This window comes from Oncorhynchus clarkii, chromosome 18 (assembly GCF_045791955.1).
Source record: "Oncorhynchus clarkii lewisi isolate Uvic-CL-2024 chromosome 18, UVic_Ocla_1.0, whole genome shotgun sequence".
NCBI lineage: Eukaryota > Metazoa > Chordata > Actinopteri > Salmoniformes > Salmonidae > Oncorhynchus > Oncorhynchus clarkii.
In genome coordinates this window covers 56515445-56586799 of record NC_092164.1, presented here as the reverse complement: position 1 = coordinate 56586799, position 71355 = coordinate 56515445, and the positions used below count along the sequence as shown (strand labels likewise).

At 45.7% G+C, this 71355-nt stretch overlaps 2 protein-coding genes across 2 annotated transcripts in view; both read left to right on the top strand.

Moving 5' to 3' along the window:
- The window catches only part of LOC139372735 (DNA-binding protein SATB1-like), a 20631-nt gene extending 14164 nt beyond the window's left edge, over positions 1-6467 (top strand). The window contains 3 exon segments of the mRNA XM_071112532.1: positions 4072-4269; positions 4442-5131; positions 5133-6467. Coding sequence (XP_070968633.1) covers positions 4072-4269; positions 4442-5131; positions 5133-5309 — 1065 coding nt within the window. The 3' untranslated portion in view covers positions 5310-6467.
- Positions 6468-35545: 29078 nt separating this feature from the next.
- Positions 35546-70415, top strand: LOC139373742 (TBC1 domain family member 5-like). The gene is made up of 23 exons (XM_071114667.1): positions 35546-35628; positions 43277-43335; positions 44549-44670; positions 45377-45440; positions 45617-45725; positions 46395-46484; positions 46562-46636; positions 47386-47453; positions 47646-47748; positions 48061-48149; positions 48268-48318; positions 48455-48524; positions 48686-48858; positions 48964-49106; positions 58438-58544; positions 59085-59170; positions 59291-59574; positions 59776-59832; positions 61114-61319; positions 61440-61539; positions 65233-65312; positions 68699-68950; positions 69065-70415. Exons 3-23 carry the CDS (start codon positions 44568-44570, stop codon positions 69344-69346), a joined length of 2592 nt encoding a protein of 863 aa, XP_070970768.1. The 5' UTR covers positions 35546-35628; positions 43277-43335; positions 44549-44567; the 3' UTR covers positions 69347-70415.
- Positions 70416-71355: the final 940 nt, after the last annotated feature.

The following is a 71355-nucleotide window of genomic DNA, read 5'->3' as shown; positions in this document are numbered from 1 at the left end:
CACTGACTGAGGGATACCAATGGAAACAATGCTAATCTTGCACTGAAACGGAACAAAACGTTTATTACAGACTGATATTAGTAAGTGTGTAACACACACACATTTCCGCAAGGTCCTACAATATCAGATTTCGTATGTGATGTATGAATTTATGAAAACATCTTTACACAGAGCCAAGTTGGGCAGTAACCGGTTGTGTAGGAAATGATCAACTAGCAGCTGCTGTCTATGGAGAGCTCTGATCACCGCATCAGACAGTTATTGTTCTATAAATCACCAGTGTACACACACCCGCTTGCATGAATGCGCACACACCCATAAACACGCACATGTCACACACATGCGCACACACTTATACACAAACACACACACACACACTTGAACACACACCAAATGCGTGCCAACACACAGACACACTGGTGGTTCCATTGTGCTAGTTTTCCAGGCAGAACCATAAGCTTGTTATTGCCTTTTGTTTTGGGATCATTTCCCTCTGTAGAATGGAGTGATTTCTGTCTTTCTCTCTCGGCTTTTCTTTCACTCTCTTTCTAGCTTCCCGTCTTGCCTGTTTGGCAGGCAGCACCATGGAGCTCACGTTAGTGTAGGGCTGTTGGCAGGCAGCACCATGGAGCTCACGTTGGGCTGTTTGGCAGGCAGCACCATGTTGGAGCTCACGTTAGTGTAGGGCTGTTTGGCAGGCAGCACCATGGAGCTCACGTTAGTGTAGGGCTGTTTGGCAGGCAGCACCATGTTGGAGCTCACATTAGTGTAGGGCTGTTTGCCAGGCAGCACCATGTTGGAGCTCACGTTAGTGTAGGGCTGTTTGGCAGGCAGCACCATGGAGCTCACATTAGTGTAGGGCTGTTTGGCAGGCAGCACCATGGAGCTCACGTTAGTGTAGGGCTGTTTGGCAGGCAGCACCATGTTGGAGCTCACATTAGTGTAGGGCTGTTTGGCAGGCAGCACCATGGAGCTCACATTAGTGTAGGGCTGTTTGGCAGGCAGCACCATGGAGCTCACGTTAGTGTAGGGCTGTTTGGCAGGCAGCACCATGTTGGAGCTCACATTAGTGTAGGGCTGTGTGGCAGGCAGCACCATGTTGGAGCTCACATTAGTGTAGGGCTGTTTGGCAGGCAGCACCATAGAGCGCACGTTAGTGTAGGGCTGTTTGGCAGGCAGCACCATGGAGCTCACGTTAGTGTAGGGCTGTTTGGCAGGCAGCACCATGGAGCTCACGTTAGTGTAGGGCTGTTTGGCAGGCGGCACCATGGACCTCACATTAGTGTAGAGCTGTTTGGCAAGCAGCACCATGTTTGTTGTATCTTCTCACTGCGTCCGCATGGCTTTGTGTGCTATTGCTGGGCTACGGCCAGGTGTTTGTGTGCCAAAGTAATTGTGTAGAGGACAAGAGCTTGGCACTGTCGCTACTTTCCCTTGCTGCCCCCTCCTCTCCCTCACTGCCTCCTCCTCTCCCTCACTGCCTCCTCCTCTCCCCCGTTGCCTCCTCCTGTCCCTCTCTGCCTCCTCCTCTCCCTCACTGCCCCCTCCTCTCCCTCTCTGCCTCCTCCTCTCCCTCACTGCCTCCTCCTCTCCCTTGCTGCCTCCTCCTCTCCCTTACTGCCTCCTCCTCTCCCTCGCTGCCTCCTCCTCTCCCTCGCTGCCTCCTCCTCTCCCTCGCTGCCTCCCTCGCTCCCTCCTCCTCTCCCTCGCTGCCTCCTCCTCTCCCTCGCTGCCCCCTCCTCTCCCTCGCTGCCTCCCTCGCTGCCCCCTCCTTTCCCTCGCTGCCTCCCTCGCTGCCTCCTCCTCTCCCTCGCTGCCTCCTCCTCTCCCTCGCTGCCCCGTCCTCTCCCTCGCTGCCCCCTCCTCTCCCTCGCTGCCTCCCTCGCTGCCCCCTCCTCTCCCTCGCTGCCTCCTCCTCTCCCTCGCTGCCTCCTCCTCTCCCTCGCTGCCTCCCTCGCTGCCTCCTCCTCTCCCTCGCTGCCTCCTCCTCTCCCTCGCTGCCCCCTCCTCTCCCTCGCTGCCCCCTCCTCTCCCTCGCTGCCTCCTTCTCTCCCTCGCTGTCTCCTCCTCTCCCTCGCTGCCTCCCTCGCTGCCTCCTCCTCTCCCTCGCTGCCTCCTCCTCTCCCTCGCTGCCCCCTCCTCTCCCTCGCTGCCCCCTCCTCTCCCTCGCTGCCTCCCTCGCTGCCCCCTCCTCTCCCTCGCTGCCTCCTCCTCTCCCTCGCTGCCTCCTCCTCTCCCTCGCTGCCTCCTCCTCTCCCTCGCTGCCTCCCTCGCTGCCTCCTCCTCTCCCTCGCTGCCCCCTCCTCTCCCTCGCTGCCCCCTCCTCTCCCTCGCTGCCTCCTCCTTTCCCTCGCTGTCTCCTCCTCTCCCTCGCTGCCTCCCTCGCTGCCTCCACTCCCTCGCTGCCTCCTCCTCTCCCTCGCTGCCCCCTCCTCTCCCTCGCTGCCCCCTCCTCTCCCTCGCTGCCTCCCTCGCTGCCCCCTCCTCTCCCTCGCTGCCTCCTCCGCTCCCTCGCTGCCTCCTCCTCTCCCTCGCTGCCTCCTCCTCTCCCTCGCTGCCCCCTCCTCTCCCTCGCTGCCTCCCTCGCTGCCCCCTCCTCTCCCTCGCTGCCTCTTCCTCTCCTTCGCTGCCTCCTCCGCTCCCTCGCTGCCTCCTCCTCTCCCTCGCTGCCTCTTCCTCTCCCTCGCTGCCTCCTCCGCTCCCTCGCTGCCCCCTCCTCTCCCTCGCTGCCTCTTCCTCTCCCTCGCTGCCTTCTCCGCTCCCTCGCTGCCTCCTCCTCTCCCTCGCTGCCTCCTCCTCTCCCTCGCTGCCCCCTCCTCTCCCTCGCTGCCTCCTCCTCGCTGCCTCCTCCTCTCCCTCGCTGCCTCCTCCTCTCCCTCTCTGCCCCCTCCTCTCCCTCTCTGCCTCCTCCTCTCCCTCTCTGCCTCCTCCTCTCCCTCTCTGCCTCCTCCTCTCCCTCGCTGCCTCCTCCTCTCCCTCGCTGCCCCCTCCTCTCCCTCGCTGCCTCCCTCGCTGCCCCCTCCTCTCCCTCTCTGCCTCCTCCTCTCCCTCGCTGCCTCCTCCTCTCCCTCGCTGCCTCCTCCTCTCCCTCGCTGCCCCCTCCTCTCCCTCGCTGCCCCCGCCTCTCCCTCGCTGCCTCCCTCGCTGCCTCCTCCTCTCCCTCGCTGCCTCCTCCTCTTCCTCGCTGCCCCCTCCTCTCCCTCGCTGCCTCCTCCTCTCCCTCGCTGCCTCCCTCGCTGCCCCCTCCTCTCCCTCACTGCCTCTTCCTCTCCCTCGCTGCCTCCACCTCTCCCTTGCTGCCTCTCTACTCCCTCGCTGCCTCCTCCGCTCCCTCGCTGCCTCCTCCTCTCCCTCGCTGCCTCTTCCTCTCCCTTTCTGCCTCCTCTCCCTCGCTGCCTCCTCCTCTCCCTCGCTGCCCCCTCCTCTCCCTCGCTGCCTCCCTCGCTGCCCCCTCCTCTCCCTCGCTGCCTCCTCCTCTCCCTCTCTGCCCCCTCCTCTCCCTCTCTGCCTCCTCCTCTCCCTCTCTGCCTCCTCCTCTCCCTCGCTGCCTCCTCCTCTCCCTCTCTGCCTCCTCCTCTCCCTCTCTGCCTCCTCCTCTCCCTCGCTGCCGCCTCCTCTCCCTCTCTGCCTCCTCTCCCTCTCTGCCTCCTCCACTCCCTCACTGCCTCCTCTTCTCCCTCTCTGCCTCCTCCTCTCCCTCTCTGCCTCCTCCTCTCCCTCGCTGCCTCCTCCTCTCCCTCGGTGCCACCTCCTCCTCTCCCTCTCTGCCTCCTCCTCTCCCTCTCTGCCTCCTCCTCTCCCTCTCTGCCTCCTCCTCTCCCTCTCTGCCTCCTCCTCTCCCTCTCTGCCTCCTCCTCTCCTCTGTTGACTAGTCATTTGAACTGTCGTTATTTTATATAAAACATCAATAACAATGTTGTTTTCTGGTCATAAAAACAGAAGCTGTGTTTCAGTATCTTTACAAAAGATAGTATATTTTAGTATCTTACTTGAATGGGTTCTGAGAAGGTTTGTATTTCTATTCTATGGGTTCTCTGACCGGGTTCTGATGTGGGTGTGTGTGTTCTGCAGGGCTGGCTGTGTGAGCTGCTGCGCTGGAAGGAGGATCCGTCCCCGGAGAACCGAACCCTGTGGGAGAACCTGTGTATGATCCGGCGCTTCCTGAGTCTGGCCCAGATGGAACGAGACGCCATCTATGAACAGGAGAGCAACACTCTGCAACAACACTGTACAGACAGACTCACACAGCTAGTCAACAACAACACACTGGTCAGTCTACTCTGGATAGCCTACATACACACATACACGTATGGAAGCACACGCACACAACACAAACACAATTCTACAGTGGAAATGTACATGCATATATACACACTCAAATGTGTATATCATCAGCTCCCATTGGTTTGTTTGTAACTTAACATCCATCTGTCTCCCCCAGCTCCAACGCCACTCTCCATTGCAACAACAACACCATCAACGAACACTGACCGCTCTGTCCCAGCTGCCCTTGCAGCCCCAGGCGGAGCCTCGCCTGCCGCCACGACAACCATCCACAGCATCACCGGCCGAGACTGAGGGGGGTAGGGGGCAACTGAGGACCTGGTGGGGAAGTAGTCAGGGTGATGGGAGGGAAGAGGATATTACTGGCAAGGGCTGTAGGGGTTGGGGCCACGGCAGGGTTAGGGGTGTGTGTAACAATGACAAGGAAGGGGGAGAGGGACGGTGGGCGGGGGGCAGACAGACTAACGGCGAGGGCGATGGTGGGAGTGATGGCGAGGGGTTTCGGGTGTCCCGAGAGGCACAGGGGATCCTGCAGAGCTTCATCCAGGACGTTGGTCTGAACCCAGACGAGGAGGCTGTCCACACACTGTCAGCCCAGCTGGGCCTGCCCAAACACACCATCCTCAGCTTCTTCCACAGCCAGCACCACAGCTACACTCACCAGAACCATAGACAGCACTTCAGTGAGATCCAACACAACCAACATCCGAGCCAGGACCACAACCACAGAGAGAATCACAACCAACACCACACGGACCAGGACCAGCTCTTCTATAATGGAGCAGGCCCAACCCAGCCTAAGAGAACTACAGGGGAGGAGTGGACCGTAGATCTCACTGGACAAATGGGGGGGGGGGGGGGAGGATATGGAGCGGGAAGAGGAAATAGAGGGGAAGGGGGAGGAGGACGCCATTTTGAAAGAGTTGGATGTGAGCAGTCAGACTAACGCCGTCGCCACCCTAGAGGAGGAGCAACATGATTCTAACCAATCTGAGACTGCCCAACCGCATGACTCTGATGAATAACATGAGTCCATCCACTAGTTGTCCCCTTTAACCCAATGAGAAGGCATCAATTTTATAGACTCATCTAGCTCTGCAGAAAATAATATTAGCCTTTTCTGAAGAATTTTAGTAATGAATGATGTGGTGTTATAGGTGTTTCCCTTATTTGTAATGAAACATTTCAATTAAAGACTAACTGTGAAAATAAATGAAATTATGTAGTTATACATGTATGCAGAGTTAGTTTAAAGGCCCAGTGCAGTCAAAAACTAGATTTTTCTGTGTTTTGGATATATTTCCTCACTGAGGTTGGAATAAAACAGTGAAATTGTGAAAAGTATGATAATGCCCTTTCAGTGTAAGAGCTGTTTGAACATGTTTGCCTGTTTTGGTGGAGTGGAGCTTTGGCCTGCCTGGTGACATCACCAGACGCTAAATTAGTTAATACACCAATAAGAAAGAGAGTTCCAAACCTCTCTGCCAATTAACAGCAAATTTTCAGTTTTCCCGTCCTCACTCTTGCTTGATTGCTATTTGCTAATATGCTATTTTTGTTTCTTTTTGACCATTTTAACTAAAAACAACCACAGTAAGGTACTTAATTGTTACCTAGAAATTCTTTGATATTGAGATAAAAATGGCTGCATTGGACCTTTAACTGTTGAGGATCCAATTTGAAAGACATTATGCCAACAAATGCCTTGTATGTGGCACTAGCCATCTGTTCTATGCCTAGATCATCCTCTCTGGATTTAAAAGACATTGAAATGTGAATATTGATATTGATCCACTGGCAACAGCTGTATTATAGACACATGATACAGTATAGTGTTTTGGTTTCATTCTCTTTTACAAAACTCTGACAACTATGCTTTCTTACATCGATCTGTCATAATGTCCACGTACTTGTCTCTTTGACTGACAGTAAAATGTAAAAGTGTCTTAAAGTCTTTGCTGATCAACATAGTTGAGGGACATCACTCAAATTTTGTATGCAAATTATTTCACTCTAGCAAATGTAGTGTAGGTCAATTGCCTAATTGTAGAAGAAAAGGCTAAATATGCAAAGGGTGTGTGTGTGTGTGTGCATTAATTCGTTCCTATCTTTGAATCTGTTTTTGTTGAAAATAAAATGTATTATTTGTTTTAAGAGTTCATTCCATTGATGCATGAGTTATATTTGAAGTGGTCGTTTTAAACAGCAATGCATTGGATGCAGAATGACATTAAATCTGTGATTTACTATTTGTTTCATCACACATTAAACACTTATAAAATGGAGCTGCTACTGATGAGTGTTTCTGTAATATGGTACAAATCTCCTGTCTCCATGCTGAACCACAAAGTTCCTGATCAGTCAACTCTACTTTTACCAGACAGACTAAGCTAGGTAGATAGGCATGTTCTCACCTGCTCAGTTATTATTCCGTTGAAAAGAAATGAACTACTGTAAAAAGTTATTTTGATTAGAAGTCAGTCTTGTCATTTCGCAATGAATGTAACATGGGGAAATGGTAAATAACATTTCACATATTAGTGACCTGTAAGATCCAAGGTCGTAGGGGGTCAGTGTTAATGGCTTGAATGGCAGCTACAGCTTACTGTAATTACAAGCAAACGTTTTCCAATACCATGGAATCATAAAACTTCTTATCAGACATGATTGGAGGTATGTGTGTGTGTGTGTGTGTCTGCTCACATACAGTACAGTCACGCACACTTACACAAACACTTGATGCATAAACACACACCCACACGGTCACATGCACAGTTAATCAGAGTTCTTTACCAAACACGTTTTACTATTGAAAACATATGAACATTTATTGTATCCAAACTAAGACTGACCTATGCCCATAAACATACACTTTGACCTTATTTTATAACGCATCAGCAAATCTATTGATAGATGGGTAATTCCAAGATATGAATGCCTTTTCCGTCCACTTTGATATTTTAAGTAGAAACGGCACCAATATTGAATTTTAAAAGCCTTTTATATTCAATGAAGTGCCCTTTAATATAGACAACATGGAGAATTAAATAAATCAGATTTTATATATGAATAAAGACTTGCGAATGTGCCAATATTCAGCATTTTGACATGTCCTTCCGTGTACCAACTGTGACTTCCAGGAAGTTTTTAACTCACTTAACCCCAGAAGTTTTCACAAAGTAATTTCTGAAGATATCATTTATTTTATGAGTTTAGTGGTTAATTTTAAGGTAAAATAACAACAACCTGTTTCTCATCTTAAGGTCAACCCTGGTACGTGGACTGAACTCTAATTTTAATATGGTGAAAGTATAGAACATAGAACATCTAATAGTAATATCATGGTGGTTCTACTATTATTAGCATTTTTTATATTTTTGTGATGGAAAACTGAGTGGGATGAGCACAACACGTCAGCCCTATTACTCACAGATGGACAGGCTAGGAATGTTTGAATTGTTACATTTTCGGGATGAAGTTTGCATTCAATTGCCCCTCCCTGTTGCACCCAGCTTCCATTTCACCTGTCACAAGGGGATTTATGGCTGATTTACAGTGCATTTAGCCTTTTCTTATGTTAGAGCCTTATTCTAAAATTGATTAGATTGTTTTTTTCTCATCAATCTACACACAATACCAGACAAAGACAAAACAAAAACAGGTTTTTAGAATTGTTTCCAAATGTATTTAAAATAAAAACGGAAATATACATTTACATAAGTATTCAGATCCTTTAATTAGTAATTTGCTGAAGCACCGTTCGCAGAGATTACAGCCTTGAGTCTTCTTGTGTATGACCACAAGCTTGGGACAGTTGTATTTAGGGAGTTCCTCCCATTCTTTTCTGCAGATCCTCTCAAGCCTATCTTGGATGGGAAGCTTCGATGCACAGCTATTTTCAGGTCTCTCCAGAGATGTTCGATCGGGTTCAAGTCCGGGCTCTGGCTGGGCCACTCAAGGACATTCAGAGACTTGTCCCGAAGCCACTCCTGTGTTGTCTTGGCTGTGTACGTACTTAGGGTTTTTGTCCTGTTTGAAGGTGAACCTTCGCCCCAGTCTGAGGTCCTGAGTGCTCTGGAGCATGTTTTCATTAAGGATCTCTCTGTACTTTGCTCCCTTCATCTTTCCCTCGATCCTGATTAGTCTCCCAGTCCCTGCCGCTGAAAAACATCCCCACAGCTTGATGCTGCCACCACCATGCTTCACCGTAGGGATGGTGCCAAGTTTCCTCCAGACGTGACACTTGGCATTCTGGCAAAATAGTTCAATCTTGGTTTCATCAGACCAGAGAATCTTATTTCTCATGGTCCGAGAGTCCTTTAGGTGCCTTTTGGCAAATTCCATGCGAGCTATCATAGATCTTGCACTGAAGACAGGGCTCCGTCTGGCCACTCTACCATAAAGGCCTGGTTCTGATTCTCCCATCTCCACAGAGGAACTCTGGAGCTCTGCTAGAGTGACCGTCAGGTTCTTGGTCACCTCCCTGACCAAGGCCCTTCTTCCCCGATTGCTCAGTTTGGCCGGGCGGCCAGCTCTAGGAAGAGTCTTGGTCACCTCCCTGACCAAGGCCCATCTCAGTTTGGCTGGGTGGCCAGCTCTAGGAAGAGTCTTGGTGGTTCCAAACTTCTTCCATTTTAGAATGATGGAGGCCACAGTGTTCTTGGGGACCTTCAATGCTGCAGACATTTTTTGGTGCCCTTCCACAGATTTGTGACTCGACACAATCCTGTCTCGGAGCTCTACAGACAATTCCTTCGACCTCATGGCTTGGTTTTTGCTCTGACATGCACTGTCAACTGTGGGACCTTATGTAGACAGGTGTGTGCCTTTCCAAATCATGTCCAATCAATCAAATTTACCACGGGTGGACTCCAATCAAGTTGTAGAAACGTCTCAAGGATGATCAATGGAAACAGGATGCACTTGAGCTCAATTTCAAGTTTCATAGCAAAGGGTCTGACTACTTACACTATGCAGATAAGGTATTTCTGTTTTGAAGGTTTAATAAATTAGAAAACATTTCTAAAAATCTGTTTTCACTTTGTCATTATGGGTTATTGTGTGTAGATTGATGAGGATTTTGTATTTTTTTAATCCATTTTAGAATAAGGCTGTAATGAAACAAAGTGTGGAAAAAGTCAAGCTGTCTGAATACAAATTCCATGCGAGCTATCATAGATCTTGCACTGAGGACAGGGCTCCGTCTGGCCACTCTACCATAAAGGCCTGGTTCTGATTCTCCCATCTCCACAGAGGAACTCTGGAGCTCTGCTAGAGTGACCATCAGGTTCTTGGTCACCTCCCTGACTGTAAGATGAAATTGTCAACCCTGTTACTTTATTGGGCACTTAATTGGCACTTACTATAGTAATTTTTTTTATTTAACCTCTTGAGATGGGATTTTTGTATTTATTAAGTTGAACATGTGTTCTTATGACAGAATGTTAAAAAGAGGTGAAATCAAAAATATTCTTCACCCATATACACATCTTAAAAGGCACCGAATTGTTAGAACGACCTACGATGCAGTTAGAGTTATTTATCAGACACATTTTACTATTGAAAACAAATTAAGATTTATAAATGTTGTACTAAACCACATGTTAAATATTAGCAGCAGGTAATGTAAATGTTATAAAACTGTTATAAAACCAAGGTCAAAGTGTATGTTATGGGCAAATGAAGACCGATCTATGCCCATAAACATACACTTTGACCTTAGTTTAATAACAGTTTTACAACATTTACATTACCAAATCAGTACCTGCTACTAGTATTTAACATGTGGTTTAGTGCAACATGTATAAAAGGCAGTGGGACTGAGGAGTAGAAAAAGAAGACTGACTTAACTGTAGCCTACAGAAGAAAAACAATACTTAACTTCCAGCACAGAATAATGATAGAGTGAGCAACTCTAACTCTGACTCTAGTGTTTCTGTGCCTGCTTTGAGCACAGGGTCTCACTAATGATACCATGGAGAAACAGGTCCTCACAGGAGAAGGACAGATAGAGGGAGAGAGGGAGTGGGGTGAGGGTCAGAGAAGAGGAGAGATAGTGAACGCGAGGGGGTGGGGTAAGAGAGAGGGAGAGACGGTGGGAGAGAGAGTGGGTGCCAGAGGATGAGGATGAATACCATTCAGGCTGAGGTGCAGGGGGTAGAGGAGTTGTCTGACTCCCCGTTTCTGGAGGCCAGGCTGACAGCTGCTGAGGGTCTCTTAGAAGAGGAGAGAGTCCTGGTGTCTGAGCTGAGAGCTACACTAGAGAAACAGAGCGTCATGCTGCAGAGGCTGAGCGTACAGAGAAGAGGTACAGTATTTTACCATACCAGTGATGTTATATACTGTGGTTGTTCTTTTGTAACAGAGGAGACTTTCAGGCAAGTTGAGAACAAGTTCTCATTTACAATTGTGACCTGGCCAAGATAAAGCAAAGCAGTTCGACACATATAACAACACAGAGTTACACATGGAGTAAAACAAACATACAGTCAATAATACAGTAGAAAAATAAATCTATATACGATGTGAGCAAATGAGGTGAGATAAGGGAGGTAAAGGCAAAAAAAAGGCCATGGTGGCATAGTAAATACAATATAGCAAGTAAAACACTGGAATGGTTCATTTGCAGTGGAAGAATGTGCAAAGTAGAAATAAAAATAATGGGGTGCAAATGAGCAAAATAAATAAATACAGTAGGGGAAGAGGTAGATGTTTGGGCTAAATTATAGATGGACTATGTACAGGTGCAGTAATCTGTGAGCTGCTCTGACAGCTGGTGCTTAAAGCTAGTGAGGGAGATGTGTTTCCAGTTTGAGAGATTTTTGTAGTTTGTTCCAGTCATTGGCAGCAGAGAACTGGAAGGAGAGGCGGCCAAAGATATAATTGGTTTTTGGGGTGACCAGAGAGATATACCTGCTGGAGCGCGTGCTACAGGTGACCAGCGAGCTGAGATAAACGGGGACTTTACCTAGCAGGGTCTTGTAGATGACCTGGAGCCAGTGGGTTTGGCGAAGAGTAAGAAGCGAGGGCCAGCCAACGAGAGCGTACAGGTCACAGTGGTGGGTAGTATATGGGGCTATGGTGACAAAACGGATGGCACTGTGATAGATTGCATCCAATTTATTGAGTAGGGTATTGGAGGCTATTTTGTAAATTACATCGCCGAAGTCGAGGATCGGTAGGATGGTCAGTTTTACGAGGGTATGTTTGGCAGCATGAGTGATGGATGCTTTGTTGCGAAATAGGAAGCCAATTCTAGATTTAACTTTGGATTGGAGATGTTTGATGTGAGTCAGGAAGGAGAGTTTACAGTCTAACCAGACACCTAGGTATTTGTAGTTGTCCACATATTCTAAGTCAGAACCGTCCAGAGTAGTGATGCTGGACGGGCGGGCAGGTGCAGGCAGCGATTGGTTGAAGAGCATGCATTTAGTTTTACTTGTATTTAAGAGCAGTTGGAGGATACGGAAGGAAAGTTGTATGGCACTGAAGCTCGTCTGGAGGGTTGTTAACACAGTGTCCAAAGAAGGGCCAGAAGTATACAGAATGGTGTCGTCTGCGTAGAGGTGGATCAGAGACTTACCAGCAGCAAGAGCGACATCATTGATGTTTGCAGAGAAGAGAGTCGGCCCAAGAATTGAACCCTGTGGCACCCCCATAGAGACTGCCAGAGGCCCAGACAACAGGCCCTCCGATTTGACACACTGGACTCTATCAGAGAAGTAGTTGGTGAACCAGGCGAGGCAATCATTTGAGAAACCAAGGCTATCGAGTCTGCCGATGAGGATGTGGTGATTGACAAAGTCGAAAGCCTTGGCCAGGTCAATGAATACGGCTGCACAGTATTGTTTCTTATCGATGGCAGTTAAGATATTGTTTAGGACCTTGAGCATGGCTGAGGTGCACCCATGACCAGCTCTGAAACCAGATTGCATAGCGGAGAAGGTGCGGTGGGATTCGAAATTGTCGGTAATCTGTTTGCTGGTTTGGCTTTCGAAGACCTTAGAAAGGCAGGGTAGGATAGATATAGGTCTGTAGCAGTTTGGGTCAAGAGTGTCCCCCCCTTTGAAGAGGGGGATGATTGCAGCTGCTTTCCAATCTTTGAGAATCTCAGACGACACGAAAGAGAGGTTGAACAGGCTAGTAATAGGGGTTGCAACAATTTCGGCAGATCATTTTAGAAAGAAAGGGTCCAGATTGTCTAGCCCAACTGATTTGTAGAGGTCCAGATTTTGCAGCTCTTTCAGAACATCAGCTGACTGGATTTGGGAGAAGGAGAAATGGGGAAGGCTTGGCCGGGATAGGGGTAGCCAGGTGGAAAGCATGGCCAGGCGTAGAAAAATGCTTATTGAAATTCTCAATTATAGTGGATTTATCGGTGGTGACAGAGTTTCCTATCCTCAGTGCAGTGGGCAGCTGGGAGGAGGTGTTCTTATTCTCCATGGACTTTACAGTGTCCCAGAACTTTTTTGAGTTTGTGTTGCAGGAAGCAAATTTCTGCTTGAAAAAGCTAGCCTTGGCTTTTCTTTTTTTTTATTATTTATTTTTACCCCCTTTTTCTCCCCAATTTCGTAGTATCCAATTGTTGTAGTAGCTACTATCTTGTCTCATCGCTACAACTCCCGTACGGGCTCGGGAGAGACGAAGGTCCTCCGATACACAACCAACCAAGCCGCTGCTTCTTTAACACAGCGCACATCCAACCCGGAAGCCAGCCGCACCAATGCGCCGGAGGAAACACCGTGCACCTGGCCACCTTGGCTAGCGTACACTGCGCCCAGCCCGCCACAGGAGTCGCTGGTGCGCGATGAGACAAGGACACCCCTACCGACCAAGCCCTCCCTAACCCGGGCGACGCTAGGCCAATTGTGCGTCGCCCCACGGACCTCCCGGTAGCGGCCGGTTACGACAGAGCCTGGGCGCGAACCCAGGACTCTGATGGCACAGCTGGCGCTGCAGTACAGCGCCCTTAACCACTGCGCCACCCGGGAGGCCAGCATTGGCTTTTCTAACTGCTTGTGTATATTAGTTTCTAACTTCCCTGAAAAGTTGCATATCACGGGGGCTGTTCGATGCTAATGTAGAACGAAATAGGATGTTTTTGTGTTGGTTAAGGGCAGTCACGTCTGGAGACAACCAAGGGCTATATCTGTTCCTGGTTCTAAATTTCTTTAATGGGGCATGCTCATTTAAGATGGTGAGGAAGGCATTTAAAACAAATGAGGATGAGGATGCCTGGTCGGTAGCGTCCCACCTGCCCATAAGAAGTTTTAAGATGGCGAGGAAGGCACTTTTAAAGAATGACCAGGCATCCTTACTGACAGGATGAGGTCAATATCCTTCCAGGATACCCGGGCCATGTCGATTAGAAAGGCCTGCTCGCTGAAGTGTTTCAGGGAGCGTTTGACAGTGATGAGTAGAGGTCTTTTGACCGCTGACCCATTACGGATGCAGGCAATGATGCAGTGATCGCTGAGATCTTGGTTGAAGACAGCAGAGGTGTATTTAGAGGGCAAGTTGGTTAGGATGATATCTATGAGGGTGCCCATGTTTACCGCTTTGGGGTGGTACCTGGTAGGTTCATTGATCATTTGTGTGAGATTGAGGGCATCAAGTTTAGATTGTAGGATGGCTGGGCTGTTAAGCATGTTCCAGTTTAGGTCACCTAGCAGCACGAGCTCTGAAGATAGATGGGGGGCAATCAGTTCACATATGGTGTCCAGAGCACAGCTGGGGGCAGAGGGTGGTCTATAGCAGGCGGGAACGGTGAGAGACTTGTTTTTAGAGAGTTGTATTTGTAAAAGTAGAAGTTCAAATTGTTTGGGTACAGACCTGGATAGTAGGACAGAACTCGGCAGGCTATGTCTGCAGTAGATTGCAACACCGCCCCCTTTGGCCGTTCTATCTTGTTTGAAAATGTTGTAGTTAGGGATGGAGATTTCAGAGTTTTTGGTGGTCTTCCTAAGCCAGGATTCAGACACGGCTAGGACATCCGGGTTGGCAGAGTGTGCTAAAGCAGTGAATAAAACAAACTTAGGGAGGAGGCTTCTAATTTTAACATGCATGAAAGCAAGGCTATTACGGTTACAGAAGTCATCAAAAGAGAGCGCCTGGGAAATAGGAGTGGAGCTAGGCACTGCAGGGCCTGGATTCACCTCTACATCACCAGAGGAACCGAGGAGGAGTAGGATAAGGGTACGGCTAAAAGCTATGAGAATTGGTCGTCTAGGACGTCCGGAACAGAGAGTAAAAGGAGGTTTCTGGGGGCGATAAAATAGCTTCAAGGTATAATGTACAGACAAAGGTATGGTAGGATGTGAATACGGTGTAGGTAAACCTAGGCATTGAGTGATGATGAGAGCGATATTGTCTCTAGAAACATCATTGAAACCAGGTGATGTCATCGCATGTGTGGGTGGTGGAACTGAGAGGTTGGATAAGGTATAATAAGCAGGGCTAGAGGCTCTACAGTGAAATAAGCCAATAAACACTAACCAGAACAGCAATAGATAATGAATATTGACATTACGGAGAGGCATGCTTAGCCGAGTGATCATAAGGGTCCAGTGAGTAGTGATTAATTAGGTAACATTGATAAATAAGATGTTTTGTCAATTTTCATAAGTATACTTATGTGGGAAAAGTTACTCGGGCCCCAGAGAAGGGAGAGGTCAGGTTTGTCTTCATATGTGAACGTATCTTTTAAACCATGTGAAGGGATGATTGAGGGGGAACCAATTATCTCTTGGCTCCACAATGTCTGTGTGCTTGTCACTCCCTACTTTTCCCATTTGGGGAAGAGTATGGCAGTGTCTGGAACCATTGTATGTCCCCTCTGATGTTGACCTAGTATATGACCTAAGAGGCTCACTGTCTCGTTGGGGTTGTATTTGAGATGGGAGTAATTGACAATTGATATATGCTATTGGATGAGGTAATGGTTTTTGTGTGTATGTGTAGCGAGCATGCGAGCATGCGTTGGTGGGTGGGTGTGTGTGTGTGTGTGTGTGTGTTTGTGTTGATGCATCTGAAGTACGATAATCTACTGTACGTGCTCTGGTTGTAATACACCCTCTCTCTTGGTTCAGGATTATTCACAGCACCAGTGAGAGGACTATACTTCTTCACTTTCTACAGCCATGCAGGAGGTGAATGGAGAATAGTGTGTGCCTTGTTCAAAAATGGGCAAAGAGTGGTCACTGCTATGGATCATTCCAGTAGAGCGGACATTGCTGACACAGTGGCGAATGGAGCTACCTTTCAGCTGAACAGGGGAGATCAGGTGTACATGCGTCTTGCGGCCAACACACACATCTTTGACGATTCACAACGCAAAAGTACATTTAGTGGCTTCCTGCTTTTCACTGTGTGAGTCCCTTATGATTCACGATCATTTGGTCACGATAAAGTCACCTATATAAAAATGTCTGCATTTCAATCTTATTTTGTATGCATGTCATTTGTATGTGTTGTACTGTATGTAATATCTCTTACTGATTTGTCCTTTGTTTGTATGTTCTACCTCTTTTTGGTCACTAAAAAGTCCAGCCACACAGGTTCAGTTTTATCAAGTGAAGGCTGCTGAGGGGAAGACGGCTCATAATAATGTCTGGAACGGAACAAATGGAATGGCGTCAAACACAAAGAAACCATGTTTTTGATACCATTCCACCGACTCCGCTCCAGCCATTACCACGAGCCCATCCTCCCCAATTAAGGTGCCACCAACCTCCTGTGGTCTCATCAAATGTTGTTCTGTGTTTAACTCCTACTGTACATCCACCCCTCACAGACACACATGTTCTGGGGTACAAGATAACTTGTTGGTTTGATGAGCAGATAATGTAAAGAACAAGAAGGCCCGCACACTGTTAAAGCTCCCAATTCACTGATTTATCGACGTTTCCATTCCAAACAGATCTTCGTCAAGTCAAACAAACAAACTTAGTGTTCACATCCCAAAATATACACGTCACCTCACATGACTATTGCGGACATGACACATAGTAGATGGTGACCAGAAATGTTATAATTTGGTATCAATGTTAGCTCTAGTGTCAGGAGTAATCTAACCACAAACTGTTGTAAATGATGAAGGCAGGTCATAAACACAAGTCATAAACACCATTCAAAGGAGATTAAATCCTTCAGAGAAGCTATTTTTATATTTTTAAAAGCACCTCTACACAGTAACTGGAGTGAAATCATCTTAATTATTCTTTATTGTTGTTCAAGGCGAGGACTTTTTCATCAACTGCCCATTTTCTCTCTTTAGATTATTTTTAGTTTATAAAAAATAAAAAAAATCTCTCAAGACAAAAAAAAAATATTGTTTTCAAAGATCATTTCTCACATATTAATGCGGGAACAGGATTTATGCATTGTGCGCAGAGAGACTATGAGACAAACTGCCTCTAATTCCTTAATTTATACTCTGCTGTAGAAGAGAGAAGTAGAACACGGGCACATGACAGTTCATAGATCAAAAAGCTTTCATTAGTCACACATTAGCATACAGTTGACTTTATATATATACAGTGGGGAGAACAAGTATTTGATACACTGCCGATTTTGCAGGTTTTCCTACTTACAAAGCATGTAGAGGTCTGTAATTTCTATCATAGGTACACTTCAACTGTGAGAGACGGAATCTAAAACAAAAAATCCAGAAAATCACATTGTATGATTTTTAAGTAATTAATTTGCATAAGTGCTCTGTGCATTCTTAGTTAAGATTTCCCTTCACTGGAACTAAGGGGCCTAACCCAAACCCTGAAAAACAGCCCCAGACCATTATTCCTCCTCCACCAAACTTTACAGTTGGCACTATACATTGTTATAGGTAGCATTCTCGTGGCATTCGTCAAACCCAGATTAGTCCATCGGGCTGTCAGCCGGTGAAGCATGATTCATCACTCCAGAGAACGCGTACGCGTCCACTGCTCCAGAGTCCAATGGCGGTGAGCTTTACACCACTCCAGCCGAAGCTTGGGACTGCGCATGGGGATCTTAGGCTTGTGTGTGGCTACTTCATGAAACCCATTTCATGAAGCTCCTGGCGTACAGTTACTGTGCTGACGTTGCTTCCAGAAGCAGTTTGGAACTCGGTAGTGAGTGTTGCAACCGAAAGACAGGCAATTTTTACACGCTATGTGCTTCAGCATTCGGCTGTTCGGTTCTGTGAGCTTGTGTGGCCTACCACTTCGCGGCTGAGTCGTTTTTGCTCTTAGACGTTTCCACTTCACAATAACAGCACTTACAGTTGACCTTGGAAGCTCTTACAGGGCAAAAATTTGATGAACTGACTTATTGGAAAGGTGGCATCCTATGACGGTGGCACGTTGAAAGTCACTGAGTTCTTCAGTAAGGCCATTCTACTGCCAATGTTTGTCTATGGAGATTGCATGGCTGTATGCTCGGTTTCATACACCGATCAGCAACGTGTTTGGCTGAAATAGCCAAATCCACAAATTTTAAGGGATGTCCATATACTTTTGTATATATAGTGTGGCTGGGAAGGGGTGACGATACCAGCCACTACAACTTCCTGAGTGATTTACCACAATGTATTTTCCCACCGTGCCTGACTACTTTGATAGATCAGACCAGATAGATCAGAAGTGTTGAGTTGATGGATGATTTCAACAGATAAACACGTTTTCCCATCATGCACATTTAACTATTTCAATGAATGCTCAACCAACCTGTAACTCTCCGACACAGGGCATTGATAGAAACAGGTGTTTTATTGAAGAGAGGTGGCATGCACAGTTTAGCGGCTTTATCTAGTTCTAATGTGTATTGTGTGACAATGCAACAACAAAAAAAGTTGATCTGTCCGAGTGAATCTGTGTCTTGTCAGACATAGGCTATGGCCTCTCAGTGCTCTGTCTGACTGCAGTCTCTCTCTCTCTCTCTCTCTCTCTCTCTCTCTCTCTCTCTCTTTCTCTCTCTCTCTCTGTCTGTGTATGTCTGCTCAATGATGTCATCAGATTGCGAAGAGTTCAAGCCCCATTTGCTCTGAATGGCTTTTAGCGTAATTCAATAAAGATTTGTGGCATTCTGTCATCTGCTAGCATGACGACGTCTCTGCCGGGGCCAGTCAGGGGCCGTGGAATCCTCGTCATCGGTAATATTAGCGATAATAATGATAATGGTGTTTCTGAAAATGCAGCACATCTGAGTATTATGATGATGATGACGATGGTAATGATGATGATGATTAGACATTGTTGTTTCGTTACTCTGCCCCTCCTCCCCGCCGCCCATATCAACATACTTCTACATTACTCTTTAAAGGTCCAATGCATCTGTTTTATCTCAATATCACATCATTTCTGGTTAACGACTAAGTACCTTACTGTGATTGTTTTAAATTTAAATGGTCAAAAAGAAACAAAAAGAGAGAGCACTTTCTCAAGTAATAATTTTTTGAGGACTTTCTGGGAGTGGTCTGACTGGGGAGCGGGTAAATGAAAATGTGATGTTATTAACACAGAGGTTTGGAACTCTCTTTCTTAATATTGGTCTGTTAACTAATTTACTGCATGGTGATGTCACCATGGAAGGCCAAAACTCCAATCCACTTAAACAGGCTGAAATTTAAGGCATTCTTTTCAAACAGCTCTTACATTGAAAGAGCACAATCCTAATTTTCACAATTTCACAGTATTATTTCAAACTCATAGTTTGGAAATGAATATACAACAGTTGAAAAATCATGTTTTGACTGCAATGGGCCTTTAATGCAGGACAGGTTGATGACCCCTTATACCCCCACTCTCTCCCCCCTCCCCTCTTTCCCCCCTCTCTCCCATCAGACATTACTGAGGTTCTGAAAGGGGCTGTAGACTTGTTGCCTTTTACTGTGATGACCTTCCTGACTGTGACCAAGAAGTCAACTCTGAGAAGTATGAGGCACTATGAGCATTGAAGTATCATCAACACTGGTCAAAAGCAATCTTAAAAAGAGACCCCAGTACAGATGGTTTCTCTCTTGCACACTCACACACACACACACACACACACCTTTTCTCATATAAACTTCTGTCGTACTTTGTACTTTATATACAGTGGGGAGAACAAGTATTTGATACACTGCCGATTTTGCAGGTTTTCCTACTTACAAAGCATGTGGAGGTCTGTAATTGTTATCATAGGTACACTTCAACTGTGAGAGATGGAATCTAAAACAAAATCCAGAAAATCACATTGTATGATTTTTAAGTAATTAATTTGCATTTTATTGCATGACATAAGTATTTGATACATCAGAAAAGCAGAACTTAATATTTGCTACAGAAACCTTTGTTTGCAATTACAGAGATCATACGTTTCCTGTAGTTCTTGACCAGGTTTGCACACACTGCAGCAGGGATTTTGGCCCACTCCTCCATACAGACCTTCTCCAGAACCTTCAGGTTTCGGGGCTGTCGCTGGGCAATACGGACTTTCAGCTCCCTCCAAATATTTTCTATTGGGTTCAGGTCTGGAGACTGGCTAGGCCACTCCAGGACCTTGAGATGCTTCTTATGGAGCTACTCCTTAGTTGCCCTGGCTGTGTGTTTCGGGTCGTTGTCATGCTGGAAGACCCAGCCACGACCCATATTCAATCCTCTTACTAAGGGAAGGAGGTTGTTGGCCAAGATCTCGCGATACATGGCCGCATCCATCCTCCCCTCAATACGGTGCAGTCGTCCTGTCCCCTTTGCAGAAAAGCATCCCCAAAGAATGATGTTTCCACCTCCATGCTTCACGGTTGGGATGGTATTCTTGGGGTTGTACTCATCCTTCTTCTTCCTCCAAACACGGCGAGTGGAGATTTGACCAAAAAGCTCTATTTTTGTCTCGTCAGACCACATGACCATCTCCCATTCCTCCTCTGGATCATCCAGATGGTCATTGGCAAACTTCAGACGGGCCTGGACATGTGCTGGCTTGAGCAGGGGGACATTGCGTGCGCTGCAGGATTTTAATCCATGATGGCGTAGTGTGTTACTAATGGCTTTCTTTGAGACTGTGGTCCCAGCTCTCTTCAGGTCATAGACCAGGTCCTGTCATGTAGTTCTGGGCTGATCCCTCACCTTTCTCAGGATCATTGATGCCCCACGAGGTGAGATCTTGCATGAAGCACCAGACCGAGGGTGATTGACCGTCATTTTGAACTTCTTCCATTTTTGAATAATTGCCTCAACAGTTGTTGCCTTCCCACCAAGCTGCTTGCCTATTGTCCTGTAGCCCATCCCAGCCTTGTGCAGGTCTACAATTTTATCCCTGATGTCCTTACACAGCTCTCTGGTCTTAGCTATTGTGGAGAGGTTGGAGTCTGTTTTATTGAGTGTGTGGACAGGTGTCTTTTATTCAGGTAACGAGTTCAAACAGGTGCAGTTAATACAGGTAATGAGTGGAGAACAGGAGGGCTTCTTATAGAAAAACAAACAGGTCTGTGAGAGCCGGAATTCAAATCAAATCAAATTTATTTATATAGCCCTTCGTACATCAGCTGATATCTCAAAGTGCTGTACAGAAACCCAGCCTAAAACCCCAAACAGCAAGCAATGCAGGTGTAGAAGCACCGTGGCTAGGAAAAACTCCCTAGAAAGGCCCAAACCTAGGAAGAAACCTAGAGAGGAACCAGGCTATGTGGGGTGGCCAGTCCTCTTCTGGCTGTACCGGGTGGAGATTATAACAGAACATGGCCAAGATGTTCAAATGTTCATAAATGACCAGCATGGTCGAATAATAATAAGGCAGAACAGTTGAAACTGGAGCAGCAGCACGGTCAGGTGGACTGGGGACAGCAAGGAGTCATCATGTCAGGTAGGGCATGGTCCTAGGGCTCAGGTCAGTTGAAACTGGAGCAGCAGCACGGCCAGGTGGACTGGGGACAGCAAGGACTGGGGACAGCAAAGAAAGAGAGAAAGAGAGAATTAGAGAACGCACACTTAGATTCACACAGGACACCGAATAGGACAGGAGAAGTACTCCAGATATAACAAACTGACCATAGCCCCCCGACACATAAACTACTGCAGCATAAATACTGGAGGCTGAGACAGGAGGGGTCAGGAGACACTGTGGCCCCATTCGAGGACACCCCCGGACAGGGCCAAACAGGAAGGATATAACCCCACCCACTTTGCCAAAGCACAGCCCCCACACCACTAGAGGGATATCTCCAACCACCAACTTACCATCCTGAGACAAGGCTGAGTATAGCCCACAAAGACCTCCGCCACGGCACAACCCAAGGGGGGGGGGGGGGGGGGGGGGCAACCCAGACAGGATGACCACATCAGTGAATCAACCCACTCAGGTGACGCACCCCCTCCAGGGACGGCATGAGAGAGCCCCAGTAAGCCAGTGACTCAGCCCCTGTAATAGGGTTAGAGGCAGAGAATCCCAGTGGAAAGAGGGGAACCGGCCAGGCAGAGACAGCAAGGGCGGTTCGTTGCTCCAGAGCCTTTCCGTTCACCTTCCCACTCCTGGGCCAGACAACACTCAATCATATGACCCACTGAAGAGATGAGTCTTCAGTAAAGACTTAAAGGTTGAGACCGAGTTTGCGTCTCTGACATGGGTAGGCAGACCGTTCCATAAAAATGGAGCTCTATAAGAGAAAGCCCTGCCTCCAGCTGTTTGCTTAGAAATTCTAGGGACAATTAGGAGGCCTGCGTCTTGTGACCATAGCGTACGTGTAGGTATGTACGGCAGGACCAAATCAGAGAGATAGGTAGGAGCAAGCCCATGTAATGCTTTGTAGGTTAGCAGTAAAACCTTGAAATCAGCCCTTGCTTTGACAGGAAGCCAGTGTAGAGAGGCTAGCACTGGAGTAATATGATCCAATTTTTTGGTTCTAGTCAGGATTCTAGCAGCCGTATTTAGCACTAACTGAAGTTTATTTAGTGCTTTATCCGGGTAGCCGGAAAGTAGAGCATTGCAGTAGTCTAACCTACAAAAGCATGGATTAATTTTTCTGCATCATTTTTGGACAGAAAGTTTCTGATTTTTGCAATGTTACGTAGATGGAGAAAAGCTGTCCTTGAAATGGTCTTGATATGTTCTTCAAAAGAGAGATGAGGGTCCAGAGTAACGCCGAGGTCCTTCACAGTTTTATTTGAGACGACTGTACAACCATTAAGATTAATTGTCAGATTCAACAGAAGATCTCTTTGTTTCTTGGGACCTAGAACAAGCATCTCTGTTTTGTCCGAGTTTAAAAGTAGAAAGTTTGCAGCCATCCACTTCCTGATATCTGAAACACATGCTTCTAGCAAGGGCAATTTTGGGGCTTCACCATGTTTCATTGAAATGTACAGCTGTGTGTCATCCGCATAGCAGTGAAAGTTAACATTATGTTTTCAAATAACATCCCCAAGAGGTAAAATATATAGTGAAAACAATAGTGGTCCTAAAACGGAACCTTGAGGAACACCGAAATTTACAGTTGATTTGTCAGAGGACAAACCATTCACAGAGACAAACTGATATCTTTCCGACAGATAAGATCTAAACCAGGCCAGAACTTGTCCATGTAGACCAATTTGGGTTTCCAATCTCTCCAAAAGAATGTGGTGATCGATGGTATCAAAAGCAGCACTAAGGTCTAGGAGCACGAGAACAGATGCAGAGCCTCGGTCCGATGCCATTAAAATTTAATTTACCACCTTCACAAGTGCCGTCTCAGTGCTATGATGGGGTCTAAAACCAGACTGAAGCATTTCGTATACATTGTTTGTCTTCAGGAAGGCAGTGAGTTGCTGCGCAACAGCCTTTTCTAAAAATTTTGAGAGGAATGGAAGATTCGATATAGGCCGATAGTTTTTTATATTTTCTGGGTCAAGGTTTGGCTTTTTCAAGAGAGGTTTTATTACTGCCACTTTTAGTGAGTTTGGTACACATCCGGTGGATAGAGAGCCGTTTATTATGTTCAACATAGGAGGGCCAAGCACAGGAAGCAGCTCTTTCAGTAGTTTAGTTGGAATAGGGTCCAGTATGCAGCTTGAAGCTTTAGAGGCCATGATTATTTTCATCATTGTGTCAAGAGATATAGTACTAAAACACAAGAGCGTCTCTCTTGATCCTAGGTCCTGGCAGAGTTGTGCAGACTCAGGACAACTGAGCTTTGAAGGACTACGCAGATTTAAAGAGGAGTCCGTAATTTGCTTTCTAATAATCATAATCTTTTCCTCAAAGAAGTTCATGAATTTATCACTGCTAAAGTGAAAGTCATCCTCTCTTGGGGAATGCTGCTTTTTAGTTAGGTTTGCAACAGTATCAAAAAGGAATTTCGGATTGTTCTTATATTCCTCAATTAAGTTAGAAAAATAGGATGATCGAGCAGCAGTAAGGGCTCTTCGATACTGCACAGCACTGTCTTTCCAAGCTAGTCGGAAGACTTCCAGTTTGGTGTGGCGCCATTTCCGTTCCAATTTTCTGGAAGCTTGCTTCAGAGCTCGGGTATTTTCTGTGTACCAGGGAGCTAGTTTCTTATGATAAATGTTTTTAATTTTTAGGGGTGCAGCTGCATCTAGGGTATTGCGCAAGGTTAAATTGAGTTCCTCAGTTAGGTGGTTAACTGTTTTTTGTCCTCTGGCGTCCTTGGGTAGACAGAGGGAATCTGGAAGGACATCAAGGAATCTTTGTGTTGTCTGTGAATTTATAGCACAACTTTTGATGTTCCTTGGTTGGGGTCTGAGCAGATTATTTGTTGCAATTGCAAACGTAATAAAATGGTGGTCCGATAGTCCAGGATTATGAGGAAAAACATTAAGATCCACAACATTTATTCCATGGGACAAAACTAGGTCCAGCGTATGACTGTGACAGTGAGTGGGTCCAGAGACATGCTTTCGGACATCGATGATGGGTCCGAAAGCCTTTTGGAGGGGGTCTGTGGACTTTTCCATGTGAATATTAAAGTCACCAAAGATTAGAATATTATCTGCTATGACTACAAGGTCTGATAGGAATTCAGGGAACTCAGTGAGGAACGCTGTATATGGCCCAGGAGGCCTGTAAACAGTAGCTATAAAAAGTGATTGAGTAGGCTGCATAGATTTCATGACTAGAAGCTCAAAAGACGAAAACGTCATTTTTTTTTTTGTAAATTTAAATTTGCTATCGTAAATGTTAGCAACACCTCCGCCTTTGCGGGATGCACGGGGGATATGGTCACTAGTGTAGCCAGGAGGTGAGGCCTCATTTAACACAGTAAATTCATCAGGCTTAAGCCATGTTTCAGTCAGGCCAATCACATCAAGATTATGATCAGTGATTAGTTAATTGACTATAATTGCCTTTGAAGTAAGGGATCTAACATTAAGTAGCCCTATTTTGAGATGTGAGGTATCATGATCTCTTTCAATAATGACAGGAATGGAGGTGGTCTTTATCCTAGTGAGATTGCTAAGGCGAACACCGCCATGTTTAGTTTTGCCCAACCTAGGTCGAGGCACAGACACGGTCTCAATGGTGATAGCTGAGCTGACTACACTGACTGTGCTAGTGGCAGACTCCACTATGCTGGCAGGCTGGCTAACAGCCTGCTGCCTGGCCTGCACCCTATTTCATTGTGGAGCTAGAGGAGTTAGAGCCCTGTCTATGTTGGTAGATAAAATGAGAGCACCCCTCCAGCTAGGATGGAGTCTGTCACTCCTCAGCAGGTCAGGCTTGGTCCTGTTTGTGGGTGAGTCCCAGAAAGAGGGCCAATTATCTACAAATTCTATCTTTTGGGAGGGGCAGAAAACAGTTTTCAACCAGCGATTGAGTTGTGAGACTCTGCTGTAGAGCTCATCACTCCCCCTAACTGGGAGGGGGCCAGAGACAATTACTCGATGCTGACACATCTTTCTAGCTGATTTACACACAGAAGCTGTGTTGCGCTTGGTGATCTCTGACTGTTTCATCCTAACATCGTTGGTGCCGACGTGGATAACAATATCTCTATACTCTCTACACTCGCCAGTTTTAGCTTTAGCCAGCACCATCTTCAGATTAGCCTTAACGTCGGTAGCCCTGCCCCCCGGTAAACAGTGGATGATCGCTGGATGATTCGTTTTAAGTCTAATACTGCGGGTAATGGAGTCGCCAATGACTAGAGTTTTTAATTTGTCAGAGCTAATGGTGGGAAGCTTCTGCGTCTCAGACCCCGTAACGGGAGGAGTAGAGACCAGAGAAGACCCGGCCTCTGACTCCACCCGCTGCTTAATGGGGAAAACCGGTTTAAAGTTTCTGTCCGACACCGGTTGAGCGTTCCTACAGCATTTCCTTCCAGAAACCGTGAGAAAGTTGTCCGGCTGCGGGGACTGTGCCAGGGGATTTATACTACTATCTGTACTTACTGGTGGCACAGACGCTGTTTCATCCTTTCCTACACTGAAATTACCCTTGCCTAACGATTGCGTCTGAAGCTGGGCTTGTAGCACAGCTATCCTCGCCGTAAGGCGAGTACAGCGACTGCAATTAGAAGGCATCATGTTAATGTTACTACTTAGCTTCGGCTGTTGGAGGTCCTGATGAATCGTGTCCAGATAAAGCGTCCGGAGTGAAAAAGTTGAGGAAAAAAAAACAAAAATATAAACGGTAATTAAAAAGTAAAAACCGTAAATTTGTCAGGTAGCAAAACAGGTTGGCAACAAAACGCACAGCAACTCGAAAACAAGTCTGCAAGTTGTGACCGGAAATGACGTCAGTGTTCCATCAATCAGGGATCATAGAATTCTTACTGGTTGGTAGGTGATCAAATACTTATGTCATGCAATAAAATGCTAATTAATTACTTAAAAATGATACGTGATTTTCTGGATTTTGTTTTAGATTCCGTCTCTCACAGTTGAAGTGTACCTATGATAACAATTACAGACCTCCACATGCTTTGTAAGTAGGAAAACCTGCAAAATCGGCAGTGTATCAAATACTTGTTCTCCCCACTGTTTATTTTCTTAGTGACTTCTCCAACAATTATCATCAATTGTCTCTAATTATCTCGTTAACTTTATCTTCATCAGCATTAATGAGTTTGATTGTTCTGAGAACCGCCTCGCTGCTCTTAATAATCAGTGTCTGCTTCTCTATCAGTGTTTCAGGTGCTCACCAGAACCCTACAAGGCTCTTAGCAACGTACATGTATGTATACTTTACCTACCAACAGTATATATAGGTCATAACTCAGTTATTACCCAATAATACTATAAATTGTGCCTTCCTGTATTATACTTATGCTAAAATCTTTATTGTATTCTGTTGCCATTTACTTTATGTTCGTATTCTTATTTTAGTGCTATTTCTTATTGTTGTTGCATTGCTAAGAAGGAACTTGCAAGTAGGCATTTCGTTTGATGATATACAGTATAAAGGAACTAACAAGACTGCCCCGGTAGAGCTCCTAATCGACAGGTGTACTTGGTGCATTGAGTTGGGTGGAAGCTCTCCAGCACTCTAATAATAAACAATGATTCATTTAAGATCGACTTTGAGTGGTAAGATTTTACATAACAGTGGCAGCATCATGCTGTGGGGATGTTTTTCAGCGGCAGGGACTGGGAGACTAGTCAGGATTGAGGGAAAAATGAATGGAGCAAAGTACAGAGAGGTCCTTGATGAAAACCTACTCCAGAGCACTCGGGACCTGGGGAAAAGGTTCACCTTCCAACAGGGAAGTGACCCTAAGCACACAGCCAAGACAACGCAGGAGTGGCTTCAGGATAAGTCTCTGAATGTGCTTGAGTGGCCCAGCCAGAGCCCGGACGTGAACCCGATCGAACATCTCTGGAGAGACCTGAAAATAGCTGTGCATCGACGCTCCCTATCTAAACTGACCGAGCTTGAGAGGGTCTGCAGAGAAGAATGGGAGAAACTTCTTTTTTTTTACATTTGCAAACATTTCTAAAAACCTTGCTTTGTCATTATGGGGTATTGTGTGTAGATTGATGAGGAATAAACAATTTTGGAATAAAGCTAACATAGCAAAATGTGGAAAAAGTCAAGGGGTCTGAATACTTCCTAAATGAGCTGTATATCATGCATATCCTGTGCATACAACTAATAAACTAATTGTTTTTCTCAATCCACTTGTCTGTCTGTTCTCTGTATCTCTATATCTCTCTCAACCTCAGCCTCCCTCAGTCTCTTGTCTCCTCTCTTTATCACTTACCGCTTTCTCTACTTCAATAAACCTATGTCTAATGCTCTAATCCGTCTACTTCTTCTCTCTCTTTGCCATTACTTCCCTTCTCCTCCCTCATTATGAGAGGAAGTCCTGTGTAGCTCAGTTGGTATAGCATGGCGCTTGCAATGCCAAGGTTGTGGGCTTGATTCCCCTGGGGGACCAGTATGAAAGGAAATATATATTTATTTTATTTATATTTTTTATTTCACCTTTATTTAACCAGGTAGGCTAGAAGGAACATTCAGTGAATCTCCACAGAGCACCAGCAGCGAGGATTTGTTGCTTAAACACACTATTCAGATACTTGATACCAGTAGGCCTATGTCTATCAGTGAGTTGGCAACAGAAGTCAGGAAATGTAGGCCTGTTCATCCAAAGATTATGTGAATCTCTTAAAAGGTAATAAAACTGTGTTTTATTGTGTTTTTTTCACATTGTTTGTAACTTATTTTGCACATAATGTTGCTACTTCCGTCTCTTATGACCAAAAAGAGCTTCTGGTTATAAGAACAACAATTACTCACCTCGAACTGGACAAAGATTTTTTCTTTAATGAGTCCGACGCAAGGAATATACTGCTTCTCCGAACCAGGCACATATCACCATCATTGTGTGAAGAAAATACATAAACATGGGACGGAGATCGGGATGCCTTGTGAGAATTCGTTGCTGTCTTGTCTTTTACATGTCTGGTAATATGCATGTTTGTCTGGATTTTGTTGTTGTTATTCTGTCTCTCACTGTTCAAATAAACCTACCATTAAAATTATAGACGGATCATGTCTTTGTCAGTGGGCAAATGTACAAAATCAGCAGGGGATCAAATACTTTTTTCCCTCACTGTATGATTCGGGAGACAGACGCAGGAATGTGTAATAGTTTTTTTTTATTAAGCCCCAAATGACGGTGTGCCGTGTAAAGGCATGGGGATGAAGACCAAACAAACACAAACAAAAGAGCGAGGAGTACCTCTAATAAATAACACTAGTGCACAATGATTTTCCCACGGGACGAGACCCGTAATCATCTGCGTAATCCACAAGGGCACAAAATCCCAAAACACACAGCACAGGTACCCACACGCACCGATGGACATTGTAACAATAATGGACAGCAACATGGTGAACAAAGGGCACATATATAAATATACAATCAGTGGGAGTAGGGGCCAGGTGTGCGCAATGAAAGTTCCAGAGGGATCCGTGACACTATTTATGGAAAAATCACATTGATAAACTCTTTGGTCCTATCATAGTTTAGTTACTTACTAATGGCACTGCCTACTCTAGCTGGCTAAAATGATTAAATATTAAAGTTTTAAACCTCTCACTAAAAGCTTCACTCACACATAAATTATACTTCAACCCAAACTGGTTCCACAGTAGATTATTAAGAAAGGCTCATCGTTAGTTCAAAAACTTCTAATTTCCGACTAACTGAAAAATACATTTTGTTTAAAGTATCGCCCTTTCTTAAAGCCATACAAAGCTGGTTACAATTTCAGTTTTATCCTCCAGAAAAGATAGAACAAATATTACAACCAAATGTTATGGTTAAAATCAAATCTACTGATTAACAAAAAAACATTCTTTATGGAAAACATGTATAAAAATGTTATTATATTTGTTAATGTTTCTTCTTCTGTATTATGTTCTGATAATTTTATTAAAACACTCACTCCCTGAAGTTCCTTCCTGACTCTCAGCGCATATCGTTACACATGTTTAAAATAGTCCATCTCCATGAAGTGCTTTGAAAGGCAGGTCAACACCCACTAAAATTCACATACCGCCCCAACAGTTCCACAACTGAAGCAATCTCAATCGCACTCCACAGTACTCTTTCCCTCCACAGTACTCTTTCCCTCCACAGTACTCTTTCCCTCCACAGTACTCTTTCCCTCCACAGTACTCTTTCCCTCCACAGTACTCTTTCCCTCCACTGTACTCTTTACTCTTTCCCTTCACAGTACTCTTTCCCTTCACAGTACTCTTTCCCTTCAGGGTACTCTTTCCCTCCACAGTACTCTTTCCCTCCACAGTACTCTTTCCCTCCACAGTACTCTTTCCCTTCACAGTACTCTTTCCCTTCAGGGTACTCTTTCCCTCCACAGTACTCTTTCCCTCCACAGTACTCTTTCCCTTCACAGTACTCTTTCCCTCCATAGTACTCTTTCCATTCACAGTACTCTTTCCCTCCACAGTACTCTTTCCCTCCACAGTACTATTTCCCTTCACAGTACTCTTTCCCTCCACAGTACTCTTTCCCTTCACAGTACTCTTTCCCTTCAGGGTACTCTTTCCCTCCACAGTACTCTTTCCCTTCACAGTACTCTTTCCCTTCAGGGTACTCTTTCCCTCCACAGTACTCTTTCCCTCCACAGTACTCTTTCCCTTCACAGTACTCTTTCCCTCCACAGTACTCTTTCCCTCCACAGTACTCTTTCCCTTCAGGGTACTCTTTCCCTCCACAGTACTCTTTCCCTCCACAGTACTCTTTCCCTCCACAGTACTCTTTCCCTCCACAGTACTCTTTCCCTCCACAGTACTCTTTCCCTTCAGGGTACTCTTTCCCTCCACAGTACTCTTTCCCTCCACAGTACTCTTTCCCTCCACAGTACTCTTTCCCTTCAGGGTACTCTTTCCCTTCAGGGTACTCTTTCCCTCCACAGTACTCTTTCCCTCCACAGTACTCTTTCCCTTCACAGTACTCTTTCCCTCCACAGTAGTCTTTCCCTTCAGGGTACTCTTTCCCTCCACAGTACTCTTTCCCTCCACAGTACTCTTTCCCTTCACAGTACTCTTTCCCTCCATAGTACTCTTTCCCTTCACAGTACTCTTTCCCGCCACAGTACTCTTTCCCTCCATAGTACTCTTTCCCTTCACAGTACTCTTTCCCTCCACAGTACTCTTTCCCTCCACAGTACTATTTCCCTTCACAGTACTCTTTCCCTCCACAGTACTATTTCCCTTCACAGTACTCTTTCCCTTCAGGGTACTCTTTACTCTTTCCTACCCTCACACATTGACTCGGTACCAATACCCCCTGTATAGGTCCTCGGTATTGCTTTTATTATGTTATTTTTTATTTAAATGTTTACTTTAGTTCATTTAGTAAATATTTTCTTAACTCTATTTCTTGAATTGCATTGTTGGTTAAAGGCTTCTAAGTAAGCATTTCACGGTAAGGTCTACTACACCTGTTGTATTCGGCGGATGTGACAAATAAAATTTGACTTGATTTGATATCCATACCTGGGTGCTTTTCCAAAATGAAGGCCTCAAGTTGTCACGCATCCCAAGATAACTGTAAGTGTCTGTTTCCGAATATTTAAAGATCTTTCTACTGAGTAGATAAATCTGGTAAAAGGCCAAGCCTACTCCCACAATTCAAGTTACCATTACAATGTGCACATAGTTAGCCTAATGAGATCGCTATTTCCATATTGCAAAATGTTTAGGACTTACCTGTATATCCTCGTAATTGAAAAGGTCAAATGTTTGTTCCTCTCGGAGCTGTGTTCAGGAGCGCCAATTATCCTGTGGTGTTGGGTAATGCCCATATTGCAAATCCCAAGGAGCAGAGTAATGAATACCCTACCTCTGGAGTACTTCTGCTTAATGCAGGATTCTACACTGAGGGTTCAACTAAATATAGAAAGGTGTTCTTAATGTTGTGTAGACTCAGTAATGACAAAGCAATAACAGGTTTTTAGAAATGTTTGCAAATTTATATAACAAAAAAACACAGAAATATCACATTTACATTTGTATTCAGACCCTTTACTCCGTGCATTGTTGAAGCACCTTTGGCAGCGATTACAGCCTGGAGTCTTCTTGGGTACACCTGAATTTGGAGAATTTCTCCCAATCTTCTCTGCAGATCTTCTCAAGCTCTGTCAGATTGGATGGGGAGCGTCACGTCGCTGCACATCTATTTTCAGGTCTCTCCAGAGATGTTTGATCGGGTTCAAAACCGGGCCACTCAAGGACATTCAGAGACTTGTCCCAAATCCTCACTTGCATTGACTTGGCTGTGTGCTTAGGGTCGTTGTCCTGTTGGAAGGTGAACCTTTGCCCCAGTCTGAGGTCCTGAGCGCTCTGGAGCCGGTTGTCAGCTCTGGGATTCGATCTTGCTAGTCCAACACTAACCACTAGGCTACCTGCCGCCCCAAAGGTTGACTCCAATCAAGTTGTAGAAACATCTCAAGGTTGATCAATGGAAACAAGATGCACCTGAGCTCAATTTCGAGTCTCATAGCAAAGGGTCTGAATACTTATAAGGTATTTTTTTATATTTTTAATACATTTGCAAAAATCTCTAAAAACCTGTTTCACTTTGTTATTATGGGGTATTGTGTGTAGATTGATGAGGATGTTTAAAATTTAAATCCAAGTCAGGATAAGGTTGGAACGTAACAAAATGTGGAAAAAGTGAAGGGGTCTGAATACTTTCCAAATGCACTGTATACTAGCCTAATGGTTGATTGGTGCACAATGCTATCTTCCAAGGTGAGGCCTTGATGGAAGGTATAAACTCTGTCATACCTGTCGCGGCCAGACAGGGGTAAGGTTGCCATAATGACTCAGGATATGATCCAGACGCAGACACAAGGGGTAGATAGTTTGGTTCTCAGAATATTTATTATAACAAAGCGGCAGGCAAAGGGCAGGTGGAGCGCGGGCAGAGGTTCGTAATCCAAGGCAGAGTCAATCAGGGACTAAATGGCAGGCAGGGTCAGGACAAGCAGAAAGGTCCGAACTGGGAAGACTAGAAAACAAAAACTTGTGTAACGCTCGTCGTTGGGAGAGAGAGGAGGACCAAGGTGCAGCGTGGTAAGTGTTCATACATTTAATAATCTGAACACTAAATACAAAGTAACAAAAGAGCCCAAACAAAACAGCTCCGTCAGGTGCAACACACACTAAACAGAAAATAATCACCCATGAAACACAATAGAAAGCAGGCTACCTAAATATGGTTCTCAATCAGGGACAACGATTGACAGCTGCCTCTGATTGAGAACCATACCAGGCCAAACACAGAAATAGCAAATCATAGAAAAACTGACATAGACAACCCACCCAACTCACGCCCTGACCATACTAAAACAAAGACATAACAAAATAACTCAGGTCAGAATGTGACAACTTGAGAACAGGAGAAATGGGAAGCACACGGATAAGACCTGATAAAACAAGACGAACTGGCAACAGACAAACAGAAAACGCAGGTATAAATATATAATAATGGATAATGGGGAAAATGGGAGCCACCTGGTGGGGGGTGGGACAAGACAGGTGAAACAGATCAGGGTGTGACAGTTGTGTTTTCTGTCATGATTGATGCCTGCGTTAATTAGAGCTCTGTATTCTGTGTTATTGATTATTTGTTTCATTTTATCTGAGTTTGTGTATAGTAAGGAGTCTACTACCGGTTTGTTATAATTGTTGTACATACAGTATGTAGCCTACATAGTATACAGTTCTCACAGAGTTGATTTCACCTCCTGCAAATAAACACCCTGAGTGGTTATGGGGCTCTTCAGGGTCTGTCTCTTATTATGCTGCAAACCCTAACTGTAAAACAATGTGAGCATTGTTCCTCAGTCTGTCTGGGAATAATCAACAGCAAGTTATTGTACTGTATAACATTTTACCATTTATAATCTCTTATCCTCAACCGACATTGGCTTTGAATGTAGGCCTCCTGTGTTGAACATAATAAATGGCTCCCTATCTACCGGATGTGAACCAAACTCACCAAAGGTGGGAGTAAGAAAGCCTCTCTTGAAAAGCCAAACCTTGACCTGGAAAATGTTTAAAAAACTATCAGCCCATATATCGAATCTCCCATTCCTCTCAAATATTTTTGAAAAACTGTTGCGCAGCAACTCACTGCCTTCCTGAAGACAAAAAATGTATACGAAATGAGACTGCACTCGTGAAGGTGGTAAATTACATTTTAATGGCGTCAGACCAAGGCTCTGCATCTGTCCTCGTGCTCCTAGAACTTAGTGCTGCTTTTGACATTATCGATCACCACAATCTTTTGGAGAGATTGGAAACCCTAATTGGTCTACATGGACAAGTTCTGGCCTGGTTTAGATCTTATCTGTCGGAAAGATATCATTTCTCTGTGGATGATTTGTCCTCTGACAAATCAATTGTACATTTCGGCGTACCTCAAGGTTTCGTTTTAGGACCACTATTGTTTTCACTATATATTCTACCTCTTAGTGATGTCATTCGGAAACACAATGTCAACTTTCACTGCTATGCGGACGACACACAGCTGTACATTTCGATGAAACATGGTGAAACCCTACAATTGCCTACCCTGGAAGCTTGTGTTTCAGACATAAGGAAGTGGATGGCGGCCAATTTTTTACTTTTAAACTTGGATAAAACAGAGGTGCTAGTTCTGGGTCCCAAGAACAAAGAGATCTGCTGTTGGATCTGACAATTAATATTGATGGTTGTACAGTCGTCTCAAATAAACTGTGAAGGACCTCAGTGTTACTCTGGACCCTGATCTCTCTTTTTTGCAAAAATCAGAAAAGTTTTGTCCAAAAATTATGCAGAAATGCTAATGCTAATCCATGCTTTTGTCATTTCTAGTTTAAACTACTGCAATGCTCTACTCTCCGGCTACCTCGAAAAAGCACTAAATAAACTTCAGTTAGTGCTAAACACGGCTGCTAGAATCTTGACTAGAACCCCAAAATATGATCATATTACTCCAGCGCTAGCCTCTCTACACTGGTTTCCTGTTAAGGCTAGGGCTGATTTCAAGGTTTTACTGCTAACATTCAAAGCATTACATGGGTTTGCTCCTACCTACAGTATCTCTCCGGTTTGGTCCTATCGTACAAACCTACACGTACACTACGGTCACAAGACGCAGGCCTCCTTATTGTCCCTAGAATTTCTAAGCAAACATCTGGAGGCAGGGCTTTCTCCTATAGAGCTCCATTTTTATGGAATGGTCTGCTAATCCATGTGAGAGACGCAGACACGGTCTCTACCTACAAGAGGGGTGTAAATTGGTGGTCTGTTGATATCCCTCTAGTGGTGTGGGGGCTGTGCTTTGGCAAAGTGGGTGGAGTTATATCCTGCCTAGTTGGCCCTGTCCGACCCCCTCCTTTCTCAGCCTCCAGTATTTATGCTGCAATAGTTTATGTGCCTGGGGGCTAGGGTTAGTATTTTATATCTGGTGTAATTCTCCTGTCTTATTTGTTGTCCCCTCCCGGAGGATCTGAGCCCTAGGACCATGCCTCAGGACTACCTGGCCTGATGACTCCTGGCTGTCTCCAATCCAACTGGTCGTGCTGCTGCTCCAGTTTCAACTGCTCTGCCTGCGGCTATGGAACCCTGACCTGTTCACCGGAGCATGCTACCTTGACCCAGACCTGCTGTTTTCAACTCTCTCTCTCTCTCTCTCGATCTCTCTCTCTCTCTCTCTCTACCACACCTGCTGTCTTGACCTCTGAATGCTCGGCTATGAAAAGCCAACTGACATTTACTCCTGAGGTACGGACCTGCTGGTCATCTATGAACGTTTGAACATCTTGAAGAACAATCTGACATTAATGGCTATATACTCTCACAATCTCCACCCGGGACAGCCAGAGAGAACTGGCCACCCCTCCGAGCCTGGTTCTTCTCTAGGTTTCTTCCTATGTTCCTGCCTTTCTAAGGAGTTTTTCCTAGCCACTGGTGCTTCTAGTCTGCATTGCTTGCTGTTTGGGGTTTTAGGCTGGCATTCTGTATAGCACTTTGTGACATCAGCTGATGTAAAAAGGGCTTTATAAATACATTGGATTGATTCATTCATTAGTTCACCACCACACACTCATCATCATCTTCATCAGCATGGGCCTATTCATTACATGACAGAGGAAATACAGTGAAGCCCATCTCATGCATGCTATGTTTTGATGTAGGATATGTTAGACTATATAAATGAAACATATCACAAGGTTACTATTTTGCAAGCCCGTTCTGTCTTTTTTATGATGTATTATTTCAGGGATTATTATGCATCTCGCGCACGCGCTGAAATCACTTAATCTCCCTAGTCACATGTTCTATCAGCTGTGCCTCAACACACTTGACTCGCGACTGTTTACTATCAGAAGACAGCACAGAATGGGGAGCCCCGCATGAGCAGAACAGGTAAAATGCACTCTCACATTAAACGACGGAATATGCAATGGGATTTTTAATAACTGGAAATAACCCGTGCGTTTGTATGAAGTTGCTATATTGATTTGTCTTTAGCCACAGAGCTGTATGTCGGAAGTGTAGCGCTAGGCCTGTGTGAAAGCTCGTGCAGCTAGCCTGAACGCTAACCCGAAAAATACTTGCAAGACAGTTTGACGACTAGATTATATAGCTAGCTAGAAGTCAGCTACGTAAGTATTTTCTAGCGATTGTAAATATGCATGGCGTTGCTACCTAGTTAAAAAGTTTGTTTTTCTACCACCATGCTGGACATCTAACTAGTAGAGCTAGTTGCTAACTATATCATGCCAATATATTGCACATCGACAGTCATTGCGGTGGAAATTGGTCTGATCACCCTTTCTATAAAGAAAACCGTGCAGGTTGATTCAGGCGTTTATTTTATAGCGAGGATCAAATTTCACTTTAAATATAGTTCCTAGAGATGATAAATATGCCTTTGTTGACAGATCGTTTTTTTGTGTGTGTAGCCGGCTATTTTTTGGTTGGGGATATTTTCCTTCTCCAACCACCAGAACGATTCACAAATCAGGGAGTCCAAACAATAGACTCCCGATGTTGTCCCAAAGCTGTTTGCTAGCTATGTTGCTTCTTATTTTAAACAATGGCAAGCACTAGCTAGCCTATGTCTACCTGTTTTTATTATGTCCAAGTTACAGGTGCCAACAACACTATCGTGACCCAGCATAGTCAGGTTGTATAAGAGTTGTTTTGGCCAGAGGCCGCCCAGACAGGAGGGGTCTTTACCATAAGAGAAGCGTTCTGTCAGTATCGAACCTTTGATCTCTGAGCGAGGTGCACTGACAGCAGAGACTGAAATTAGCAGCCAGCCAGCACATAGCCTACTCAAACGAAACGATCTGTGTATTGTGGGGTAAACCACTAATGAGAAACTGCAATAATATAAGACCAACCGCCTTGATTCGGTCTTATGTAGCAACATTTGAAATAGTTATTTTACATTAGATAAAAGCAGAGTCACAGAGCTACACAATGGTATATCATACACTGCATTTGAGGAACAATGAAAAAGTAATTCTGCTTTGAAAGTTGATAAACTTATAACCTCACTTTTGAGAAAATGGCCTTGGAATGTTTTGGTACCTACTGTAGAGCTCTTCTTTGTCTACACCCATTCAGCATCATTCACACCCTCTTAAGCTTTAGCCCCCACCCAAACTCTGACCATTTTACTCGGCCTAGGGTGTTGAGAGTTCGTAAATTCATTAGTTATTCTGCGCTCTGGCACACTCAGACGAGAGTGCTCTGAAAACGGAGTAGCTGGTCAGACTGAATTTACGAACGCACCAGAAATGGTTATTTGAATAGTGGAGTCTTTTGTTAAGACATTTTGCTAGCTAGCTAAACAATGAGCCATAATCCCAACTCATGACGTTACTACCCTGCATGAATCTGCAGGTAGCTATCCAACCAGGTTAAATGTTAGCTAGCTAACATTAGGCTTTAACTAGCCAAGCAAATGGCTCTGAGATTCATATAATAAGATCATACATGTAATGTTAGCTAGCCAGCCAGCTAACGTTAGCTAGCTAACAGTACACTTTAACTTGAAATGAAACTACTTTCTGTCCAAATTCGAAACGTGTAATATCTGAAAATGTAGCTAGCTAGACTATCTTACCCGGGATACATCATAGATGGACGTGTCTCCTGTCACGGATGCCATGGTTGCCATAAATTTGAAGATGTAATCCAGAGACCGGTGTTTTCTCCATCTCCTTAGCTATTTATACTCAGATTCCACTGATTTCAAAACTTGGTTCTCCAGAAAGTGGAGAACAACTCTTATGCAGTTTTACTGTGAGATACACGCATTTTGATTTTTAAAAAAAAGTTTACGTTCAAACAGCTCTTCTGTGATGTAGTGACCCGTGACATACGCCTATTGTCCTGAAACGGGTGACGTGTGTCATGTTGTTTTGACCCCTCACTGTTCAGTCACCGAACAATGACTGATATTGGCTAGTGTAGGACTTTTTTTTACCAATACATTTGTCACAAATTGCTTATCAGAAACCTCAGCCTAACCTCTATAGAGCAAGCGGATGTGACAGTCTCAGAGAAACAACTCCCTGGGTAGTGAATAGATTGTGTAGATAGATGAGGTGGGGAAACTATTTAGTCCATTTTAGAATATGGCTGTAACCTAACAAAATGTGGAAAATGTCATGGGGTCTGAATACTTTCTGAAGACACTGTACCAATACAAACATTGTCATAGCTGTAGTATGAATCTGCAGGTAGCTAAAGCTAACCAACTAGGTTCAATGTTAGCTAGCTAACATTAGGCTTTAACTAGTAATGCAAAGTGATTTCTGATTTGAATAATATTATTACACAGATCATACAAGTAACCTTAGCTAGCATGCCAACGTTCGCTAGCTAGCTAATGCTTTAACTTGGAAAGAAAGTTTCAAATTTAGTTTAAAAAGTGATATATCTTTGAAAATGTAGCTAGACTCTTACCAGCATACATGGATGAACGCTTCATGGCAGACTGGAACCATTCAACTATTTTTGTTTGTAGGTACATCTTGTTTGGCCAGCGTTGTTAAGTCACTCCAGTTCACACTGACTGTGGTGTGTGCAGAAAGTGTTATTGTTGAGAAAAGTAGCAAAACGTTTGTTATTCTCGATAGCTAACATTATATCTTTCAAAAACGGTACAGTAAAAAGGGCTGCCAATGCATGCTGAACAGCTCATGTTATAGACAGAAGCATGGCAGACCAATCCAAACTCATCTCCCAGCATGTCCAGCCCATCCCATAATCTCAGCCAATCATGGCTAGCTGGAATGTTCCTGTCTTTTCCCCTTGCTAAACCAACTAGTCTTGTAATTTGACAATTTTATTCGTATTTACGTATGGAATACAAGTTTGTTATTAATGCACAGGAAAGTTCCATTTCGTTGTTTCGGAGTCCTCTTGATAGCAATCTGTATAGTGTACTACATCCACTAAAATGGACCCTCAGTCACATGAAAGACGTCAGGCTCGTCCTCTCTACTGGCACTGAAGTACCCTTCTCTGTTTCTGGTTTTCCCTCAGTATATTCTGCTGTACTGCTGTTGTCTCCAATGTTGTCATAACTCAGAATGCCCAGGGCCTCTCAGCTGATCTGCTGTTCTAAAACACCATAATCAAAGCCTCACAGAAAGCACAAGAGCTTTATGGCTCTGGGCAGAGGCTACTCAGCCTCTATGTCTAGCTCAGTTTATACCCAATTGGTTTTCAACCGTTTTGGGCCTTCCGAGTCCTACGTCTCGCTCTCTCACACACACACACACACACACACACACACACAAACTAACTTCACCTCTTAACAGCAAGTGATGTTCTCAATCTGTTTATAGTAAAGAGGAAGTGAATGATAATGGTGCTCTATTAATATCCCTGATGGTATGAAGGTGTAGCTATATGTATTTCACTTGCATTTCTCATTTTATTTTCTAAGGTGTTTGTCTAATTTAGGCTTCTGTTTCTTTAATGTGTTCTCATCGTACCTTCTTCAATCAACTAGGATAATGTATCTAGGCTACTGGCTGAGGTCATGTACAGGTCAGGGCAGGAGGACTCAAATGTGTCATGATGATTTCTATTAATGGCTTACAGACTATCTTCAAATGCCTGGGTTGTGTTCATTATTGCACACGTAGCAAAATGTTTTGCAAATTAATATGAAAACAAGCTTTTCTTATTGGACAAGTTAAGGTAGGTCTCTCCCTGTTTTGTTCCGTTTGGTCCCAGTGGACCCTTTTTTCCCACACAGAGGTGGGATTCAGTGGACCTTGTTACAGTAGGCTAAATCACAGGCAAGTACACTGCATGACCAAAAGTATGTGGAGATTAGTTTGTTGGACTGCCAGATGGTGAAGCATCACGCCATAGAACGCTCTTCCGCTGCTCCAGAGTCAAATGGCAGCAAGCTTTACACCACTCCAGCCGGCGCTTGGCATTGCACATGGTGATCTTAGGCTTGTGTGCAGCTGCTCGTTCCCAGGACAAACAGTTATTGTGCTGACTTTGCTTCCAGAGGCAGTTTGAAACTCGGTAGTGAGTGTTGCAACCGAGGAAAGACGATTTTTACCCGCTCCTGCTTCAGCACTGCGGTCCCGTTCTGTGACCTTGTGTGGCATACCACTTCGCGGCTGAGCCTTTGTTGCTCCTAGAAAAATTGAATTGTTGGAAAGGGGGCAATCTGTGACAGTGCCACTTTAAAAGTCACTGAGCGCTTTCATAAGGCCATTCTAGTGCCAATCTTTGTCTATGGAGATTGCATGGCTGTGTGCTCAATTTTTATACACCTGTCAGCAACGGGTGTGGCTGAAATGGCCAAATCCACTTATTTGGAGGGATGTCCACATACTATATATATACACAAAGTATCTTCTCATCCCAATGTAAGTTTGTAGATAGCAGTGCAAGCAATTTACCTATTGGTTTATTAATGCCTTCCATTATATATTTATTTGATTACATCATAAAAAATGAATTCAGTGAATTATTGACGTATGTCCTGGTGATATGTAGTACATTATGCAGTACCTAATGTGTTATTTGCGCTGAGAAGTTTGCCGTTGTTGCAGAGCAGAAGATTACTCTCTGGAGGATAACTTTTAGAAAGGAAGTGAAACCTTCCACCAGACATGGCCGTGAACACTCAACACGCAACACACAACACGTCTCAGTAGTACAGTCCGTCTGTTACATTCCCTTACATGGCCTGACTAGTGAGTGATTTTATATGAGGAGCTCAACATCCCGTTCAGAATTACAAGATTGAGTGATTTAATCAGTTATTCCTTAAGTTTCCTCTTCCTGGAATTCAGAATGTTGGAATAGCCTCTGGATTCTGGGAGTAGAGGCATAATGAATGAAACTATTCAACTATGGTAAAGAAGAACTCCTCAATAAGGATCCTCAACTATAGTTCTGAGATTCGAGCCCTTCGGACACTTCTGAAACATGCCTAACTCTGAGAAGAATCTGCTCAACTTCATCATGATGAAATGCAGTGCATTATTGTTGACCTATTCACAGCATGTCTCTAGCTATTGTTGGAGATTAGTTTGAATTATTTAATGAGATATTGTCTTTTAAAAGGGGGGAAAACTCAGATAACTTGAAGGCATTAGTCTTTGTGAGGAACAGATGTTGCAGAGCCAAACAGGAACATAGAGTACGCATATAACATTATTTATATTTTGATAGTGTGCGCGGTTGATTTATCAAAGCCGGGTTCCATGCGCCTCGTTAATGGGTTTAAGGAGATGCTTTTGTTGGGTGATTTCCATAATTAATAAAGGAAAATGCATAATGCTCTCACTGCTGCAGTGGAAGGAATTGTGTGTTATGTAGGCTAAGCTTATGTGTACGCACTAGGGTTGTCACCATACCAGCATTGCAATACTCCGAGGAATCATGGCAAGGAATTGTCTTTGCTTTCCTTTTTGCCATGGAATATCAGGTATTGTGATAACCCAAGTACGTACACACGCATACACACACATACATAACCATGGAAGATGCCCATCCAGGATAAATAATGGAATATCAGGTATTGTAGTATTGTGATAACCCAAGTACGTACACACGCATACACACACATACATAACCATGGAAGATGCCCATCCAGGATAAATAATGGAATATCAGGTATTGTAGTATTGTGATAACCCAAGTACGTACACACACGCATACATAACCATGGAAGATGCCCATCCAGGATAAATAATGGAATATCAGGTATTATAGTATTGTGATAACCCAAGTACGTACACACACATACACACACATACATAACCATGGAAGATGCCCATCCAGGATAAATAATGGAATATCAGGTATTATAGTATTGTGATAACCCAAGTACGTACACACACATACACACACATACATAACCATGGAAGATGCCCATCCAGGATAAATAATGGAGAGGTGGCGGGGTTTAACATATATATATTTTAGTTATTTTTATTTTGGGAGGAACTTTTTACCCCTCTTTTTTGCTGCCCAATTTGTCATACCCAATTTGGTATTTACAGTGTTGTCCCATCCCTGCTACTCCCGTACGGACTCTGGAGAGGCGAAGGTCGGGAGCCATGTGTCCCCCCGCCCAGCCGCGCTGTTTCATGACACACTGCTCGCTTAACCCGGAAACACTGTACAGCTGGCTACCGAAGTCGCTAGAGTGTGACGGGACAAGGACGTCTGGCCAAACGCTCCCCTAACCCGGCGACTCTGGGCAAATTGTGCACGGCCTCATGCCTCTCCTAGTCGCGGCCGGCTACAACACAGCCTGGGATCGAACCCGGGTCTGTAGTGACGCCTCTAGCACTGCGATGCAGTTGTTTAGACCGCTATGTCCCTCGGGTGGGCCACGGGTTTAACCTTAATTAAATCAACATGGTTTGAGGACAATTTTAAGACATTGGCGTCTTTTGATGAACGGCATGTCGTCGACTAGTTCTGTAAGTTCCTGCTCAATGTCCGTGTCATTGTACTGTTATGTGAAACGTCTTGATTGGTCATTTCTTTTGGTAGGAGCATGTAGTGTCAATGTTTTGTCTTTCTTTTGTCACAGATCTCCCACAGAGCTGTCAGTCTGAAATGCCATTTGTACATACTGTACTCGATACCATCTACTGTATCTTGCCTATGCTGCTCTGTACCATCACTCATTCATATATCCTTATGTACATATTCTTTATCCCCTTACACTGTGTACAAGACAGTCGTTTTGGAATTGTTAGTTAGATTACTTGTTATTACTGCATTGTCGGAACTAGAAGCACAAGCATTTCGCTACACTCGCATTAACATCTGCTAACCATGTGTATGTGACAAATACAATTTGATTTGATTTAGTGAATATGGGGTGAGAATTCCCTGGGCTATCCCTGCTCTGTGCTCTTCCTCCATGGAAGTGGTTGTTTTTATGCACAAGCCACTTGACTGTCTCTGTATGTGATTAGAATGTTTTCCTTTGTAAATTGAGATGTGTTATTTATCAAATCTTGTCCATTCTGTCTTATTAAATCAGTGTATCCTATGTCAGTGACGTTTCAAAGCCACTCAACAGACATTTGAGTAGCCTACACTAGGGTTGGCCGGTACCCACACTTTCATACCGTTCCTGTACCATAAGGAGGTATTCGGTATTACTGGCAATGCACACAAGGGGCACTATTACTTTCCAAACATGCATTTGATGCACACAACCCATTTAGGCTGCAGGGATTTTGATCCAGGAAGGAATTGATCGTATCTGTCGTAACCAAGAAGCTCGATCTGGCAAGCTAGCCATTTGGTTAGCAAACCATGTGGATAGTTGGAGACCTGAGATGGAGTAGTTTATTTGGCATATCTTTGTTAGTTCACTTGTATGAGTAGTTGTGTACGGTATACTGCACAAGCCTAGCCTATACTGCGTAGCCTTATGTTGTGTTGAATTCCCCCAACTGATCCTATTTATACCCAGGGACAGAGGAAAAATGCCAAGCCTTTGCCTTTTTCGTTTCTCTTTTTGTCCTGAATGTCTCTTTTGTGTTTCTCTCAGATAGCCTAAACCCTCATCTTTCCTGAGTCTCGGCTGAGGAGGAACACAACGTTGTGACTGTAAGTACTGACATGGAACAAAGACAGACAAAAAGCATAGGCCTGGAGCTGAACTGGATAATATTATTAGTAAATCTAACTTTATTTATACAGCACATTTCAGACAGGGAATGTAACTCAATGTGCTTCACAGGAAAAAAACTGAATGAAAATAAAAACTGCACAAAACGCTTAAGAGGATAAACAAAATAACAATAAAAACGAACGACTAAAAAGCACACTAAGGAAAAGCAAAGCTAAAAAAATGTCCACAGTTTAGGCCCCCTCAGGTTCTCTGGCAGGCTATTCCAGAGGCTGGGGCAAAATAACTAGAGGCTGCCTCTCCATGCCTCTTGTTTCTAGGCTTTGGGATAGTTAAAAGGCTGCCTCTCCATGCCTCTTGGTCCTGGGCTTTGGGATAGTTAAAAGGCCAGTGCCAGAGGACCTGAGCGACCTACTAGGTACATAACATGGGTATATTTGTTCTGTTTTTAATTGCTCTACTAAACTTAGTCCCAGTGGTGTAAAATACTTAAAGTACTTTAAAATACTGCTTAAGTAGTTTTTTGGGGGTATCTGTACTTTACAATTTATATTTGACCATTTTTACTTCACTACATTAAGAAAGAAGTATTTGTACTTTTTACTCCAAACATTTTCCTTGACACCCAAAAGTACTCATTACATTTGGAATGTTTAGCAGGACAGGAAAATGGTCCACTTCACACATCCACAGAACATCCCTGGTCATCTCTACGGCCTCTGATCTGGCGGACTCACTAAACATGCATGCTTCGTTTGTAAATGATGCCAGAATGTTGGCGTGAGTATCTGTAAATTTTAAAAACAAGAATGTTGCTGTCTGGTTTGCTTAATATAATTTATGTGAAATTATTTAGACTTTCTTTCGATACTTAGGTATATTTTAGTAGTTATATTTGATACTTGAGTAAAAGTTTTTGGTTTAAAATATACTTAAGTAGAATTTTACTGGGTGACTTTTACTTGAGTCATTTTCTATTAAGGAATCTTTTATCAGATGAGTCCTCTTGCTCTGTGGTGTTTTGTTCTTACTCTATGGTGTCTACTGCTGCAGTCATCCTACTCTTGTTCTGTGGTGTTTTGTTCTTACTCTATGGTGTCTACTGCTGCAGTCATCCTACTCTTGTTCTGTGTTTCTTGTTCTGTGGTGGTACACAGGTAGTTTTAACCCCTCCTGTTGTTCTCATCCCAGGTTCTGTTGTGTGGTGGTCATGCAGCACCCTAACTTCGAGACCCACCACCCTCTCCAGCCTGATGGAGAGCAGGAGCCTGGCTTCGACCCTCTCCACAACTTCAACAAGAACCACAGCCGTGGTGGGTCAACATGTTCATTAAAGCTATATTTATATGTTAACCCTTTATGGCAACCATTTGAGGCTTAATTAAGCAGTTATTAACACTTCATATTCATAACCAAACACCATTTAATGACGAGCGAAGGAGAGTCGGGGGGGGGGGGGGGGGGATGCGAGGTAGTTGAATGTGGGGATAACGAAAGACTGTGACAAAGGAAATATTGACGGAGAAAGGTATGGAGTGTGTAGTGGATTGTATAACGGTGAGTTATGAACACAGCTGATGACGCCTGCGGACGAAAGATGGGTTAGCGTGTTTAGCTAATGAATTTTCATAGTGAGTGTCCCCAGAGCAACGTCACATGATACACTTCTGTAACTAATGTTGATTGACAGCTCCCAGGAGTGTGTGTGTGTGTGTTAACCTGCAGGGCAAATGAGTTATTATGTATGATGATGATTTTAGGTTTGTGACTTCCCTGCGTCTTACTCACGCTTGAGAAATACCCCGAGACATACCGCTGTCCTTTTCCCCGTGACATGATTTCATTGGTAAATGTAATGTGGTAGAAACCATGCTATTGAACATGCCTATTGAAATCTGTCAAAGAGAAGGATGCGTTTAAACATCCATTACTTTGAAGATGAGCCTCACTGATCATGTAATTGGTGTCAATGCCGCCTTCTAGTGGCTGCGTGTGTGAACTGCTTGGTTTGTTTTACAGGAGGATCTCTGGATAGTAGCAGGTTGTCTTACTCGGAGTCTGAGTCCACCTTCCTTTCCTACAGGTAAGAACTCATGTTGCTGTGCTGTGTGTGTTCATGCTTAATGTGTGCGTGTGATTTATATTTTGGTCCATGTCACATGCAGATCTAATTCTCTGTGTATTGCACATTAGATTTAATAAAATTGCACAAACTCACCAAAACTTCTCATCTCTCCCGTTACCCACCTCCCTCCGAAGGAAAGAATGGGATGACTTGTTCCTGAACAGTAATTATCTGGCCAGGATTCGGCAGGCAGGCATCAGTGGCCGATTGCGGAGCAGCCGATTCCGCAGTGTGTGCTGGAAGGTAAACCACTCACAAAGATGGCTCTCAGGTTTCTCTCTCTTCAGAATACTCTGTGTATGGCTGTGTCTTATTTGATTATCTAGACCTAGGTAATGGGATTGAACGGTTTTAATTTAAAAAATGTATAACCCCTTTTTCTCCCTGATTTTTGTCATATCCAATTGGTAGTTAGTCTTGTATCATCGTTGCAACTCCCGTATGGACAAAGGAGAGGCGAAGATCCTCCGAAACAAAACCCTGCCAAGCCGTACTGCTTCTTGACACAATGCACGCTTAACATGGAAGCCAGCCACACCAATGTGTCGGAGAAAACACTGTACAGCTGGTGACAGTGTCAGCATGAATGTGCCGTGCCTGCCACAGGAGTCACTAGTGTTACGGGACAAGGACATCCTGGCCGGCCAAAACCTCCCCTAACCCGGATGACACTTGGCCAATTGTGCGTCGCCTCATCAGTCTCCCGGTCGCGGCAGGCTACGACATAGCCCGTTATCGAACCAGGATCTGTAGTAACACGCTGCGCCACTCGGGAGGAACAATAGATTAAAAGTTAACACTGATATGACTGTTGTGTGAAAGGTGTTTTAGCTATAGTGTTTAATGTTTTATTTGCTACTGTGCGGTCGATGGTATCTGAAGGAAGTTCTAGCATGTCTTGTTGTCTTCTAGTTGTACCTGGAGGTCCTTCCTGAGGATAAGAGCCAATGGCTCAACAAGACCAAGGAGCTGCGAGCCCAGTATGAGAAGATCAAAGAGACTGTGAGTTATTGTGTGTGTGTGTGTCTCTGTGTGTATGTGTGTGTGCCAGTCACTGACTCTCTCCCCTCTCGTCTCAGCACATCACCAACCCCCGTAAAGCTGCAGGCCAGCAGGACCTGGTGGTCAACAATCCACTCTCACAAGACGAGGGGGTAAGTGTAGTGAAGCCTGAGTTTCTCTGAATACAACTCCTTATCCATAATGCGGTATATGGATGTCCTAAATATCCCTCTATCACAGGACTATGGGGGTATCCCTGTTGTAAATGTATATCATAACTTTATTATGATGTAGAGCTAACTGCCAAAATAAAGGAAACTCCAACATAGTGTCTTAATAGGGCGTTGGGCCACCACGAGCCAGAACAGCTTCAACGCACCTTGGCATACATTCGACACCTTCTTCCACAAGAAATTCCATAATTTAGTGTTTTGTTGGTGGTTGAAACCGCTGTCTTAGGCACCGTCTCCAGAATCTCCCATAGGTGTTTAATTGGGTTGAGATCTGATGAATGAGTGGGCCATCACACGTGGTTTACATCATTTCCATGCTCATCAAACCATTCAGTAAACACTCGTACTCTGTGGATGGGGCGTTGTCATCCTATGGGGGCATAGCCATGGTAGCCAAAATAGTGGCCTACCCAACATTTTTATATATGACCCTAAGCATGATGGGATGTTAATTGCTTAATTAACTCTGGAACCCAACCTGTGTGGAAGCACCTGCTTTCAGTATACTTTATATCCCTAATTTACTCAAGTGTTTCCATTATTTTGGCAGTTACCTGTATGTCCCTATATTGTGTTATAATGTATTGTAACATATAAGTATGGTGAACTGGTTTATGGTGTATTTCCTGGTTCATATGTCCCTGTGCTCTCCTCTCCCTCCTGTCCAGAGCCTGTGGAACAAGTTCTTCCAGGACAAAGAGCTGAGAGGGATGATCAAACAGGATGTGATGAGAACGTGAGTCTGCTACACTTTTAAATACAGCTCTGGTTATCAAATAAAGTCACTAAAGTCCTTCTCCGGTCTACTCTATGCCTCTCATATAAACACCATCTTACCTTTCCCATCACTTCTCTCTCCTCTCCCCTCTTTTTAAATGTTTTCTCTTCTCTCCCTCTATCCTCTCTTGTTCCTCTTTTCTGTCTGTAGCTTTCCTGAGATGCGTTACTTCCAAGACGAGGCTGTCAGGACCAAGCTGACAGACATCTTGTTCTGTTACGCCCGAGAGAACGAACTGCTACTGTACAAACAGGTACCACTACACCAGGCACACAATGTTCAATTTGCACACCATGACAGGGCCACCAGGCATGCTGTTGCAACTCCTAGACTAGACCGTATACTGTCCACATTGTGCTACACAGGGAGAGCATGGATGCCCAGTCAATGTTCTAACAGGAAGTGACATACGGCTGGCCACTGGTTAATTAAGTTTAATGATGCTCTGTCAAAACTGATAGCACAACTCGTGCATCACGCTGAGAGAAACACAGGCCATGCTGAATCATGTTCTCTTTCTGTCTCTCTCGGTATCTGTGACCTCGCTGACTCTCTCTGTCTGCAGGGAATGCATGAGTTGTTGGCTCCTATCGTGTTTGTCCTGCACTGTGACCATCAGGCCTTTCAGCACGCCAGCGAGACCGCGTACCCCAGGTCAGTCACACCGGCACCCCTACTTCACATCTATCTCCTACCCTTCAGTTACACCCTATGCTGTCCATTCCTCCAAATCGGTTTGTGTTGATCTAATGTGGTTGTCTTTGGTCCACAGTGAGGAGATGCTGTCTCTACTGAATCCTATGTTCCATGAGCATGATGCCTAGTGAGTGAAATATGCATTTGACATTCTTCTACATTCTAAATGTGGAAATCCTATGGACAGGTCAGACTTCTAACATGTTCTTGTTGAGACCCAGTCCATATCACTCTGTTCTCCTCTGTGTGTCTGTGTTCTGCAGTGCCATGTTCTCCCAGCTGATGGAGACAGCAGAACCCTGGTTCTCCAGCTTGGAGAGAGAAGTCAGAAGGGTCAGTGCTCTTGTTAAAGTTGTAGCACTCACCGGCTACTGAAGCTCCATTGTAGCTGCTTCTGCTATTCTAACGTATATCAGCGTTGTATTTTATGTTCATGTTATTCCACTGTTGACATCATCTGAACACTGATGATGTTGTCTGAACGTTCTCCTCAGGGGAAGGATGAGATGCTGACCAGCATGCCGTTCGCCCGTCCGCAAGACTCGGGGCCGTCTGTTGCCATAGTGACCAAAGTGAACCGCATCCAGGACCAGCTGGTGAAGAAGCACGACGTGGAGCTGCACATGCATGTCAACCGCCTGGAGATCGCCCCGCAGATATACGGCATGTGAGTACTGCCACCTGTCTGTTAATTGTCTCTCTAGTGTGTGTCTGCCTGCATCTGTTTAAATGTGTGTGTCTGCCTGCGTCTCTTTAAACGTTGCGTCTCTAGTCGCTGGGTGCGTCTGCTGTTTGGCCGTGAGTTCCCCCTGCAGGACCTGTTGGTGGTGTGGGATGCCCTGTTCGCTGACAGCATCACTCTAGACCTGGTGGACTATGTCTTCGTAGCCATGCTGCTCTACATCAGAGATGCCTGTAAGGACCTCCCTCACTGCCTATCAATACATGTCAGTCACATAGCTGGTTGGTTGCCAGTCGTATTCAGCCGCCCTTAGTCAGCTATTTAGCCGACCGTAGTCAGCTATTCAGCCAGTCGTATTCAGCCGCCCTTAGTCAGCTATTTAGCCGACCGTAGTCAGCTATTCAGCCAATCAAATCAAATTTTATTTGTCACATACACATGGTTAGCAGATGTTAATGCGAGTGTAGCAAAATGCTTGTGCTTCTAGTTCCGACAATGCAGTAATAACCAACAAGTAATCTAACTAACAATTCCAAAACTACTGTCTTATACACGGTGTAAGGGGATAAAGAATATGTACATAAGGATATATGAATGAGTGATGGTACAGAGCAGCATAGGCAAGATACAGTAGATGATATCGAGTACAGTATATACATATGAGATGAGTATGTAAACAAAGTGGCATAGTTAAAGTGGCTAGTGATACATGTATTACATAAGGATGCAGTCGATGATATAGAGTACAGTATATACGTATGCATGTGAGATGAATAATGTAGGGTAAGTAACATTATATAAGGTAGCATTGTTTAAAGTGGCAAGTGATATATTTACATTTCCTATCAATTCCCATTATTAAAGTGGCTGGAGTTGAGTCAGTGTCATTGTCAGTGTGTTGGCAGCAGCCACTCAATGTTAGTGGTGGCTGTTTAACAGTCTGATGGCCTTGAGATAGAAGCTGTTTTTCAGTCTCTCGGTCCCAGCTTTGATGCACCTGTACTGACCTCGCCTTCTGGATGATAGCGGGGTGAACAGGCAGTGGCTCGGGTGGTTGATGTCCTTGATGATCTTTATGGCCTTCCTGTAACATCGGGTGGTGTAGGTGTCCTGGAGGGCAGGTAGTTTGCCCCCGGTGTTGTGCAGACCTCACATGAGAGGTCTGGAGAGCCTTACGGTTGAGGGCGGAGCAGTTGCCGTACCAGGCGGTGATACAGCCCGACAGGATGCTCTCGATTGTGCATCTGTAGAAGTTTGTGAGTGCTTTTGGTGACAAGCCGAATTTCTTCAGCCTCCTGAGGTTGAAGAGGCGCTGCTGCGCCTTCTTCACGATGCTGTCTGTGTGAGTGGACCAATTCAGTTTGTCTGTGATGTGTATGCCGAGGAACTTAAAACTTGCTACCCTCTCCACTACTGTTCCATCGATGTGGATAGGGGGGTGTTCCCTCTGCTGTTTCCTGAAGTCCACAATCATCTCCTTAGTTTTGTTGAGTGTGAGGTTATTTTCCTGACACCACACTCCGAGGGCCCTCACCTCCTCCCTGTAGGCCGTCTCGTCGTTGTTGGTAATCAAGCCTACCACAGTTGTGTCGTCCGCAAACTTGATGATTGAGTTGGAGGCGTGCGTGGCCACGCAGTCGTGGGTGAACAGGGAGTACAGGAGAGGGCTCAGAACGCACCCTTGTGGGGCCCCAGTGTTGAGGATCAGCGGGGAGATGTTGTTGCCTACCCTCACCACCTGGGGGCGGCCCGTCAGGAAGTCCAGTACCCAGTTGCACAGGGCGTGGTCGAGACCCAGGGTCTCGAGCTTGATGACGAGCTTGGTGGGTACTATGGTGTTGAATGCCGAGCTGTAGTCGATGAACAGCATTCTCACATAGGTATTCCTCTTGTCCAGATGGGTTAGGGCAGTGTGCAGTGTGGTTGAGATTGCATCGTCTGTGGACCTATTTGGGCGGTAAGCAAATTGGAGTGGGTCTAGGGTGTCTGGTAGGGTGGAGGTGATATGGTCCTTAACTAGTCTCTCAAAGCACTTCATGATGACGGATGTGAGTGCTACTGGGCGGTAGTCGTTTAGCTCAGTTACCTTAGCTTTCTTGGGAACAGGAACAATGGTGGCCCTCTTGAAGCATGTGGGAACAGCAGACTGGTATAGGGATTGATTGAATATGTCCGTAAACACACCGGCCAGCTGGTCTGCGCATGCTCTGAGGGCGCGGCTGGGGATGCCGTCTGGGTCTGCAGCCTTGCGAGGGTTAACACGTTTAAATGTTTTACTCACCTCGGCTGCAGTGAAGGAGAGACCGCATGTTTTCGTTGCAGGCCGTGTCAGTGGCACTGTATTGTCCTCAAAGCGGGCAAAAAAGTTATTTAGTCTGCCTGGGAGCAAGACATCCTGGTCCGTGACTGGGCTGGATTTCTTCCTGTAGTCCGTGATTGACTGTAGACCCTGCCACATGCCTCTTGTGTCTGAGCCGTTGAATTGAGATTCTACTTTGTCTCTGTACTGACGCTTAGCTTGTTTGATAGCCTTGCGGAGGGAATAGCTGCACTGTTTGTATTCGGTCATGTTACCAGACACCTTGCCCTGATTAAAAGCAGTGGTTCGCGCTTTCAGTTCCACACGAATGCTGCCATCAATCCACGGTTTCTGGTTAGTGAATGTTTTAATCGTTGCTATGGGAACGACATCTTCAACGCACGTTCTAATGAACTCGCACACCGAATCAGCGTATTCGTCAATATTGTTATCTGACGCAATACGAAACATGTCCCAGTCCACGTGATGGAAGCAGTCTTGGAGTGTGGAGTCAGCTTGGTCGGACCAGCGTTGGACAGACCTCAGCGTGGGAGCCTCTTGTTTTAGTTTCTGTCTGTAGGCAGGGATCAACAAAATGGAGTCGTGGTCAGCTTTTCCGAAAGGGGGGCGGGGCAGGGCCTTATATGCGTCGCGGAAGTTAGAGTAACAATGATCCAAGGTCTTTCCACCCCTGGTTGCGCAATCGATATGCTGATAAAATTTAGGGAATCTTGTTTTCAGATTAGCCTTGTTAAAATCCCCAGCTACAATGAATGCAGCCTCCGGATAAATCGTTTCCAGTTTGCAGAGAGTTAAATAAAGTTTGTTCAGAGCCATCAATGTGTCTGCTTGGGGGGGATATATACGGCTGTGATTATAATCGAAGAGAATTCTCTTGGTAGATAATGCGGTCTACATTTGATTGTGAGGAATTCTAAATCAGGTGAACAGAAGGATTTGAGTTCCTGTATGTTTCTTTCATCACACCATGTCACGTTAGCCATAAGGCATACGCCCCCGCCCCTCTTCTTACCAGAAAGATGTTTGTTTCTGTCGGCGCGATGCGTGGAGAAACCCGTTGGCTGCACCGCCTCGGATAGCGTCTCTCCAGTGAGCCATGTTTCCGTGAAGCAAAGAACGTTGCAGTCTCTGATGTCCCTCTGGAATGCTACCCTTGCTCGGATTTCATCAACCTTGTTGTCAAGAGACTGGACATTGGCAAGAAGAATGCTAGGGAGTGGTACACGGTGTGCCCGTCTCCGGAGTCTGACCAGAAGACCGCCTCGTTTCCCTCTTTTTCGGAGTCGTTTTTTTGGGTCGCTGCATGGAATCCACTCCGTTGTCCTGTTTGTAAGGCAGAACACAGGATCCGCGTCGCAAAAAACATATTCTTGGTCGTACTGATGGTGAGTTGACGCTGATCTTATATTCAGTAGTTCTTCTCGACTGTATGTAATGAAACCTAAGATGACCTGGGGTACTAATGTAAGAAATAACACGTAAAAAAACTAAAAACTGCATAGTTTCCTAGGAACGCGAAGCGAGGAAGCGAGGCGGCCATCTCTGTCGGCGCCGCGTAGTGTGTGACAATGGCTGAATACGACAATGGTCGTATTCAGCCGCCCTTAGTCAGCTATTTAGCCGACCGTAGTCAGCTATTCAGCCGGCCATTCATTTGGCCATTCAGCCATTGTCAGCAAGACATTCACCCATTGCCTGCCAGCCGTTGCCTGCCAGCCGTTGCATGCCAGCCGTTGCCAGCCAGCCGTTGTCTGTCCTGTCTGTCTGTCAGCCAGCCAGCCAGCCGTTGTCTGTCAGCCAGCCAGCCGTTGTCTGACTGTGTCTGTCTGTCAGCCGTTGTCTGACTGTGTCTGTCTGTCAGCCGTTGTCTGACTGTGTCTGTCTGTCAGCCGTTGTCTGTCTGTCTGTCTGTCAGCCGTTGTCTGTCTGTCTGTCTGTCAGCCGTTGTCTGTCTGTCTGTCTGTCAGCCGTTGTCTGTCTGTCTGTCTGTCAGCCGTTGTCTGTCTGTCTGTCTGTCAGCCGTTGTCTGTCTGTCTGTCTGTCAGCCGTTGTCTGTCTGTCTGTCTGTCAGCCGTTGTCTGTCTGTCTGTCAGCCGTTGTCTGTCTGTCTGTCTGTCAGCCGTTGTCTGTCTGTCTGTCTGTCAGCCGTTGTCTGTCTGTCTGTCTGTCAGCCGTTGTCTGTCTGTCTGTCTGTCAGCCGTTGTCTGTCTGTCTGTCTGTCAGCCGTTGTCTGTCTGTCTGTCTGTCAGCCGTTGTCTGTCTGTCTGTCAGCCGTTGTCTGTCTGTCTGTCAGCCGTTGTCTGTCTGTCTGTCAGCCGTTGTCTGTCTGTCTGTCAGCCGTTGTCTGTCTGTCAGCCGTTGTCTGTCTGTCTGTCTGTCTGTCTGTCTGTCAGCCGTTGTCTGTCTGTCAGCCGTTGTCTGTCTGTCTGTCAGCCGTTGTCTGTCTGTCTGTCTGTCTGTCTGTCTGTCTGTCAGCCGTTGTCTGTCTGTCAGCCGTTGTCTGTCTGTCAGCCGTTGTCTGTCTGTCAGCCGTTGTCTGTCTGTCTGTCTGCCGTTGTCTGTCTGTCTGTCTGTCTGCCGTTGTCTGTCTGTCTGTCTGTCTGCCGTTGTCTGTCTGTCTGTCTGCCGTTGTCTGTCTGTCTGTCTGTCTGTCTGCCGTTGTCTGTCTGTCTGTCTGTCTGCCGTTGTCTGTCTGTCTGTCTGTCAGCCGTTGTCTGTCTGTCTGCCGTTGTCTGTCTCTGTCTGCCGTTGTCTGTCTGTCTGTCTCTGTCTGCCGTTGTCTGTCTGTCAGCCGTTGTCTGTCTGTCTGTCAGCCGTTGTCTGTCTGTCTGTCTGTCAGCCGTTGTCTGTCTGTCTGTCTGTCTGTCAGCCGTTGTCTGTCTGTCTGTCTGTCTGCCGTTGTCTGTCTGTCAGCCGTTGTGTCAGCCGTTGTCTGTCTGTCTGTCAGCCGTTGTCTGTCTGTCTGTCAGCCGTTGTCTGTCTGTCTGTCAGCCGTTGTCTGTCTGTCTGTCAGCCGTTGTCTGTCTGTCTGTCAGCCGTTGTCTGTCTGTCTGTCAGCCGTTGTCTGTCTGTCTGTCAGCCGTTGTCTGTCTGTCTGTCAGCCGTTGTCTGTCTGTCTGTCAGCCGTTGTCTGTCTGTCTGTCAGCCGTTGTGTCAGCCGTTGTCTGTCTGTCTGTCAGCCGTTGTGTGTCTGTCTGTCAGCCGTTGTGTGTCTGTCTGTCAGCCGTTGTGTGTCTGTCTGTCAGCCGTTGTCTGTCTGTCTGTCAGCCGTTGTCTGTCTCTGTCTGTCTGTCAGCCGTTGTCTGTCTGTCTGTCAGCCGTTGTCTGTCTGTCTGTCTGTCTGTCTGTCTGTCAGCCGTTGTGTCAGCCGTTGTCTGTCTGTCTGTCAGCCGTTGTGTCAGCCGTTGTCTGTCTGTCTGTCAGCCGTTGTCTGTCTGTCAGCCGTTGTCTGTCTGTCTGTCTGTCAGCCGTTGTCTGTCTGTCTGTCTGTCAGCCGTTGTGTCAGCCGTTGTGTCTGTCTGTCAGCCGTTGTGTCTGTCTGTCAGCCGTTGTCTGTCTGTCAGCCGTTGTCAGCCGTTGTCTGTCTGTCAGCCGTTGTGTCAGCCGTTGTCTGTCTGTCTGTCAGCCGTTGTCTGTCTGTCTGTCAGCCGTTGTCTGTCTGTCTGTCAGCCGTTGTCTGTCTGTCGTTGTCTGTCTGTCAGCCGTTGTGTCTGTCTGTCAGCCGTTGTCTGTCTGTCAGCCGTTGTCTGTCTGTCAGCCGTTGTCTGTCTGTCAGCCGTTGTCTGTCTGTCTGTCAGCCGTTGTCTGTCTGTCTGTCAGCCGTTGTCTGTCTGTCTGTCAGCCGTTGTCTGTCTGTCTGTCTGTCAGCCGTTGTCTGTCTGTCTGTCAGCCGTTGTCTGTCTGTCTGTCTGTCAGCCGTTGTGTCTGTCTGTCGTTGTCTGTCTGTCAGCCGTTGTCTGTCTGTCAGCCGTTGTCTGTCTGTCTGTCAGCCGTTGTCTGTCTGTCTGTCAGCCGTTGTCTGTCTGTCTGTCAGCCGTTGTGTCAGCCGTTGTCTGTCTGTCTGTCTGTCTGTCAGCCGTTGTCTGTCTGTCGTTGTCTGTCTGTCAGCCGTTGTGTCTGTCTGTCAGCCGTTGTCTGTCTGTCAGCCGTTGTCTGTCTGTCAGCCGTTGTCTGTCTGTCAGCCGTTGTGTCAGCCGTTGTCTGTCTGTCAGCCGTTGTGTCAGCCGTCTGTCTGTCTGTCAGCCGTTGTGTCAGCCGTTGTCTGTCTGTCTGTCAGCCGTTGTCTGTCTGTCTGTCAGCCGTTGTCTGTCTGTCTGTCAGCCGTTGTCTGTCTGTCTGTCAGCCGTTGTCTGTCTGTCTGTCAGCCGTTGTCTGTCTGTCTGTCAGCCGTTGTCTGTCTGTCTGTCAGCCGTTGTCTGTCTGTCTGTCTGTCAGCCGTTGTCTGTCTGTCTGTCTGTCAGCCGTTGTCTGTCTGTCTGTCTGTCAGCCGTTGTCTGTCTGTCTGTCTGTCAGCCGTTGTCTGTCTGTCAGCCGTTGTCTGTCTGTCAGCCGTTGTGTCAGCCGTTGTCTGTCTGTCAGCCGTTGTGTCAGCCGTCTGTCTGTCTGTCAGCCGTTGTGTCAGCCGTTGTCTGTCTGTCTGTCAGCCGTTGTCTGTCTGTCTGTCAGCCGTTGTCTGTCTGTCTGTCAGCCGTTGTCTGTCTGTCTGTCAGCCGTTGTCTGTCTGTCTGTCAGCCGTTGTCTGTCTGTCTGTCAGCCGTTGTCTGTCTGTCTGTCAGCCGTTGTCTGTCTGTCTGTCTGTCAGCCGTTGTCTGTCTGTCTGTCTGTCAGCCGTTGTCTGTCTGTCTGTCTGTCAGCCGTTGTCTGTCTGTCTGTCTGTCAGCCGTTGTCTGTCTGTCTGTCAGCCGTTGTCTGTCTGTCTGTCAGCCGTTGTGTCAGCCGTTGTCTGTCTGTCAGCCGTTGTGTCAGCCGTCTGTCTGTCTGTCAGCCGTTGTGTCAGCCGTTGTCTGTCAGCCGTTGTGTCAGCCGTTGTCTGTCTGTCTGTCAGCCGTTGTCTGTCTGTCTGTCAGCCGTTGTCTGTCTGTCTGTCAGCCGTTGTCTGTCTGTCTGTCTGTCTGTCAGCCGTTGTCTGTCTGTCAGCCGTTGTCTGTCTGTCAGCCGTTGTCTGTCTGTCTGTCTGTCAGCCGTTGTCTGTCTGTCTGTCAGCCGTTGTCTGTCTGTCTGTCTGTCAGCCGTTGTCTGTCTGTCTGTCTGTCTGTCAGCCGTTGTCTGTCTGTCTGTCTGTCAGCCGTTGTCTGTCTGTCTGTCTGTCAGCCGTTGTCTGTCTGTCTGTCTGTCAGCCGTTGTCTGTCTGTCTGTCAGCCGTTGTCTGTCTGTCTGTCAGCCGTTGTCTGTCTGTCTGTCTGTCTGTCAGCCGTTGTCTGTCTGTCAGCCGTTGTCTGTCTGTCTGTCTGTCAGCCGTTGTCTGTCTGTCTGTCAGCCGTTGTCTGTCTGTCTGTCTGTCTGTCAGCCGTTGTCTGTCTGTCTGTCTGTCAGCCGTTGTCTGTCTGTCTGTCTGTCAGCCGTTGTCTGTCTGTCTGTCTGTCAGCCGTTGTCTGTCTGTCTGTCTGTCAGCCGTTGTGTCAGCCGTTGTGTCAGCCGTTGTCTGTCAGCCGTTGTGTCAGCCGTTGTGTCTGTCTGTCAGCCGTTGTCTGTCTGTCTGTCAGCCGTTGTCTGTCTGTCTGTCTGCCGTTGTCTGTCTGTCTGCCGTTGTCTGTCTGTCTGCCGTTGTCTGTCTGTCTGTCAGCCGTTGTCTGTCAGCCGTTGTCTGTCAGCCGTTGTCTGTCAGCCGTTGTCTGTCTGTCTGTCAGCCGTTGTCTGTCTGTCTGTCAGCCGTTGTCTGTCTGTCTGTCAGCCGTTGTCTGTCTGTCTGTCAGCCGTTGTCTGTGTGTCTGTCAGCCGTTGTCTGTGTGTCTGTCAGCCGTTGTCTGTCTGTCTGTCTGCCGTTGTCTGTCTGTCTGTCTGCCGTTGTCTGTCTGTCTGTCTGCCGTTGTCTGTCTGTCTGTCTGCCGTTGTCTGTCTGTCTGTCTGCCGTTGTCTGTCTGTCTGTCAGCCGTTGTCTGCCTGTCTGCCGTTGTCTGTCTGTCTGCCGTTGTCTGTCTGTCTGCCGTTGTCTGTCTGTCTGTCTGGCTGCCGTTGTCTGTCTGTCTGCCGTTGTGTCTGCCGTTGTCTGTCTGTCTGTCTGCCGTTGTGTCTGCCGTTGTCTGTCTGTCTGTCTGCCGTTGTGTCAGCCGTTGTCTGTGTCTCTGTCAGCCGTTGTCTGTCTGTGTCTCTGTCAGCCGTTGTCTGTCTGTCTCTGTCAGCCGTTGTCTGTCTGTCTCTGTCAGCCGTTGTCTGTCTGTCTCTGTCAGCCGTTGTCTGTCTGTCTCTGTCAGCCGTTGTGTCAGCCGTTGTCTGTCTGTCTGTCTGTCAGCCGTTGTGTCAGCCGTTGTCTCTGTCTGCCGTTGTCTGTCTGTCTGTCAGCCGTTGTGTCAGCCGTTGTCTGTCTGTCTGTCAGCCAGCCAGCCGTTGTCTGTCAGCCAGTCTGTCTGTCAGCCAGTCTGTCTGTCAGCCAGTCTGTCTGTCAGCCAGTCTGTCTGTCAGCCAGTCTGTCTGTCTGTCAGCCTGTCTGTCTGTCAGCCAGTCTGTCTGTCAGCCAGTCTGTCTGTCAGCCAGTCTGTCTGTCAGCCAGTCTGTCTGTCAGCCAGTCTGTCTGTCAGCCAGTCTGTCTGTCAGCCAGTCTGTCTGTCAGCCAGTCTGTCTGTCAGCCAGTCTGTCTGTCAGCCAGTCTGTCTGTCTGTCTGTCTGTCTGTCTGTCTGTCTGTCAGCCAGTCTGTCTGTCAGCCAGTCTGTCTGTCAGCCAGTCTGTCTGTCAGCCAGTCTGTCTGTCAGCCAGTCTGTCTGTCAGCCAGTCTGTCTGTCAGCCAGTCTGTCTGTCAGCCAGTCTGTCTGTCAGCCAGCCTGTCTGTCAGCCTGTCTGTCTGTCTGTCTGTCGTTGTCTGTCTGCCTGTCTGCCAGTCAGCCGTTGGTCCGTCGTCGTTCGTCCAGCCAGCCGTCGTCGTTCGTCCAGCCGTTCTCTGACATAGTCAACCGTAGACTGTCAGCCATTCAGACAGTCAGCCATAGTCAACCAGCTATTCAGCCAGCCTGCCTGATAGCCTAGCCGTCTGTCTGCTAGCTAGTGTCTGTCACGGAGCCTTGCTAACTCTTTGTTTTTTCCTGTGTCTCAGTGATAGCGAGTAACTTCCAGACCTGTCTTGGCCTTCTAATGCACTACCCACCTATAGGAGACATCCACACCCTACTACACAAGGCTCTGTTCCTCAGAGATCCCAAGGTAAGAACACACATAAGCTGTCCTGGCTCCAGCACACATTCTGTCCTGTCCAGTCTCCTCCATTTGACCACTGACCCGTGTAAACTGTGACTGCTTGGTCCCATCATGGTGTGGTGTTCCTGACAGACGTGCAGGTCTGATCCGGTGTGACACAACCGCCCCGGGTTGGACTGCATTGTCCAGACGCGTCCCCATCTCCCCCTGGGGTGGTACAGGGGGAGATGGGATAGATTGATGCAGATTGGTGACATTTGAGGCGGAAGAGAGGGTGGAATGAGGGTTAGGGAAAAGGGGGGTGGAGAGGAGAAGGGAAAGATGGAAAAGTGGCTGAATCATGTGATTTTATGATATTTATCAATTTTAAGGCGGTTGGGACATGACCATGATAGTCAGAGTAGTTGGCTAAAGCACAGATCTGGGACTAGGCTATGTGGGGGAGCCCCCACCCAACAGTATTTTTCACACCGTCTCTATTTCATCACTTTGTATTGATTTGATCACTATTTAATGAGCTGTATTCACTGATGCCTCTTCCTTTAGAACAATCCTCGGCCAGCCAACTACCAGTTTCAACAGAATCTGGACTATTACAAGACCAGAGGAGCGGACCTGGTCAACAACACCCGGTAAGCAGACACACACACACAGTACAGCATGAGGAACAGTCATGGTAACAAACACACACACACACACTGTTTCACAATATTCTGCTAAACTAAGCCTTTCTCTCTTTTCTCCTCTCTCAGTGCCAGTGGCAAGATGGCTCCTCTCAACATCAACAAGGTCTCCAGCAGTCTGCTCAGCTTCGGTAGGAAGCTCATCGCCCCTGCTCTGTCAGGGGGTGGCTCCAGCGGCATCTCTCCAATTAATAGCGAGGTCCTGTCTGCCCCCTCCCCCGTCACTGTGGGTCCTCACCCCCAGGCCGAGCCCTTGTTGTCTGGCCATGCACCCCTGCAGACGCAGACACCACCCCATTCCCAGCACCACCGCCTACTCAAGTCTGAGAGTATGCCTGTCCACCTGAGCAAAGGTGAGGGTCGGAAACGCACGTGCGCACACACACACTTTTACGCTGAACAGGTACACTGAAGCTCGCATGTCCATACATACAAGTGCTTAGTTGCGTCACGAGAAGGTTTACTCAATAAGCACATGATAGCAGTCCTGGACTCTGGACTGTGTGTGTCCACGAGTGACACGATAGCCTTACTCTCCTGTCTGTTCAATGTAGTTTCAGGAGGAGTCTCTCAGGTTCCTGTCCCAGCCCACATTTTCTCTGACACAAAAGGTAACTGCTACCGCAGCACCTGCTTGCTTGTGTATGTGTGATGTGCTTGCATTCCCTTTGACCAGTTAGTTTCAACCCTGACCTCTGACTGTCACAGTACTGCTGGCTTTCTGTACTCTTTTCCTCCTGGTTACTTAATCAACCAATAAATGGCATTATTGATCAGCCGTATTGTTCAAATTCACCCTTGTCTTAATCAATCACTGAACGCTACAAGCCAGCAGTACTGTGGCAGTCCAGAGTTTTGTATTTATGGATCCCCATTAGTTCCTGCCAAGGCAGCAGCTACTCTTCCTGGGGTCCAGCAAAATTAAGGAAATGTATAAAATTTTAAAAACATTACAATAATTCACAGATTTCACAACATACTGTGTTCTCAGGCCCCTAATCCACCACATCTACAGTACTAAATCCATGTGTAAGTGTGTATAGTGTATATGTTATCGTGTGTGTTTGTTGCTTCACAGTCCTCGCTGTTCCATAAGGTGTATTTTGATCTTTTTTAAAATGTATTTTACTGCTTGCATCAGTTACTTGATGAGTTCCATGTACTGGCTCTATGTAGTACTGTGTACCTCCCATAGTCTGTTCTGGACTTGGGCATTGTGAAGAGACCTCTGGTGGCATGTCTTGTGGGGTAGGCATCGGTGTCTGAGTGGTGTGCTAGTCGTTTTAATAGACAGCTCGGTGAATTCAACATGCCAATACCTCTCATAAAAACAAGTAGTGATGACGTCAATCTCTCCTACACTTTGAGCCAGGAGAGATTGACATGCATATTATTAATATTAGCTCTCTGTGTACATCCAAGGGCTAGCCGTGCTGCCCTGTTCTTACCTAATTGCAATTTTACTAAGTCCCTTTTTGTGGCACACGACTGAACAGTTTTCCAGGTGTGACAAACCTTGTTGATGGTGTTAAGAAGATAGAGCAGTGCTTTATTATGGACAGACTTCTACCCATCTTAACTACTGTTGTATCAACATGTTTTGACCATGACAGTTTACAATCCAGGGTTACTCCAAGCAGTTTAGTCACCTCTACTTGGTCAATTTCCACATGATTTAGTTGAGGTTTAGGATTTAGTGAATCATTTGTCCCAAACACAAGGTTTTTAGTTGAAATATTTAACTGCTTCATTGCCACCCACTCTGCATGTTGTATCTACCTGGAAGTTCCCCCTGGTACAGGCTCTCCAGGACCAAGGTTGTCGACAACTGGGCTGGTCCATCTGTTCTTCTCCTCTCTCTCTGCTAGCCCACATGTCTCTCTCTCTTTCAGGCCAAATCTCCAGGACAGCTAGCTCCTCCCCCAGCATAGAGAGCCTCTCTGGAGGGCGGGGTCACACCACTGCATCCCCACCCCTTCCTGTCACCAGTGACACCAGCACGTCGTCTCCACCCCTCTCGGCCACCAAGAAGGATTCCTTCTTCAACATCACTCGCTCCCGCTCCCACAGCAAGACCATGATGGGCAAGAAAGAGGCTGTGAGTTCACTAGCTCTGTCTCTCTGTCTCTGCAAGTCTCTCACCTATCTCCTATTTCTCTCCTCGATCTCCCTCTAAGGATCCACACTCTCTCTAACGCTGTCCCCTCTGTGTTGTCAGGAGGAGGAGTTGGAGGCCCAGGTGTCCTTCCTGCAAGGTCAGATCAACGACCTGGAGGCCATGAGCAAGTACTGTGCCAAGATGATGAACACACATATTGGTAAGTCTACCTACTACCAATACAATAGTGGAAAAATCTGCTGTTCTGCCCTTTAGCAGTTAACCCCCAACAAACAGAGGCGGCAGGTACCCTAGTGATTAGACCGTTGGGCCAGTAACCGAAAGGTTGTTGGATCAAATCCCTGAGCTGACAAGGTAAAAATCTGTTGTTCGGCTCTGAACAAGGCAGTTAACCCACTGGCTTGCCAAGTTAAATAAAAAAAACAGCAACTGCTCCCCGGGCGCCGATGACATGGACGGTGATTTAAGGCAGATACCCACACCTCTGATTCAGAGGGTTATTTGAAATTCTTCAAAGTAGCCACCCTTTGCCTTGACAGCATTGCACACAATCAACCAAATCTGCCAAATAGTGCTTCTAATAACTATATTGGAAATACTGTGAAGAGAAATAGTTCACAGGTTAAGTTGTTTAAAAATATTAGGTCCATTGTCATTTCTACACACATACATCTCAACACTTGGCCCAACAAATAATATTGTTGACCAATCAGGACCTGAATATGACTGCACGTCACATCATTTAACACGTTCAAAAAAAAAAGTTTTACGTAGTTATTAAACATTGATTGCACTCACTCGTATTTTCTAGCCATTCACCGATACTTATGCTATGATGCTGGTCAAGTTTGGTGTCGCACACCTGACGCTGCCGCATGAGACAGACACACACCTCCCCAAGCTCTGGGACTGTGCTGGTCAGAAACAAAGAAAGCTTGCTGATGGATGCAAACAATGTTCTCCACAAAAAACATAGCAAAATGACAATCTGTTTCAGTAGCTATAGTTAGCTATCTACCTAGGTGTAATTTAAAATACCCATAATTTGGCCTCCTGAGTGGTGCTTGAGGCGTCACTACAGACCCGGGTTCGATCCCAGGCTGTGTCACAACCAGCCGTGACCGGGAGTCCCATAGGGCGGCGCACAATTGGCCCTGCATCTTCTGGGTTAGGGGAGGGGAGGGCTAGGTTTGCTTTACTTGGCTCATCACGCTCTAGCGACTCCTTGTGGCGGGCTGGTAGCCTGCAGGCTGACTTTGGTCGTCAGGTAGACAGTGTTTCCTCTGACACATTGGTGTGGCTGGCTTCTGGATTAAGTGGGCGGGTGTTAAGAAGAGTGGTTTGGCGGGTCATGTTTCGGAGGATACGTGACTCAACCTTTGCCTCTCCCGAGCCCGTTAGGGAGTTGCAGCGATGAGGCAAGATTGCAATTGGATATCACAAAATTGGGGAGAAGGGGGTAACATCCATTTTATTTACTTATACCCATAATTTACAAGACCGTTTTAGTATTTGGTTGATGATGGTCAGACCCACCTATGTGAAGCTTGCAGTTTGCCTTCAAAATAAAAGTCCATCATTGAAAGTGATGCAAATAGAGAATCATGCCATAGTTGGTGCTTAACAAGGTTGGAATGTTATATAAATGCAACAAAAGACAATTAGTTAATTTGACAAATCAGTTCAAATCACTCTGTAGATATATTAGACTTTAGAATTGCATTGGGGGCATACTGTATTCTTAGGTAAGGCTGTACAGTGCAATAGGAATGTCAATACCCACAATAAGCAGACTGGGGAGGTGATTTCCCATAGTCAGTCCTGCAAGAGCTACGCTGCAAAAATGTGTGGACTCTTTACAGTTGTGTTCTGTGGGTGTCACTGAGTAGACTGATACCTATGGATTGTGGATCAATGAAATTGGGTAAGGCTTTACAGTGAAATACAAGTATGCCCCAATGCATACTGAAGTCTAATACATCAACAGTGCGATTTCAACACATTTGTTTTGTCAAATTAACTAATTGTCGTTTGTTGAATTTACATAACATTTCAACCTTGTTCAGTATTATCTAGTCCAAATATTGCGTAGTTCCACTATTTGTATCCATTTGGATTACTTTCAAAGAGGGACCTTTTTTATTTCGAAAGCGAATTGCAAATTCCACTTGTCTAATCCTTATTGTGGCTAGCTTCACATAAGTGTCGGGTCCAGTCTTATTAGATAAGTTTGGGGGTAACAGGGCTAGGTAGCTGGCTAGCTTGTTTATTTACTTATCTATCTAGCTAGTTATTTTAATGAACAGAAGTTCGATTTAGAATAGGATAACAAGTGGCTGCCTGGGTAATAATTAGTCACATGGATTCCTAAATCATTGCTAAGAATATTGAAAATGGTTGCAGTTTCTGATCACTATTTTCAGGGTGGTTGCATTGGTGCTAGCGAGATACCAAGCTAAAGCTAGCTAGCAATCCCAGAAGTTGCTAATAAAATCTGTATCAAAGATATTTCTGAGTGACTTTATCATACTGCAAACCCAAAGTCAACAAAGTAGGGTGACAGCCTGGCTCCAATTTCCAAACTGTTATCAATGTTGACAAAATGCGTCATTATTATTCTGTATTTAATTTTGACTAGCTAGGTTGAATCAGGTACAATTGCTTGGGATGTGGCTGGCAGGCAGAAGCGGTAGGGACTCGAAGCAGCAGGATCCCCATCCGTTCCCCCCCAGACTCTGGGATTGTTGCACGTCTGGGAGAATGTTGGACTACCTTTGTTTTATCCTGCATCTTATTTCAAATGTTTACAGATGTTTTCCCATTCGGTCGAACAAATAAACGTCTTATTACCAAAGTGCTAATGAAAACACATCGTGGCCGGTGTGTGCTTGTTTGTAGAGGTCTTCATTTCTTCAGCTTTAACAGTGCTGCTGATCGTAGTGGTGGTGGTGCTTGTTTGTAGAGGTCTTCATTTCTTCAGCTTTAACAGTGCTGCTGATCGTAGTGGTGGTGGTGCTTGTTTGTAGAGGTCTTCATTTCTTCAGCTTTAACAGTGCTGCTGATCGTAGTGGTGGTGGTGCTTGTTTGTAGAGGTCTTCATTTCTTCAGCTTTAACAGTGCTGCTGATCGTAGTGGTGGTGGTGCTTGTTTGTAGAGGTCTTCATTTCTTCAGCTTTAACAGTGCTGCTGATCGTAGTGGTGGTGGTGCTTGTTTGTAGAGGTCTTCATTTCTTCAGCTTTAACAGTGCTGCTGATCGTAGTGGTGGTGGTGCTTGTTTGTAGAGGTCTTCATTTCTTCAGCTTTAACAGTGCTGCTGATCGTAGTGGTGGTGGTGCTTGTTTGTAGAGGTCTTCATTTCTTCAGCTTTAACAGTGCTGCTGATCGTAGTGGTGGTGGTGCTTGTTTGTAGAGGTCTTCATTTCTTCAGCTTTAACAGTGCTGCTGATCGTAGTGGTGGTGGTGCTTGTTTCTAGAGGTCTTCATTTCTTCAGCTTTAACAGTGCTGCTGATCGTAGTAGTGGTGGTGCTTGGCTTGCACATGCAAATTCAGCGAGCACAACATTCTATAATATAGTTGTTATTTGACGGCTCAAATTAAAAGCTTATTTCACATTTTTTGACACGCAAAGACCCAAACAGCATTCCATATCTACATAGTTTTAGTTGATTTATGTTAAGACTGGAGTTTTTTTTTCTTCAGAGAAACGTTGAGTCATGACCCACCAGTTGAGAATCGCTGAGTTAAGCTATAACTACAGTGATGTTTTGAGCAATCTAGTGATTTTAAATCCGTATACACATGTGCTCAGTTGTGTGGTTAAAACAGGCTTTATTTTGTTAATTGGTTGGCTGTGTGTTACTGCTATATCTGTGATCTGATGTCTGTCTCAGGTAAGATCCAGGAGGTGATCCTACAGGAGCACCTGGAGAAAGAAGACGAGGTGTTGGTGTCACTGGCTGGACTCAAACAGGTGTGTGTGTGTGTGTGTGTGCATTTGTGCATGACAAATCACATTTTACAGTGAAATGCTTACTTACAAGCCCTTAACCAACAATGCAGTTAAGAAAAACGAGTGAGTAAAAAATACAAATAAATAATTAAAGAGCAGCAGTAAAATAACAGTAGCGGGGCTACAGTGCCTTGCGAAAGTATTCGGCCCCCTTGAACTTTGCGACCTTTTGCCACATTTCAGGCTTCAAACATAAAGATATAAAACTGTATTTTTTGGTGAAGAATCAACAACAAGTGGGACACAATCATGAAGTGGAACGACATTTATTGTATATTTCAAACTTTTTTAACAAATCAAAAACTGAAAATTTGGGCGTGCAAAATTATTCAGCCCCTTTACTTTCAGTGCAGCAAACTCTCTCCAGAAGTTCAGTGAGGATCTCTGAATGATCCAATGTTGACCTAAATAACTAATGATGATAAATACAATCCACCTGTGTGTAATCAAGTCTCCGTATAAATGCACCTGCACTGTGATAGTCTCAGAGGTCCGTTAAAAGCGCAGAGAGCATCATGAAGAACAAGGAACACACCAGGCAGGTCCGAGATACTGTTGTGAAGAAGTTTAAAGCCGGATTTGGATACAAAAATATTTCCCAAGCTTTAAACATCCCAAGGAGCACTGTGCAAGCGATAATATTGAAATGGAAGGAGTATCAGACCACTGCAAATCTACCAAGACCTGGCCGTCCCTCAACTTTCAGCTCATACAAGGAGAAGACTGATCAGAGATGCAGCCAAGAGGCCCATGATCACTCTGGATGAACTGCAGAGATCTACAGCTGAGGTGGGAGACTCTGTCCATAGGACAACAATCAGTCGTATATTGCACAAATCTGGCCTTTATGGAAGAGTGGCAAGAAGAAAGCCATTTCTTAAAGATATCCATAAAAAGTGTTGTTTAAAGTTTGCCACAAGCCACCTGGGAGACACACCAAATATGTGGAAGAAGGTGCTCTGGTCAGATGAAACCAAAATTGAACTTTTGGCAAAAATGCAAAATGTTATGTTTGGCGTAAAAGCAACACAGCTCATCACCCTGAACACATCATCCCCACTGTCAAACATGGTGGTGGCAGCATCATGGTTTGGGCCTGCTTCTCTTCAGCAGGGACAGGGAAAATGGTTAAAATTGATGGGAAGATGGATGGAGCCAAATACAGGACCATTCTGGAAGAAAACCTGATGGAGTCTGCAAAAGACCTGAGACTGGGACGGAGATTTGTCTTCCAACAAGACAATGATCCAAAACATAAAGCAAAATCTACAATGGAATGGTGTTAGAAACATATCCAGGTGTTAGAATGGCCAAGTCAAAGTCCAGACCTGAATCCAATCGAGAATCTGTGGAAAGAACTGAAAACTGCTGTTCACAAATGCTCTCCATCCAACCTCACTGAGCTCGAGCTGTTTTGCAAGGAGGAATGGGAAAAAAATTCAGTCTCTCGATGTGCAAAACTGATAGACATACCCCAAGCGACTTACAGCTGTAATCGCAGCAAAAGGTGGCGCTACAATTAACTTAAGGGGGCTGAATAATTTTGCACGCCGATTTTTCAGTTTTTGATTTGTTAAAAAAGTTTGAAATATCCAATAAATGTCGTTCCACTTCATAATTGTGTCGCACTTGTTGTTGATTCTTCACAAAAAAATAGTTTTATATTTTTATGTTTGAAGCCTGAAATGTGGCAAAAGGTTGCAAAGTTCAAGGGGGCTGAATACTTTCGCAAGGCACTGTATATGGGGTACCGGTACAGAGTTACTGTACGTAGGTATCATTAGTGACTGCATAGATAATACGCAGGGAGTAGCAGCAGCGTAGATAATACGCAGGGAGTAGCAGCAGCGTAAAATAGGGGAGGAGACAAAGCACACAGTCTGGGTAGCTATTTGACTAGATGTTCAGGAGTCTTATGGCTTGGGGTTAGAAGCTGTTTAGAAGCCTCTTGGACCTAGACTTGGCACTCTGGTACAGCTTGCCCTGCAGTAGCAGAGAGAACAGTCTACGACTAGGGTGGCTGGAGTCTGACAAAACATTTTTTAGGGCCTTCCTATGACACCGCCTGGTATAGAGGTCCTGGATGGCAGGAAGCTTGGCCTCGGTGATGTACTGGGCCGTACGCACTACCCTCTTTAGTGCTTTGTGGTCAGAGGCTGAGCAGTTGCCATACCAGGCAGTGATGCAACCAGTCAGGATGCTCTCTGGTGCAGCTGTAGAACCTTTTGAACATCTGAGGACCCATGCCAAATCTTTTCAGTCTCCTGAGGGGGAATAGGTTTAGTCGTGCCCTCTTCACGACTATCTTGGTGTGTTTGACCATGTTAGGTTGTTGGTGATGTGGACGCCAAGGAACTTGAAGCTCTCAACCTGTTCCACTGCAACCCCATCGATGAGAATGGGGGTGTGCTCAGTTCTCCTTTTCCTGTGGTCCACAATCATCTCCTTTGTCTTGATCACGTCGAGGGAGAGGTTGTTGTCCTGGCACTACACGGCCAGGTTTCTGACCTCCCTATAGGCTGTCTCGTTGTTGGTGTTGTGTTGTTGGCAAACTTAATGATGGTGTTGGAGTCGTGCCTGACCATGCAGTCATGAGTGAACAGGGAGTACAGTAGGGGACTGAGCACGCACCCGAGGAGCCCCCGTGTTGAGGATCAGCGTGGCAGATGTGTTGCAACCTACCCTTACCACCTGGGGGTGGCCTGTGGAAGTCCAGGATCCAGTTGCAGAGGGAGGTGTTTAGTCCCAGGATCCTTAGCTTAATGATGAGTTTTGAGGGCACTATGGTGTTGAACGCTGAGCTGTAGTCAATGAATAGCATTCTCACATACGTGTTCCTTTTGTCCAGGTGGGAAAGGGCAGTAGAGAGTGCATCATCTGTGGATCTGTTGAGGCGGAATGCAAATTGGAGTGGGTCTAGGGTTTCTGGGATAATGGTGTTGTGAGCCATGACCAGCCTTTCAAAGCACTTCATGGCTACAGACATGAGTGCTACGGGTTGGTAATCATTTAGGCATGTTACCTTGGTGTTCTTGGGCACAGGGACTACAGTGGTCTGCTTATTCTTCCAGAACGAGGTGAGTAATCGCTGTCCTGATATCTACAAGCTCTTTTTGGTCATAAGAGACGGTGGCAGAAACATTATGTACAAAACAAGTTACAATTAACGCAGAAAAACACAATAGCACAATTGGTTAGGAGACCGTAAAACGGCAGCCATTTCCTCCGGCGCTTGTAAATATTGGCATTTAACCATATGTGTTGTCAGTTCGTGTGTTCTTTGTACTCCGTGTGTGTGTGTGTGTTCATCATGACTTGCTCTGTGTATTTTTGAATGAATCCGTCAGATCAAGGACATCCTGAAGGGAGCGCTGCGTTTCAACCAGAGCCTGCTGGAGGCTGAGGAGAACGAGGAGATCACCATCGCTGACGACCACTATGACATCGCCTCCAATGCCGCTGCAGCCATCGTAGAACAGCTCGCCAACCGTCACCATGCCAAACACCCCTTCCAGGCCACACCGCAGCGTGGCGACGGTGATGGAGAACAGAAGGACCGAGAGGAGGAAGAGCATGAGCACACGGAGTCAGAGCAACAGGTGGTTACACACACATGGTTATATTCATACATACTCATACTCTCTGATACAAGGTGATTTGTAGATCAGCCTGTCAGCAGCAGTGTTGAACAAGCCCCTTGTCTCCCCATGCAGGCGTCTCCCCCAGAGTCATCTCTGTCTGTGGGTTCTGAGGGGAAGAACTGGGACGACTACATCCTGGTCTCGCAAGACGGAGAGCTGCAGCCCACCGAGGGAGGGGCCGAGAGGACCCCTCCAATCAGACAGCTCCGTGGCTCGCTCAGGGTGGAGCCGGAGGGCGTGGGGGTGTTCCAGGACCCCCTAATGGGTGCAGCGTCTGGCTCCTCCAGCCCAGATGAGGGCAGCACTCACAGCAAAGACTATGACTTCACCATCGTCAACCCCCAGGACCTGTGAGGGACTATACTGTTCTGATTTGGGTGGGGGTTACCCCTAACCAGAGATGTAGGATCAGTTTATCAATCCCCTTATCCCCACCTTAACCATTAGGGGGAGAAATGCAAGGGGGTTAGGGGGTTACTTCATCCCAACCTGGAGGATATGCTGTTTCACAGGGGCAAACCAATGTGCCACTGCTGGATGAAACTTGCACATGTGGACTGGGCTATGACAGCCAACCTACTGTCTGGCAGTCGCCAATACTTTATCATTTCCTGTCTGTCCTCATGTCTGACACATTACCCTCTCTAACCTGATCTGTATTCCTTGAATACTATAGATCTCTCCTATGCCTATTGCCTGCCCTCCTGTATGCTTGGGTCTTAGCAGTTATCCAACCCCACCTCTGACTTCAAGACAAGTGACTTTAATAGTAATACCCATTTTGCCACGAGATGGCACCACTAGACAGTTCACTACAGGCTACCCTCAGGAGCTGGAATTCATACTGCATTTATCAGTGTGGGGAATCCTTTCCCTTCTCTCTGTATGTAGCAGTAATTGAAGGGTAGGGTAGTACCCTGTTTCTCCAGGTAGGGGAGCTGTCTGTCCATCTAATGCCTGTGTCTAAAGATAACTTGTCTTACCGCCATTCATCTCTTCTTTGATTGGTCTTTAACTGTTCAAGAGAAGTTGCTCCTAACAGATCTAGGATCAGATTCCCAATCGCTAGTCCTTCACCTACCATTAGGGGGATTTTAAAATATCTGATTCTGTATCGGTTGTTAGGGACAACTTCTAACCAGTGCCTGTAAATCATTGACAGAGATTACCTGACTCCCTCTTTCTCCTTGACGTTGTTAGAAGCTATTTTAACCTGCACTGCATTACAAGGTGAAAGTTTTTGTTTTTTTAAGAAATTAATTCAAATTTATCTATGGAATAATAACATAGGTTTCATTATTTCCGGTGTCCTTGTATTTAGTTCTCTTGCTTCCTGTGGTAGCCAAGTAAAGCATTGCACATAAGGGATGTCCCTATAACCCAGATTAACTAGACCAATAAAAGCATTGCTCTTGCTAAAGTATGCCTGTGTCGTTGTGGCTTTGTACTGCTTTTCAACAGGACATTATAGTCTGTAGCAACATGCTGAATTGTGAGTACAACTTAACTCTTCAGCCGTACAAATTGAATAGAGCCGGACCCCTTAGTGTGTTTGGTGAGTGTTGTCGGTCAGTGATCACCAGACTGATGTGTGTGTGTGACATTTTGAAAATGCCAGTTCAATACTTTGTGGCTTCCCTTTGTCAGGCCCTAGTCGTGTCTCTCTGATTGCATGTGTGGCTATCAAGAGTCCAGGGTCAAAGCTGTGTGATTTTTGAAAGCACTGTTTTATGGTAATAAAGACACAGCCAGATTATAAATTAGCTGGTTTATTTGCATATAGTTTTTTTTATCCAGGTAGGCCAATTGAGAACAAGTTCTCATTTACAACTGCGAACTAGTTTGGGTGTGGTAATGCATCTAATGGATATGGTTTGGAGGAGATATTGATGTCAATTTATCAAGAGACAACTTGTCTTATAACATCAGGTGAATAACAAAGGTTTTCAAGACGCCAACCATTGTCTTCCGACAGGTGGCATCTAGGCAACGCTCATCCCTCAGTGCAGGCAGATTTGTCACACTGACTTAAGACAAAAGGCCAATGATTGAAAATTACCATTTTGTAAAAATGCAGTAATATTTTACTCGACGAGTATAAAACCAGATATTAAAATAGCGTAATGTGACACCATAACAAAACAGTGGTCTAAGTGTCATGGAAGGAGAACTTGAAATACTGTTACACTGTTTCTGATGGTTGAATCATCAACACTGTCTGGTTGAGTTAAATTAATCCTATGCCACCGATAGACATCCATAGAATTAGGACGAGTAGAACATTCGTGGACCTTCTGACCATAGCTTATTCTCATGCCGTTTCTGACCATAGCTTATTCTCATGCCGTTTCTGACCATAGCTT

Bases quoted from the DNA above. Each gene is read 5' to 3' on its own strand.
- LOC139373742 (XM_071114667.1), top strand. From the start codon at position 44,568: ATGCAGCACCCTAACTTCGAGACCCACCACCCTCTCCAGCCTGATGGA. The intron at 47,454-47,645 runs GTGAGTCTGCTA...TTCTGTCTGTAG, and splicing joins AAACAGGATGTGATGAGAAC to CTTTCCTGAGATGCGTTACT. The intron at 59,171-59,290 runs GTAAGCAGACAC...CTCCTCTCTCAG, and splicing joins GACCTGGTCAACAACACCCG to TGCCAGTGGCAAGATGGCTC.